Raw genomic sequence first — 59,870 nt, 5'->3', positions numbered from 1 at the left:
TGGCCTACTGACCAAGTTTTTGACCCCATATGACCCAGTTTTGAATTTGACCTAGAGATCATCAAGACATTCTGACCAAGTTTCATAAAGATTGGGTCACAACTGTGACCTCTAGAGTGTTCACAAGCTTTACCTTGATATGACCAGGTGGCATAGTTTTTGACCCTACATGACCCAGTTTCAAACTTGACCCAGAAATCATCAAGACAATTATTCTGATTAAGTTTCATTTAAGATTGAGTCACAACTGTTGCCTTTAGAGTGTTCACAAGCTTTTCCTTTGATTTGACCTTCTGACCTAGTTTCTGACCCCACAAAACCCAGATTCGACCTTGACCTATAGATCATCAAGACAAACAATCTGACCTAGATTCATAAAGATTGAGTCACAACTGTGACCTATAGAGTGTTCACAAACTTTTCCATTGATCTGGCTTACTGACCTAGTTTTTGAACCCATATGACCCAATTTCAAAAATGGCCTAGAGATCATCAAGACAAACATTCTGATAAAGTGTCATAAATATTGGGTCACAACTATGGCCTCTTGGGTGTTTACAAGCTTTTCCTTTGCTCTGGCAAACTGACCTAGTTTTTGACCAAACATAACCCACATTCTAATTTGACCTAGAGATCATCAAGACAAACATTTTGACCAAGTTTCAGAAAGGCCGAGTCGCAACTGTAGCCTCTTGAGTGTTCACAAGCTTTTCCTTTGATCTCCCTACTGACCTAGTTTTTGACCCAACATGACCCGGTTTCAAACATGACTTAGAAATCATAAAGGTAAACATTCTGGCCAAGTTTCATAAATATCGGGTCACAATTGTGGCCTCTAGAGTGTTCACAAGCTTTTCCTTTGATTTGACCGGGTGACCTAGTTTTTGACCTCATATGACCCAGATTCAAACTTGACCTATAGATTATCAAGTCAAATATTCTGACTAATTCTCATGAGTTTCAAACTTAAATTGTGGTTTCTAGAGTGTTGGCATGATTTTCCTTTGATCTGGCCTAGTGACCTAGTTTTTGACTCAACATAACACAGTTTCAAACTGGACCTAAAAACCGTAACGACAAACATTCTGACCATGTTTCATAAAGATTGAGTCACAACTGTGGTCTCTAAAGTGTTCACAAGCATTTCCTTTGATTTGATCAGGTGACCTGTTTTTTGACCCCACATGACCCAGATTTGAACTTGACCTAGAAATCATCTATGAAAAGCATTCTGACCAAGTTGCATAAATATTTAGTCACAACTGTGGCCTCTAGAGTGTTCGCAAGCTTTTCCTTTGATCTGGCCTACTGACCTAGTTTTTGACCCCAAATGATCCAGTTTCGAACTTGACCTAGAAATCATCAAGACAAACATTCTGACTAAGTTTCATAACGATTGGGTCACAAATGTGGCCTCCAGAGTGTTAACAAGACAAATGCTGACAGACCATGGACGACACACGTCGCACGACAGACGCCAGACAATGACCGGTTACAATAGCTCACCCTGAGCGCTTCATGCTCTGGTGAGCTTAAAATAGATCATCATGTGGATGAATATTTTAGCTTGGATTCCCAAAAGAAAAAGCGACTGGTTACTATTCAAAGTAACGCTATAAATAGCGTCCAATTAAATGACCCACAAGGCATGCGCACCTTATTAGACACGTCACATGATCGGTAATTCACAGTCTCCAAAATGGACAACTCGGACTTAAGACAAACTTTAATGAATTTTTTCGTTAGGTGATAGCGATGGTGAAAAATTTGAGGGTTTCAATGAATCCGATACTGACGTAGGTGGAAGTTCTTCAGACTCTGGTACGTGGGCGAGTGATTCCGACAATAATGAACTGTTAAACGCTGAATGGACTAGAAAATTCACACCATTCCAGGTTCGTATAAAACAACAACATTGTCAAAACAAGAGGACCAAGATGTTCCTAGGTCACTCACCTGAGAAACACATCATAACAGAGTAAACATGTTTGACCTTGTGATTTCATGGAAACAAGGCAGTTTGAAAGACAGCTAAATCCCCCGCCACAGTTATGGATAGTGAAAGGATTAACCTTTGACCTTGAACTGTGACCTTGACCTTGAACTACATGGGCGACCCATGAATTCTGCATATCGTTTTGATGAGGTGATCATTTGACCCAAGTTTCATGAAAATCCTTCAAGGGGTTTAGGAGAAACAGAGCTCAAACCTTTGACCTTGAGTTGTGACCTTGACCTTGAGCTGACATGGCTGACTCATGAGTTCTTGATGAGGTGATAATTTGACCCAAGTTTGATGAAATTCCTTCAAGGGGTTTAGAAGATACAGAGTGGACACAAAATGGAAGGCTCAAACTTTTGACCCAAAGTTGTGACCTTGACCTTGAGCCACCATGGCTGACTCATGAGTTCTGCACATCCTCTTGGATAGGTGATCATTTGACCCAGGTTTCATATGAATCCTTCAAGGGGATTAGGAGATACAGAGTGGACACAAAATGAAAGGCTCAAACCTTTGACCCTAAGTTGTGACCTTGACCTTGAGCCAGCATGGCTGACTCATGAGTTCTGCACATCGCCTTGATGAGGTGATCATTTGACCCAAATTTTATGAAAATCTTTCAAAGGGTTTAGGAGATACAGAGCGGACACAAAATGGAAGGCTCAAACCTTTGACCTTGAGTTGTGACCTTGACTTTGAGCAGGCATGGCTGACTCATAGGTTCTGCACATTATCTTGATGAGAAGATCATTTGGTCCAAGTTTCATGATTATCCTTCAAGGGGATTAGGTGATACAGAGTGGACACCAAATGAAAGGCTCAAACCTTTAACCTTGAGTTGTGACCTTGACCTTGAGCAGGCATGGCTGACTCATGGGTTCTGCAAATTGTCTTGATGAGGTGATAATTTGACCTAAGTTTCATGATTATCCTTCAAGGGGTTTAGAAGATACAGAGCAGACACAAAATGGAAGGCTCAAAACTTTGAACTTGAGTTGTGAACTTGACCTTGAACAGACATTGCTGACTCATGGGTTCTGCACACCATCTTGAGGTGATCATTTGACCCAAGTTTCATGAAAATCCTTCAAGGGGTTTAGGAGATACAGAGCGGACACAAAATGTTACGGAAGGACGGAAGGATGGAAGACAGAAGGACAGACACAATTCCTACAAATATTCTGACCTATTTTCATTAAAATTGGAGCAAAAATCTTGAGTGTACACAAGTATTTTCTTTGATTTGACCTAGTGTCCTAGTTTTTAACCCCAGATGACCCATATTCGTACTTGACCTAGATTTCATCAAGACTATCATTCTGACAAAATTTCATGAAGATCAACTGAAAAATACAGCCTCTATCGCATACACAAGGTTTTTCCTTCATCTGACCTGCTGACCTAGATTTTGACCCGAGATGACCCATATTTAAACTTAACCTAGTTTATCCAGACAAACATTCTGACTAAATTTTATGAATATCCAGTGTAAAATGCAGTCCCTATAGCATACACGAGTTTTTCTTTGTTTTAACCTAGTGACCTACTTTTTGACGCCAGTTGACACATATTCAAACTTGACCTAGATTTCATCAAGGCAACCATTCTGACTAAATTTTATGAATATCCAGTGTAACATGCAGCCCCTATTGCATACACAAGGTTTTTCTTTGATTTGACCTAGTGACCTCGTTTTTGATCCAAGATAACCCATATTCACTGTTAACCTTTATGTCATCAAGGCTATCATTCTGACCGAATTTCATGAAGATCAATTGAAAACTACAGCCTCTATCATATACACAACGTTTTTCTTTGATTTTATCTACTGACCTAGTTTTGACACTAGATTACCCATAATCAAACTTGACCTAGAGTTCATCGAGGCAACCATTCTGATAAAATTTTATGGAACTCCCGTGTAAAATGCAGCCCCTATTGCATACACAAGCTTTTTCCTTGATTTGACCTAGTAACCCAGTTTCTGGCCCCAGATGACCCATATTCAAACCTGACCTAGATTTTATCAAGGCTATCATTCTGACCAAATTTCATTAAGATCAACTGAAAGATACAGCCTCTATCGCATACACAAAGTTTTTCTTTGATTTGACCTAGTGACCTAGTTTTTGATCCCAGATAACCCATTTTCAAATTTATCCTAGATTTCATCAAGCCAATCATTCTAACCAAACTTCATGAAGATCAATTGAAAAATACAGTCTCTATCACATACATAAGGTTTTTCTTTGATTTGACCTAGTGACCTAGTTTTTTACCCCAGATGACCCACAGTTACAGACAGACAGGACGACAGATGCCACACATCGAGCGATCACAATAACTGAGCTAAAAATAATTGTCTCACAATCTTTTTTATCGTGCATGTTGCCAACTATTGTTCATAAAATTGTATGGGAAACCAGATGTAGATAATGCAAGTTGTGTATGCTTGTCTTTTCGTATAGGATCAAGTATTACGTGTCGTATGTCACCAGCAGAAAGCGTGTGATTGAATTTCAAATTTTAAAGGTGGTTCCCCGCCCTGCTGCAACAACACGTGAATGTACAATTTATGATTTTTTTTATCATAAATTATGATGAACAAAACCAGTAAAATATCTCATTCTGTTTATTTTCAGGTTCCTGACTTCATAGGCCACTCTGGGCCTAACTTACCAGATGATTTCGATGTCATGACTGCAAAACCTATCAACTACTTCTGACACCTGTTTCATGCTACTATGTTCACTCAGATGGCACGTGATATGAATAGCTACGCAAGGTGGAGAATGGACCAAGAAAATAAAGAGGATGATAAATGGACTGATACAACACCTTTTGAACTACGTGCTTTTGCTGGTATAAAAATATGTTGGGTGTAAACCAGCTGCCCCAGACCAATATGCATTTGTCCAAAGATAAGTTTATTGGGAACTTTGGAATTTCAGAGGTTATGACAATAAATCGATACCAGAAGGTCAATCAGTACAGACAGAGCAAATGAGCCAGCGCATGGTGCATATCATTACGATAAACTGTTAAAATCAGACCAGTTAAATGTTGACAGACCACAGACAGACCACAGACAGACGCCAGACATCGAGCGATCACAATAACTCACATGAGCTCAGGTGAGCTAAAAATGTAATATGTTTAGTTTTAAAACAGTGTAAACAAGTGAATGAAGTATTGCCATGCAATAAAAAGTCCCCTACTGGAAGGCACCTAATTTTCTCTTCTGCACTATAACATAATGAACTGATATCTGTATGATGTATAAACAATATTGTACTATATCTATACAATATGTTATAACAAAACACTTGGATTAAAATTTGTATATATAAAAACATACAGTTGCTTTCGTATGGCATTTTTTGGCCGATTATCAAAAAAAGTTATCATATAAGTTATGTATAGTAACAACAAAGGGAAATTTTAAATCCTAAAAAAAAAAATTCTATATACATGTAGTACAAGTCCACAAGAAACTCTTTACCAGGTAGAGATAGGTCAAAAAACACCTAAAAATTGGATATAACATGCATGTTTTACCAAAGAAAACTGATCTCGATTTTTCCCTACGGCCAGTAATATACAAGTTAATTACAATATAATCTATTTAAAGTAATAAAGGGACATAATTCTAAAATCAAAGGTGCCTTATTGTGGCAAACATTTGTGCCAAGTTACATCAAAATCCCTCCATGCATTAAGAACATGTGCTCCGGATAAAGTCATTCTTGAATTTGACCTTTGACCTCTCAGTGTGACCTTGACCCTAGACCTAGGGACCTGATTCATGTGCAAAACAATCCGTCTCATGATAGTGAACATTTATGCCAAGTTACATCAAAATCCCTCCAAGCATAAAGAAGAAATGTTCCGGACAAAGTCATTCTTGTATCTGACCTTTGACCTCTATGTGTGACCTTGACCGTAGACCTAGGGACCAGGGGTGCGTTTCATAAAGAATCCTAAGTCTTATTCCTAAATGTAAAGTTAGGACTGGAATAAGATTGCACTTATGTGCATTTCAAGAAACAGTTGTACCTCTCGTACATAGGAATAATCGTAATTTTTTACTTAGGACAGTTTCATCACAGTGACACAGTCTGCACCTGACGCGCACCTGCTTGGAAACGTAAATAAACAACAAAATTTAACCGCCGCATAATCCTGAAACTTTGCGATTATCTAGCCTTCTTGTTTCTGACTTGCAACAAATCTTATTCTTAATTGTACAGAATTTATCATAGTTTAATTGTTTTTACAAAAATAGTCGTGAAAAACACGCTTAATTTCTAAATACCGACAATAAATATGGCTTAAGAGTGTCATAGTTTTCGTCTACTGTACATGTTTAATCGATCGAACTTTATCCGCACATTCGATGACGTTCGTAATTTATTTACAAGTATAATTTATGCTAAAATTGATAAATTATTTTAAGTTTTTAATGCTTTTCTCTGTTTGTTTGTGGAGATGTGGCACAATTGTAGAACTATGTATAACTGGTTTGTGTCTGATAAACAACTTTATATTAGGCCTATATACATTTTGACTGACATGGAAGATTTCAACGCCAGTTGTGTGGTTTAGACAACCCTTAGCAGTTATCAGTGCCACCCCTACCTCTCTTGTAAGATAAAGATACTGCATAAAAAATATTAATATTAATTTGTTGATCAATTATATTTATTTTCATAACTTGAATCGTGGCGTTTCTTCTAGGGGTTTAGGTTACACACGAGCGTCTATACTACTGTATACATCGGATACCTGTGAAATATTAGGATATACTTAACTATTAGCTAATAAAGTTAAGAGTGTGCTATTGATATCTGAACCACATAATAAGAAGTAGAAGTATCAGCCCTAAGTTTTAAATGATTAAAAAAAAAAAAAGCCGACAACTTAACGATTTTCTCTCTCCCCCGCACTTTCCTTTGTAAGGATAACATGTGTTATAACATCTGCTGAATTCTGAGGGATTGGTTAGTATCGGGGCTCGAAGGGCGAGGGTACAGTAGGCCTAACTACAACGTATCCCGAAATTCAAATTCGTGAAATTTTAACCAAGCGGAAATATGTGCTTTTACAGTAGTGCATAATATGTGAATTCATTACTTTATAACTTGAACATCTAGAAGCCAATAGATTTGTGTAAATAATCAAATACTAGTGCTAGTATATTACTGCAATGCAATTAGAAGTAAATCTACTCAGGAGCATGATAAATCCGGTGGACTTCATGCATCTTACTAAAAGATCAAAGATTTTTATGTGATAACTGGATTCCTCGAATGTTTTCAGACAAAATGACTAGGACTGTCATTGGAGACTTGTTTTTTTGATAATTATCACCTCTTAAATATCGAAAATACATTGATATTTGCTATAGTCTTAACAGACGGAAGTATTGCTCAAGCAGTATGGCAAATCAGCTGATAAAAACGAAAGATTTATCTTTAAATAAAGCAGCCCATCTTCTCATGTCAGCTCATCATTGGTATTGTGAAGAAGGCAGACAGCTATATCCCCTGCCACTGTTATAGATAGTGGAAGGGTTGATGGTACTAGGTGGAAGCACTGATGTTGTTAAATGTATTATATAATCTACTCTATTTACGACGAAATTGATGAATTTGTTCCAAGCGATATGCTGAGAGATTGCAGAAATAAGTTTAATATAAAAAGAATCTCGAGTATACATCACAGCCATGTCATAATATTTTAATTTGCCCTATTCTTTTCCATTGAAAATTACATTCATTTTGTATGAGCAGCAAAAGGAAAGGCCCAAAAGTTATGTCATCGCTGCTTAGTGATAACCGACCACTGGATATCCATGTATAGTCCGGGAGAACATTCCTTATATCAGCCACGCCACGGGAAAACGAACATACTGCGTTTGCGACCAGCATGGATCCAACTGCTAGACCAGCATGTGCATCCAAGCAGTCTGGTCAAGATCCATGCTGTTCACTTTCAAAGCCTATTGCAATCAGAGAAACTGTTAGCGAACAGCATGAATCCTGACCAGACTGCTTGGATGCGCAGGCTGGTCGCAAACGCACTATGTTGGTTTTCTCATGGCACGGCTCAATTTTGATGCCACAGTTGTTCTGTCTGGAGAATACAATGGCCAGAAAGCTAATTTTAATGTTAAATGCCTCAAAATATGTGCAATTTATAATATTATCTTTTTTTCAAATGAAAAGAAATATATAATGTAAATACAAGAAATTAAACTTTTTTTTCGGTGCTCATGCAAAATGAACGACAGACTAGGATCAGCAAATCCATGGATCACGCTAATCATTTCATTCCTTAATTAAAATCCTTCAATGGGTTTAGGAGATACAAGGCGGACATAAAATGGAAGTCTCAAACATTACACTTCGACTTTGACCTTGTGCCGACATGGCTGTCTCATTGAGTTCTGCACATCTTCTTGATGAGGTGGTCATTCCACCAGTTTCGTGAAAACCTTTCAAGGGGTTTAAGCTATATGGAGTGAACACAGTTGTAACGGACGGACGGAGACCATTCCTATAACCGCCTCAGTAGCCTAGTGGTAACGCGTCCACTTTTGAGTGCGGGAGGTCGTGGGTTCCATCCCCGGCCGCGTCATACCAGACGTAAAAGATGGTACTAGCGGTTTCCTTGCTTGGCGCTCAGCATTAAGAGGGAAGTGCTAGGACTGATCAGCCCGGTGTTAGAATAATTTGACTGGGTGGGGTATCATGTCACGTGTCTATGGCGTGATATTCCAGTGAGGCAGCACTATAAGTTTTGCATTGTGCTCACTGCTACAAGTAGACACCATCGTTTAAATGACTGAAAATTGTTGAAAAAGACGTTAAACCCGAACACACACACATTCCTATATCCCCCACCACTCATGGCAGTGAATCAATTAACAAAGTTAAAAATTTTAATAAGCTTTTCAAATTTATAAATAAATTTTATTTCCATATTGTTGGTACAAGGAAAATAACCAATGTATTCAAGTCGATGGCTTTGCAGACTTTCTAACAAAATATTTGTGAACTGACCAAGCTGAGCAGACCTGAAAGACAAAAAAAATGTAATCATTTTCCAGCATGTATACAAAACAAGTAGGCCATGGTAGCCCTATATCGCTCACCTGAGTTAAGTTGCTTGTGGGGATGGGGGTAAAGGTGCGGTGAGACATTGGGGAACGATGTGATATGACAATATCAAACATGAAAGTTTTTTTTAAAGTTTTTCCACTACATAAATATGGGGTAAAGTGACCACATCTAGTGGCAATGCTTTTTTATGAAAAAATAATTTGTACAAGCTTCGTATAGGGTCTTCCAAGGATCATTTGTTATTTAAAAATTTGACCTGCTGTTTCTGACAAGAATGTTTTATGTTTCCGATAAAAAAATATATGGAGAAATGGCTACACCTCCTGGCAGCCATGTTTTTTGACAAATCAAAATAGTTTTAACAATCTTTGTAGAGTGTTACACAAGGTCCATGTTCGTGAAATTATTTTCAAATCGGGTCAGCAGTTTCATACAAGAAGATTTTTTTAAGTTTCCACCATACACATACTCAACTTCCACCAAATGTTGTTTAGTGTAGCCGGACCGGTGGACGCCGGAAAATGAGCGATAACAATAGCTCACCCTGAGCACTCTGTGCTCAGGTGAGCTAAGAATGCTAGTAGAAATTAATGACTTTACCAAATATTGCTAAGCATCATAACTTTGTAAATCACCATAAAGACTTATGAAACATTTGTAGTGTGTATTAGTTCACTACACGGAACAACTTTGTGAAGTTTTAATGTATTCTCACTAGTTGTTAATGGGCAAAAAAACAACAAAAACTTCACTTCAAATCATGAGGCTGATGTGGATGCCAACAATTGGGCGATGTCTTCTTCCAATAGCTAAAAATTATTCAACCTTAAACATCTAGAATATGCACAGCTACAACACAGGCTTACTGCTATGAAGTTTCATTCATATCCTGGCTTGGTCAATTTATATTAAAGCGACATTATGTGCATTTTACTGCACATACTGTGTTTGTGTGAATGTTTATAAAAGCAATTTTTGGTTGCTGTGCATCTAAATGTGTTAAATTAACGACAATGCTGCATAAGTATTTGAAGCTTATTCTTTAGAAATAAAGAAATCGGACTATTAAGATAATAGTTCTTTTGTTCAATCTTCTATTATCTCCCTTATGTACAGGTAGAGATTCTGAAGTTGAAGGGACTCAACTCCTGTGTGCAGTTTGTTTTCTCTTAAAAAGACCGCCCCAGTCAAAATAAGAAAAGTCATATTTGGAATGTTATTATTTCGTACTGGTAACAGGAAATTTTTGGAATATTAGGTTAAAAGCTATAATTTCCCACACCAGTTTTACACAAACATTTATTTCAGCTTTTTTTACTTGAAAATAATGCATATAATTCCACTTTAAACGCTGAACCTTAAGGGCTAACTCCTTAATCACTAACTGCGATAAATAGCCCCATACAAACCTTCCCAGTGGATGTACAGAGAACAAAAACCTTCCCAGTGGATGTACAGAGCACACAGAGTTAAACTACTGGTATTCTTAATGTCTAAGTATTTACCTGTTCCAGGTCATTGTGACCTTTGACCTACTGACCTCAAAATCGAACTTGACCTATATTTTATGATGTTACACCTGTGTACCAAAATGTGTGAACCTATACCTAAGAATTCTCAAATTATCATTCGGAAACCACTTAACTGTTCACAGTCATTTGACCTTGACCTTTCACTAACTGACCTCAAAGTTGAATTTCACCTGTATTTTGTAATGTTACACCTGTGTACCAAACATTATTTAAATCTGTTAAGCCTTTAATGAGTTATTGTCCGGAAACCATGAACAAACTAACAGACCAACCAACCAACAAGCTCACTCCTATATACCCCCAAACTTGGTTTTGTGGTGGTAAAATGATGCCATAATTGTATAACACATGTCCCCTGAAAGTGCTTGACAGAGTAATAAATTCTACAACAGTGCTATCACTCCAGAAAGAAGAGGACAGGAGTTGTAAACATAATAATTTCATATACTGGTAGATGTAAAATTTCGAAGTCCAAAAGAAGGGCCATAACTCCAGAAAAATAATTGGACAATATGCAAATGCGCTTGAGGAGCTGAGTACACATGAATAAATGAGACACAGACAGTTCAAACATTATATGATTCCCAGTTTGTTGACAGCTGCAGCATACAAATCCTGAATTAAAATGGACTTTACCCTAGGTGACCTTGACATATGACATCATGACCAGAAATTATTGGAGGTCATCTTCTCAAGGAGACTGGGTAAATCAGTTTTGCTGATACTGATCTATGAAGGATTTGATGCTAGGTGACCTTGACCTTTCACACATGAAGGTCATCTACTAAAGGAGACCAATCATCCAATGAAATCTGAAGTATGCAGGCCAAACAGATCTAAAGATACTGATTTAAAATGGATTTGACCCTAAAAGACCTTGACCTTTGACTTTAGTCACTTTACGACCTGCTAATGAAACATCCAATAAAATATGAAGGTTCAAGGTCAAATAGTTATCTCAAGGTAATAATCAGAAATGGATTTAACCAATTAGGACCGTGCAACCTTGACCTTCGACCCAAAAATCAATAGGGTCATCAACTTAAGAAGACCAATCAACCTGCGAAATATGATGGCTCTGAGAATATATATCAAGATATAGAGCAGAAACGGATTTCCTATATAAGGCAGCTGTGACCTTGACCTTTGCTGCAGAGACCTGAAAATCAATAAGGATCATCTGCCAGTGATGACCAACCTCCATATGAAATATGAAACTCCTATGTCCAATTGTATGGGAAATATCATCCTAATACAGATTTCCTATGACCATGACCTTTGACCCAGTAATCTGAAAATCAATAGGGGTCATTTACTGGTCATGATCAAGCTCCCTGTAAAATTTCATAACCCTAGGCCCATGCCTTCACAAGTTATCTTCCGGAAACGATTTCACTATTCTGGGTCACAGTGACCTTGCCCTTTCACCTATTATCTCAAAATCAGTAGGGGTCATTTGCTGGTCATGACCAACCTCCCTATCAACTTTCATGATCCTAGGCTAAAGCGTTCTTGAGTTATAAATGTATCATCTGGAAACTGATTGGTCTGCAGACCGACAGACAGACCAACATCAGCAAAACAATATAACCCTCCTTCGAAGGGGGCATAATAAAGACACTACTGGAAATAAGAACAGACTCAAAGAACACACCAGTAGTGTATAGATCTCTGCACTTTTCACAGGCAAAAACTATCCATGCTAACCATTTTCATCAACTGGAGTATTCCATTTCCACTTGCTTTTTGCCATTGTCAATTTGAAGATTTGTTTTGAATCATTCCACATCAAATTTGATCCTAAAATAGAAACAAGAGGGCCATGATATCGCTCACCTGAGTACCATTGCTTTAACCAAAAACAAAAAAAAAAAATTCTTACAAGGTACAGATATGTCAAAATACACCTAAAAATTGGAGGTACTATCTATGTTGTACCACAGAAAAGAGGTCTCAGTTTTTTCCTACGGCCAATAATAAAAAAGTTACTAAATAAGCTATTTATAGTAATATAAAAAGGAAGTAATTAAAAAAAATTATTGTAAGTGAACAAAAGAAGGATCTGCCAAATAAAAACAAGAGCTGTGCAATGCAAAGCAAATGCAGAGCAATATTCACACAAAACAAAGTCATATGACCTTAAGTGTGACTTTGAAATTGAAGTGAGCAATCCGATACATGCGCTTTGCACGTCTTTTCAATGAGGTGAACATTTTTGTCAGGTTTCTCTGAAATCCATTAGGGGTTCAAGAGTTACAGAGCGGAAGGAAATTGCTAACCAAAACACAGACAGACAGAAGGCCACCAAAGCGATAACATAATACGTCCCTGCGGGCGTACTATAAAAAGGAATCGAGATCTTATAGTATGTGATACAAGTTGTGTGCAAGTTTGGTTAAAATCAAATCGTAAATGAAGCTGCTATTGTGCAGACAAGGTCAAGATAGCCAATTTTGGCACTTTCAGGGGCCATAACTCTAGAACCCATTATGGGATCTGGCCACTTCAAGAAAGGAACCAAGTTCTTATGGTGACACAAGTTTTGTGCAAGTTTGATTAGATTCAAATCATAAATGATACTGCTATTGTGGTCAAAATAGCTAATTCCGGCCTTATCAGGGGCCATAACTCTGGAACCCATTATGGGATCTGGCCGGTTCAAGAAAGGAACCAAGATCTTATGGTGACACAAGTTTTGTGCAAGTTTGGTTAAAATCAAATCATAAATGAAGCTGCAATTGTGCAGACAAGGTCAAAATAGCTAATTTTGACCCCTTCAGGGGCCATAACTCTGGAACCCATAATCGAATCTGGCCAGTTCCAGAAAGGAAGCAAGATCCTAATATGGTGATACAAGTTGTGTAAAAAATAGGGATGGCAACGAATAGCAATTTTGGTATTCAAATATTCGATCAACCTTCCGAACGAATATTCGGTCATCAAATGATCAACAAGTCAACTCAAAATCTTATGAATTTATTGTACCCTTAGCAGCTATCTGCATTAATTCTACTTTCGTTTACACTGGAAGTAATTCAGACATTGACGAATTAAGATTGACTATAATCGTTCTCATCGCTTGTTCATGTTTTGCATATAAAATATTTGATATTTGCCTTCATTTACATATAATTTATATAGGTTTCACATATTTTTACATGGATGTAGCCCTCCTGTAAGTAAGGTTCTCTCCACACATATTACACGTAGCCAATTTCCTATCGGATGATAGTGTGAAATACTTTAAAAAGACTGGCGGCATTCTTGCATTAATAGCATGAACAATATTTTCAATTAAACAAGGTGTAAAATTAAGACTGTGGGGTGGGGAGTCTAATAAAAGATATATTTTGCTTAACTTTACCCTTAGTCTGAATATTGAGTAGATTCTACTATTATTTTTTTTCCATATGAAATGCATTTCTATTATCAAGAGGATGGTCTGTTTTACATAAAAATGTATTGTATTGTATTGAACATAAAAATAATATTCATCACATTTGACTTGTTTTCAACACTTTTTGGCATTTTTCTTTATTTAAATGCATCTTAAATCGACTTTGATTGAAATCTGAGTCAATAGTTCAAGTGCTTTTTGATGATTTTTAATTACATGCGGTTCGCACCTACCGAAAACAAGGCGATTTGTAACGGATTTACATCAATTGGGGAGCAATAAAGTTTCTAAAGGTAAGCAATTAGCGGTATTTTCTACAGGGTATGATGTCATCACCATAGCGATGTAAAATCTCTGCATGCTAATATACAAAGTGACACGTCTGACAGCGACAGAAGCCATTTTCGCACGTATATGAAAGCGAATTTTGGTAAATTAGATTGACGAACATACTGGTTCTTTCATTTGGGTTTTATTTATTTCTTAAGATGTTATATTTTTTTCCAAATATTCGAATAGTGAAACAGTATTCGAATATTCGTGTCATGAACGAATATTCGTTGCCATCCCTAGTACAAATCAAATCATAAACAAAGGTGCTATTGTGCAGACAAGGTCAAAATAGCTAATTTTGGCCCTTTGAGGGATCATAACTCTGGAACCCATAACGGAATCTGGCCAGTTCAAGAAAGGAACCAAGATCTTATGGTGATACAAGTTGTGTGTAAGTTTGGTAAAAATCAAATCAAAAATAAAGCTGCTATTGTGCAGACAAGGTCAAAATAGCTAATTTTGGCCCTTTCAGGGGCCATAACTCTGGAACATATCATGGGATCTGGCCAGTTCAAGAAAGGAACCGAGACCTTATGGTGATACAAGTTGTGTGCAAGTTTGGTTAAAATAAAATCATAAATGAAACCAGTATCGTGCAGACAAGAAATTGTTGACGGACGGATGGAAGGACGCACAGACTGACGACGGAAGAAGGGCGATCACAAAACCCATAGTGACAAGGTGAGCTAAAAAGTACAATTTCAATTATGACATCAATGAATTTAAACATAACTATATACACACAGTAATAAGTGTCACTTCAAATTCGTTATAATATACAAGAAAATATTAAATTCACCCAGTGGTTTACAGGTAGCAAGTATGATCTATCTTTGTATCATTATATAATCATGATTTTGTTTTTATTATTCATTATATATGGGTTTAACATCAGTTCAGACAGTGATCCAATTATGTTAAGGCAGTCAGTGAATTGGCTGTTTTTCTGCATTTTGTACACATACCAAAAATTACTCAAGATTCCTGAAGTAAATGACAATAGCAGAGGTGGGGATAAACATGTACACAATAATTACAACAAGAGGACCATGATGGTCCTGAATCGCTCACCTGTCCCAACATGACCCAGTTTTGAACTGAGTATGACATCGTTTTTTTCTATTATTTGACATAGTGACCTAGTTTTTGAGCTCATGTGACCCAGTTTTGAACCTGACCTAGACATCATAAAGATGAACAATCAGACCAACCTTCATACAGATCCCATGAAAAATATGGCCTCCAGAGAGGTCACAAGGTTTTTTCATTATTTGACCTACTGACCTAGTTATTGATGGCATGTGACCCATTCAGATTTTGTTTTTAAAAAAGCATTGTGTGCATTTCTGTAATTTTATATACGTTTTTATATGCTTAGAAATTATTAGACATGCGTATTTGCATTATTTCTATACGTAATTTACGCTAATACGCATCTTATCTGGAGCCCTGTGGAACTATTTTTTGTCTTTCGCTGGATGTTACGCAAGCTTTGTAAGCCTGCGCAATTCATAAAATGCACATTTATGCTTAATGAGTTACATTCGAGTATTGCACAATTACAAGTCATAAATATGACAGATTACATCGTATATTGGTCATAGCAAAGGGAATTCACACAACTTAACTTCATTCATGCAGTGAACTGTTTGAAGTTTGAGAAATCTAATGGAACTACATCCCTTCACTGTGTTATTTGGTCCGTTTAGACTTAGAGAATCGTTGGATAGCAAGGACTCGTCAAAACGATTTCATCGTTTAGCCGACTCAAAAACTAACATTTTTCAGATATTTATAGTCTAAAAATCTTTAATACAAACCTCTTTTTTTTTAAATCTGGACAACACCAACACTCACAACACTTTTTCAAGATTTCATCAATTCACTTTACATCTGGAAAGAACTTCTATCTGGAATCTGCTGAAAAATGAGAAAATATTTTAGTACTATATTTGCAGACTAGTTCTGTTATATGCATATTTATCAAAAGTGTGATGCTGCGGGAGTAATAAAGCCATTAAATAATAAGAGCTGTCACAGGAGACAGCGCGCTCGACTATTTCGATGCCGGATAGTGAAACTGGGCACATCTGAGGAAACTAGAGCTGTCACTGGAGTGTTTAATGACTCCAATTGTGGATGAAGATATTGCACAATAGCCTGAGTCTATGTAAAACAAGAGCTCGTCGAACACGAAATGCCCCCCTTGATGCATTTAGTAATTGCACAAGGAACAAAAATTATATGTTCACTGTAAATTAAAGTTCTACCATTCTGTTTTAATCTGACTTTGACCTTTAACCTAACAAGAGATTACAAAGTGATATTGGTGCCATCCATCGAGTCATTTTTGAATGTTCCAAATTTCAAGACTAGCTCAAGGTCAAAATCAAGGTCAAATTTCGTTTCAGTACAATATAATGTGTATGTGGTCCAAATTTGAAAACTGTGGCTTGAGAAATGTTAAAGTAGGTCACTAGATCAATATCAAAGTCAAAGTTCATTTCGGTTGACAGAAATATGCAAGTGCTTCAAAATTTGGAGGCTGTAGCTTGAGAAATGTGAAAGTAGGTAGTAGGTAAAAATCAATGTCAAATTTCAATTCAGAACACAATAATATGCATGCAGTCCAAATCTGAAGTCTGTACAATCAGAAATGTGAAAGTAGCTCACTTGGTCAATCTCAAGATCAAAGTTCATTTCGGTACACAAAACTATGCATGTGGTCAAAATTTGAAGCCTGTACCTTCAAAAGTGTGAAAGTAGGTCACTAGGTCAATTTCAAGGTCAAACTTTTTTTCAGTACACAAAACTATCCATGTGGTCCAAATTTGAAGGCTGTAGCTTGAGAAATGTGAAAGTAGGTCACTAGGTCAAAATCAAGGTCAAATTTCATTTCGGAACACAAAACTATGCATGTGGTCCAAATTTGAAGCCTGTACCTTCAAAAATGTGAAAGTAGGTCACTATGTCAATGTCAAGGTCAAAAAATTTTTTGGTGCACAAAACTATGCATGTGGTCCAAATTTGAAGGCTGTAGCTACAGAAATGTGAAAGTAGGTCACTAGGTCATGGTCAACTCATGTCAAGGTTCATCTTGCCACTCAAAACCATACATATGGTCAAAATTTAAATGTAGGTTATTGACAAGAAGATTTTAAAAGCTTTTCCCTATATAAGTCTACATAAACCATGTGACTCCCGGGGCGGGGCCACATTAGATCCCAGGGCAATAATTTGAATCGTCCTGGTAGAGGACCACTTGATGATAATTCATACTAAATTTCAAAGCCCTAGGCTCTGTGGTTTTAGACAAGAAGATCAGAAACTGCTTTAACTGTTCCTGGCCAATGTGACCTTGACCTTTGACCTAATGACCTCAAAATCAATAGGGGTCATCTGCTGATCATGACCAACCTAAGTATCAATTTTCCTGAAACTAGACCCAAGCGTTCTTGAGTTACTGCCTGGAAACCGTTTTACTGTTCCTGGTCACTGTGACCTTGACCTTTAACATACTGACCTCAAAATCAATAGGGGTCATCTGCTTGTCATTACCAACCTACCTATCAACTTTCATGATCCTAGGCCCAAGTGTTCTTGAGTTATCATCCGGAAACCGTTTTACTATTCAGGGTCACTGTGACCTTGACCTTTGACATACAGACCTCAAAATCAATAGGGGTCATCTGCTGGTGATGACCAATCTCCCTATCAACTTTCATGATCCTAGGGCCAAGCGTTCTTGAGTTATCATCCGGAAACGGATTGGTCTACATTCCGACCGACCGACATACCGACCAACCGACATCTGCAAAACAATATACCCCTCCTTCTTCGAAGGGGGGCATAAATATCAACTTAAAGTAATAAGAGAGGTAAAGATAAAATGTATCAAAACAATATATAAGTATATCCTAAGCAAAAAGGGGCATAATTCATTAAATATTGGTGCCAGAGTTATGCAGCTTGTGTCATATAGTGTGGGTGACGATGTTGAACAACTATTTTAAGTTTGAATCAAATCCATTCAGTAATAACAGAGACAGAGTGAAAGTGCATCAAAACTTTAACCTAAAATTCTAAGTAAAAAGGGGGAATAATTAATGAAAAATTGGTGCCAGAATTATGCACCTTGCATCATATGATGTGGGTGATGATGTTGAACAACTATTTTAAGTTTGAATCAAATCCATTCAGTAATAACAGAGACAGAGTGAAAGTGCATCAAAACTTTAACCTAAAATTCTAAGTAAAAAGGGGAAATAGTTCATGAAAAATTGGTCCCAGAGTTATGCACCTTGTGTCATATGATAAGGGTAATGATGTTGAACAATTGTTTAAGTTTGAATCAGATCCATTCAGTAATAATAGAGATAGAGCGAAAGTGCATAAAACTTTAACCTGAAATTCTAAGTAAAAAGGGGAATAATTCATGAAAAATTGTGCCAGAGTTATGCAACTTGTGTCATATGATGTGGGTGATGATGCTGAACAACTATTTTAAGTTTGAATCAAACCCATTCAGTAATAACAGAGGTAGAGTGAAAGTGCACCAAAACTTTAACCTGGAATTCTAAGTAACAAGAGCTCGTTGAACACGAAATGCCCCCCTTGATGCATTCAGTAATTGCACAAGGAATGGAAATTATATGCTCACTGTAAACAAAAGTTCTACCATTCTGGTTTAATCTGACCTTGACCTTTAACCTATTAACCTAACAAGAGATTACAGAGTGATCTTGGTGCCATCCACTGAGCCATTTTTGAATGTTTCAAATTTCAAGACTAGCTCAAGGTCAAAATCAATGTCAAATTTCATTTCGGTACAAAACAATGTGTATGTGGTCCAAATTTGAAAGCTGTGGCTTGAGAAATGTGAAAGCAGGTCAACAGATCAATTTCAAGGTAAAAGTTCATTTCGGTAGACAGAACTATGCGTTGCTTCAAATTTGAAGGCTGTAGCTTGAGAAATGTGAAAGTAGGTAATAGGTAAAAATCAATGTCAAATTTCAATTCAGAACACAAAAATATGCAAGCGGTCCAAATTTGAAGCCTGTAGCTTCAGAAATGTGAAATAGGTCACTACGTCAATCTCAAGATCAAAGTTCATTTCGGTACACAAAACTATGCATGTGGTTCAAATTTGAAGGCTGTAGCTTGAGAAATGTGAAAGTAGGTCACTAGGTCAAAATCAAGGTCAAATTTCATTTTGGAACAAAAAACTATGCATGTGGTCCAAATTTGAAGCTGTACCTTCAAAAATGTGAAAGTAGGTCACTAGGTCAATAACAAGGTCAAAGTTTTTTTTCGGTACACAAACCAATGCATGTGGTCCAAAGTTGAAGGCTGTAGCTACAGAAATGTGAAAGTAGGTCACTAGGTCAAAATCAAGGTCAAATTTTATTTTGGAACAAAAAACTATGCATGTGGTCCAAATTTGAAGCCTGTACCTTCAAAAATGTGAAAGTAGGTCACTAGGTCAATAACAAGGTCAAAGTTTTTTTCGGTAAACAAACCTATGCATGTGGTCCAAATTTGAAGGCTGTAGCTACAGAAATGTGAAAGTAGGTCACTAGGTCAAGATCAAGGTCAACTCATGTCAAGGTTCATCCTGCCACTCAAAACTATACATGTGGTCCAAATTTGAATGATGTAAGTTATGGACATGAAGGTTCTAAGTTTTTCCCTATATAAGTCTAAATGAACCATATGACCCCTGGGGCGGGGCCATATTTGACCCTAGAGGGATAATTTGAACAAACTTGGTAGAGAACCACTAAATGATGCTACATTACAAAATATCAAAGCCATAGTCTTTGTGGTTTGGACAAGAAGATTTTCAAAGCTTTTCCCTATATAAGTCTATGTAAACCATGCGACCCCCAGAGCGGAGCCATATTTGACCCTAGGGGAATAATTTGAATAATCTTAGTAGAGGACCACTAGATGTCATATACAAAATATCAAAGCCCTAGGCCCTGTGATTTTGGACAAGAGGTTTTTCAAAGTTTTTTTCCAATATAAGTCTATATAAACCATGTGACCCCCGGGGTGGGGCCATATTTGACCCCAGGGAAGTAATCTGAACAATCTTGGTTGAGGACCACTAGATTTTGCTACATACCAAATATCAAAGCCCTAGGCCCTATGGTTTTGGACCAGAAGATCAGAAACCGTTTTAACTGTTCCTGGCCAATGTGACCTTGACCTTTGACCTAATGACCTCAAAACCAATAGGGGTCATCTGCTGGTCATGGCCAACCTAACTATCAATTTTCCTGACACTAGGCCCAAGTGTTCTAGAGCTAGTGGCTGGAAACCATTTTACTGTTCCTGGTCACTGTGACCTTGGCCTTTAACATACTGACCTCAAAATCAATAGGGGTCATCTGCTGGTCATGACCAACCTCCCTATCAACTTTTGTGACCCTAGGCCTATGCGTTCTTGAGTTATCATCCGGAAACCGTTTTACTGTTCAGGGTCACTGTGACCTTGACCTTTAACATACTGACCTCAAAATCAATAGGGATCATCTGCTGATCATTACCAACCTCCCTATCAATTTTCATGATCCTAGGCCCAAGTGTTCTTGAGTTATCATCCGGAAACTGTTTTACTATTCAGGGTCACTGTGACCTTGACCTTTGACATACAGACCTCAAAATCAATAGGGGTCATCTGCTGGTGATGACCAACCTCCCTATCAACTTTCATGATCCTAGGTCCAAGCGTTCTTGAGTTATCATCCGGAAACGGATTGGTCTACATTCCGACCGACCATCTGCAAAACAATATACCCCTCCTTCTTCGAAGGGGGGCATAAAAAGGGGGAATAATTCATAAAACAAGAGCTGTCGGAGGACAGCAACGCTCGACTATTCAACAGCCTTGTCAACTGAATTAATACGGAAGTCAAAAAAGGGGCATAATTTTGTAAAAATGGGAAAAAGGGTTATGGAACCTTCACAGTGCTTATCAGCTCATAAAGTGAACAAGTGCGTGAAGTTCAATCCTTTCCCATAGGTGGATACTGAAATACCAGCTTACATAAACAAGAGGGCCATGATGGCCCTATATCGCTCACCTGTTATCACTGCACTTGAGGACAAGAAGGTCGTCAGAAAAAATATCTAAGTCCAAAGGACAGGAACAACAAAGGAAAGAAATTTAACCAAAAAGAAAAAACAAAATCTTACAAGGTACAGATATGTCAAAATACACCTAAAAATTGGAGGTACCATCCATGTTGTACCACAGAAAAGTGGTCTCGGTTTTTCCCTACGGCCAATAATAAACAAGAGCACCGCCTTGCGGGTGCTGACGCTCATCTGATTTTTTTTGTGTAATAGAAATATTGTCCTACCCATGATTTTCTAAGTCTAAAAAGGGCCATCATTCTCGCAAAAAGCAGGATAGAGTTATGTTTCTTGATGTACAGTGTCCACTTATGATGGTGAAAAACTGTTGCAAGTTTTAAAGCAATAGCTTTGATAGTTTATGAGAAAAGTTGACTTAAACATAATACTCAACCAAGAAAATGATTTTCTAAGTCCAAAAGGGGCAATAATTATTGTAAAAAGCAGGATGGAGTTATGTTGCTTGCTGTACAGGGTCAGCTTATGATGGTGAACAAGTGTTGCAAGTTTCAAAGCAATAGCTTTGATAGTTTAAGAGAAAAAGTTGACCTAAACATAAAACTTAACCAAGAAATCTGATATTTTCTAAGTCCAAAAGGGGCCATAAATCTTGCAAAAAGCAGGGCGGAGTTATGTTTCTTGCTATACAGGGTCAACTTATGATGGTGAACAAGTGTTGCAAGTTTTAAAGCAATAGCTTTGATAGTTTAGGATAAAAGCTGACCTAAACATAAAACTTAACCAAGAAAACTGATTTTCTAAGTCCAAAAGGGGCAATAAATCTTGCAAAAAGCAAGATGGAGTTATGTTTCTTGATGTACAGGGTCTGCTTATGATGGTGAACAAGTATTCGAAGTTTCAAAGCAATAGCTTTGATAGTTTAGGAGAAAAGTTGACCTAAACATAAAACTTAACCAAGAAATCTGATATTTTCTAAGTACAAAAGGGGCCATAAATCTTGCAAAAAGCAAGACGGAGTTATGTTTATTGCTATACAGGGTCAGCTTATGATGGTGAACAAGTATTCCAAGTTTCAAAGCAATAGCTTTAATAGTTTAGGAGAAAAGCTGACCTAAACATAAAACTTAACCAGGCAACGCCGACGCAGACGCCGACGCCGACGCCGACGCCGACAACCGCTCAAGTGATGACAATAACTCATCATTTTTTTTCAAAAAATCAGATGAGCTAAAAAGCTACTAAAAATAAGCTATTTATATTAACGTAAAAGGGAAGTAATTAAAAAGAAAATTATTGTAAGTGAACAAAAGAAGGATCTGCCAAATAAATCTGTTGACATAAATGAAATTTCAGATCAGTATCTTCATTAGTTACGGAGATATACCCATTTTAATTTGAAATAAAGGGAGGTAATTTGACATAAAATCAGTCCATAGTTATCTACCCTGATTGTCTCAGTCCAACTAATGACAATAATGAAATTTCAAATAGTCCTATAAGTACTTACTGATATAAATCCATTTCGACTACAATCAGGGGAGGTAATCAGATATAAAATAACTCTGGAATCTACGATTGGATCTGATTTGTCATGGAATCCAAGATTTCTTGTTGTTGAAGATATTTTGGAAGTTTGTATCAAATAAAACCATAAATGAAGTCTCTATATGGCTGCAAAAGCCGAAATAGCCAATTTTGGACCTTTAAGGGGCCATAACTCTGGAACCCATGATGGAATCTGGCCATTTCAAAAAAGGAACCAAGATCTTGTGGTGATACAAGTTGTGTGCAAGTTTGGTAAAAATCAAATCATAAATAAAGTTGCTATTGTGCAGACAAGGTCAAAATAGCAAATTTTGGCCCTTTCAGGGACCATAACTCTGGAACCCATAATGGGATCTGGCCAGTTCAAGAAAGGAACCAAGATCTTATGGTGATACAAGTTGTGTGCAAGTTTGGTTAAAATAAAATCATAAATGAAACCACTATCGTGCAGACAAGAAATTGTGGACGGACGACGGACGAAGGGCGATCACAAAAGCTCACCCTGACACTACGTGACAGGTGAGCTAAAAAAAACTTAACCAAAAACTGCTAAACCGAAAAAGGGGCATAATTTTGAAAACTAGAAATGTGTCCATGGGACACAGATGCCCCCACTACATGACATTAAAATGACAAATTTTTTCCCAGGTCAGGGGCCATAACTCCTACAATACTGAATGAATCCGGACGCGAAACTCCAGGTGCACAACTGCACATGCTGACCAACATTCCTGTAAACTTTGGTGACTCTAGGTCAAATACTTTTGGAGCTACGCACAACACAACATTAAAATGACCAATTTTTAACTAAGTCAGGGGCCATAACTCCTACACGACTGAATGAATCCGGACGCGAAACCCCAGGTGCACAACTGCACATGCAGACCAACATTCCTGTAAACTTTGGTGACTCTAGGTCAAATACTTTTGGAGCTACCATGAGTTTAACTAAGTCAGGGGCTATAACTCCTACAAGACTGAATGAATCCGGACGCGAAACCCCAGGTGCACAACTGCACATGCTGACCAACATTCCTGTAAATTTTGGTGACTCTAGGTCAAATACTTTTGGAGCTATGCACGACACAACATTAAAATGACAAATTTTTTACTAGGTCTGGGGCCATAACTCCTACACGACTGGATGAATCCGGACGCGAAACCCCAGGTGCACAACTACACATGCTGACCAACAGTCCTGTAAAGTTTTGTGACTCTAGGTCAAATACTTTTGGAGCTAGGTGCGACACAACATTCTCGGAAGGACGGACGGACGGACGGAAGGACGGACGGACGGACAAGGGAAAATCTATATGACCCCCCCAAAGTGGGGGCATACAAGTTCAAAGTAGAGTTATGGGATCTACACAGTGCATGTCAGATCATGACAGTGAACAAGTGTGTGAAGTTTCAATCCATTCCCATTAGTGGGTACTGAGATACCAGCTTACATACAAAACCTTAACCAAGAATTTCTAAGTCGAAAAAGGGGCATAATTTTGTAAAAAGGCAAAACAGAGTTATGGAACCTGTGCAATGTAGGTCAGTTTATCACAGTGAATAAGTGTGTGAAGTTTCAATCCATTCCCACAAGTGGTTACTGAGATACCAGCTTACATACAAAACCTTAACCAACAATTTCCAAGTCAAAAAGGGGCATAATTTTGTAAAAAAGCAAAATAGAGTTATGGAACCTTTGCAATGTAGGTCAGTTTATCACAGTGAATAAGTGTGTGAAGTTTCAATCCATTCCCACAAGTGGTTACTGAGATACCAGCTTACATACAAAACCTTAACCAAGAATTTCTAAGTCGAAAAAGGGGCATAATTTTGTAAAAAAGCAAAATAGAGTTATGGAACCTTTGCAATGTAGGTCAGTTTATCACAGTAAATAAGTGTGTGAAGTTTCAATCCATTCCCACAAGTGGTTACTGAGATATCAGCTTACATACAAAACCTTAACCAAATCGGGACGCCGACGCATGGGAGAGTCCAATAGCTCTACTATTATTTGAATAGTTGAGCTAAAAATGGTGCCAGAGTTATGCACCTTGTGTCATATGTTGTGGGTGATGATGTTGAACAATTATTTTAAGTTTGAATCAAATCCATTCAGTAATAACAGAGAAAGAGTGAAAGTGCATCAAAACTTTAACCTGAAAATCTAAGTGAAAAGGGGGGATAATTCATGATGTGGATGATGATGAGGAATAAGTATTTCAAGTTTGAATCAAATCCATCAAGTAATTACAGAGATAAGTTGAAAAAAAAGTAAGTGTAAAAAACTTTAACCAAGGTGGGGAAGCAGAAAGACGCCGACGCCGACACCGGGGCGAGTAGGATAGCTCTCCTTATACTTCGTATAGTCGAGCTAAAAATGATAATACACTAGTATAATAAAGCTTTGACGTCGACGTTATTTATAGTATAAGCGACATCAGTCAAATTGTCTTGTTTATATAGTAAAAGAAAGCCGATTTTTTTATGTTTCGACAAGAAAGGTTTACATGTAATAAGAAATTACATTTGTGACTTTCCACATTGAATTTATTAAACGAGTTGAATAAAATTGATAAAATGCTTGGTAGAGCCTCGCATTTTATTATTTTATTCAACTTGTTTATTAAATTCAATATGAAAAGATACTCAAGTAATATCCTCTAAGTAATAAAAAAATACTATATTCTTGCAAAATGACATCGTTTATAAATTTAGAAGAAACTTTTTACATAGCTAAGTCAATAACAAATTTTTAGAATGTTTACATGTACAAAGGCACAAGAATAATTAAGATATGATCCTGCAAGTAATTCAAAGATCTTTTTTTCTAAAACAACAACAACAGAATATGAGCCGCACCATGAGAAAACCAACATAGTGGGTTTGCAACAAGCATGGTTCCGGAGCAGCCTGCGCATTCACGAAGTCTGGTCAGGATCCATGCTGTTCGCTGTTTCTCTAATTGCAATAGACTTTGAAAGGGAACAGCATGGATCCTGACCAGACTGGTCGCAAACCCACTATGTTGGCTTTCTCATGGTGCGCCTCATTTTGTTTTTATACCTTATATATGGAATATATTGTCTGTTTAAACTGAAGTCTACAGAATACAATACACTAACTGAAGCTGCTTGCCAGTAAGTCACCAGTACATAGTCATCAGTACATAGTTTGTGCTATATAACCGTTCAATATTAAGAAATTTAATTCTGTAATCTAACTGGATGAAAACTGAATGAAAGAGTTTCATCTTCAACAGAATGCCTATTGACACCTGAAATATGACCTATTAATTACCACATATCTAAATGAATTCGGATTTATTTTGGAAATGATTCTAAGCAGTCAGCATGACAAAAAATTTGTATTATACAGTTATTAACTTGAGGTCAATATGTGTTTTTACGGACCTGTAAAAATGATATTGACAGATGCAGTCCCAGGTCAATATTATTTTTACAGGTCCGTAAAAACACATATTGACCTCAACATAAGCCTATAATTGTTATATTATATGCCCTTCTTAAATGCATTCATCTAACAGGCCCATATTTCAAACATATAAAAAAAATGATATCACAAGAGTTATTATCACTTTTGCAGGTCAATATCACTTTTTGTGGACTGGCTTTTGCACTCATTTCGACCAATCAAATGAGTGCATTTGAGAAGGGTATATAATATTCAGTTTTATTTCTAAATGTTGGACTTATCAGCCTAGTACACATGTTGAATAATAAAGACCGGTTACAGTTTTGTAGTAGCAATTTATATTTAAGGAGTCATATAACAATGAAAACTTTTGCCCTTAGGCCTAAAGGGTTGAGAGCAGCTTGAACACTTTTGGCTTCATTGTCCAGCAAGCCATTCAGTTAGTTTCTTTAAGAAATATTACATGCATCAGAAATAAATTTACATAACTTTTTCACATTCTGGTTTTAGCTGTTGAAATAATGCTCAGAAGAGTTGTGTAATAGTGCGTGTGGGTTTGAGATGAATTTATAAATTTAGAATGCATTTTGTTCAAAGTGACATAATTTACCTGGGAACTAAATGATGTTCCATCAAAGCATGCTCATTTTTTGTCCAGAGTGTGGACAGCCATTTCTTGCCCTGCCTTCTTTATCTGAAATATTCAAAGTTTATGAAGCTGAAAGATGAACAAATTATATGTTTTCTAGTACAGTCTGGTTACTGTCCTAGAGACCAAAAGCAAAACCAATGGAAAATACTGTGGATAAAATTACAAATTCTGTAATCTGATTGGTTGAAAACTGAATGAAAGGGTTTCATCTCCAACAGAATGACTACTGACACCTGAATTTAGTGAAATATGACCTATTACCAAATATCTAAATGAATTCAGGTTTATTTCAGAAATGATTCTATAAGCAGTCGGCATGACAAAAAATCTATTTTAGTTTATTTCTAAATTTTGAACTTATTATCTTAGTACACATGATGAAGAATATAGACTGGTGGTTAAATAGCACAAACTATCATACTACAGACTAGCAATTTATATTTAAGGAGTCATGTAACATTTACAATTTGAAAATTATTGCCCTAGGCCTAAAGGAACGAGAGCAACACTTTTGACTTCATTGTCAAGCAAGCCCTTCAGTAAGTTTCTTTAAGAAATACTACATGCACTAGAAATAAATTTTCATAACTTTTTCACATTCTGATTTTAGCCCTTGAAATACTATGTTCAGAACAGTTGCGAAATAAGTGTGTCTGGGTTACAGATGAATTTATAAATCAAGAATGCAATTTTGTTCAAATTGACTAAATATACCTGGAAACTAAATCATAGTAAATAATGTACATTCCATCAATGCATGCTTATTTCTTGCCCAGAGTGTGGACAGCCATTTCTTGCCCTGCTTTCTTTAAAGCGACATGTCTCCAGATTGTTGGACAACAAAACAATTTTTTTTAGATATCTTGAAATAAATGCTATATTTCTTAACAAAGCTTTAAAACTTAATTAATTGCCGACAAACTTTATGTTAAGGAAACACATGAGAATTTGCTTTTTTTACTACTTTTTACGATGAAAATTGAAAAGCGTTTGTCACGCTTTTACTTCGGGTAAACTGTCTCAATTATAAATATCTTATTTTGAAATCATTATTCACTACTTCAGCTATAGGGCGCACGCTATTGGTTACGACGACAGAAAAGTGTCTTTATTATTGCGGCGGGTCAGGGTTCGATTCCTGACGCGGTCATCCTTTTTTTTTTATATAGAATTTTTAAAGTATTTTAGAAACAAAAATTCATATTCTAATGTTCATAATATGACCAAAGCTTCAATTTGAAAGAAATATTACTTTTTAGCATAAATTACCTTAGTCAAATCATTTTATTTTGTGTGAATATTTACAGCTGTACAGTACAGTATCTATATAATATTCATGTTCAAACATACGTCACACTCTTGTCACTTTAGTAGAGCTATATTTGCCAATAATTTTCGAAGGTGATATGCATTTGAATCCAACTAAAAACTCCGCACCCCACTACAGTAACTCACTTACTGAATCCACCCCTACTGGTCGCTGGTGCATTTCTGGGTGGGTGGAGAGTGATTAATTTTGAGCCCAGATAACACAAGGAATAAATGATGCAATACATGTAATCATATAAAACAAGTAACTGTAGTGTAGATGAAACATACCTCAAGATGTAATTTGTTAAATGTCCAGCGTTGAAACTGAATAGATCTACATGTATCATTTTGTTTGACGCTGTCGATAAGCAACACTATCTCCGACCCATTGTAAAACAGTCTATGATTGGACGATGTAGCTTATACTGCGTCACAGTAAATTCACAGTATTGGAAGGTGTATTACAAAATCACTTATCAGTTGGGCTAACTTTTTCGTAATTTATAGCGGAAAATCACTGAAAAGCGCAAGATACATCGGCGCCGCCACTTTATTTTTGCACTAGTTTTTGTCTTAAGACAAAAGATAAAAGTTAACTGAGGCACCCCTAGGAATAGTCCTAATTTTAGTCTTAATTTCACACATAGTGCGCATTAAGATTTTTCTTGAAATGCAGTTTTCACCTAGTTTTGCACTTAGGAGTAAAAACAGACTTAAGATTCTTTAAGAAACGCACCCTGACCTTCAGGCTAGGGTTCGTGGTGTTGCGCAAGACAGGTCATCTCATCATGGGGAACATTTCTGCCAAGTAATTTTAAAATCCCTTGATGGATGATAGAGTTCTGGAAGAGATAGAAAAAAAAACTACTAACTTTTGACCTCCAATTGCGATCTTGACCTTTGAGCTAGGAGTCCGAGTTTTGCGCACGATACGTTATCTCATAATGGGGAACATTTGTGCTTAGTAATATTAACATCCCTTCATGGACGGCAGTGTTTTGGACCGGACAGAAAAAAAGCGCTGTAGACCTTTGACCTCCAATTCTGACTTTGACCTTTGAGCCAGGGGTCCGGGATTTGGGCAAGACATGTCGTCTCATCATGGTTAACATTTGTGCCAAGTGATATTAAAATCCCTTAATGAATGACAGAGTTATGGACTGGACAGAAAACAGACCCTGTTCATGCCATGTTAATATTTGACTTCCAAGTTTGACCTTGACCTTTAAGCTAGGGTTCTGAAAGTTGTGCATGACACATTGTCTTATTAAGAGGTACCTTTGTGCCAAGTAATATTAAAATCCCTGCATGGATGGCAGAGTAATGGACCCGACAGGAAAACCTGTTGACTTTTGACCTCCAGTTGTGACTAGGGGTCCAGATATTGCGCATGACATGTTGTCTCATTATGAGGAACATTTGTGCCAAGTAATATTAAAATCCTTTCACGGATGACAGAGTTATGGACCGGACAGGAAAACAGCCCTATTGACCTTTGACCTCCAATTGTGACTATGGGTCCGGGTATTGCGCATGACACGTCTCATCATGGGAAATATTTGTGCCATGTGATATTAAATCCATTGATGAATGACAGCATTATGTACTGGACTCAAAACAGACCCTGTTCATGCCATGTTAACACCGGACTGCCAAGTATGACCTTGACCTTTGCGCTAGGGGTCTGAAACTTGCGCATGACACATCGTCTTATTATGAGGTTCATTTGTGCCAAGTAATATTAAAATCCCTTTATGGATGGCAGTTATGGACTAGACAGGAAAACAGCCCTGTTGACTTTTGACCTCCAATTGTAACTATGGGTCCGGGGTCATCTCATTATGAGAAACATTTGTGCCAAATAATACTAAAATCCCTCCACAGATAACAGAGTGATGGACTGGACAAAATTATGGACAGACGGACAGAAGGAATGACAGAATGACAGAAAAGCACATTCCTTTATAGTCCCCGAAACTGGTTTTCAACCAGTATGGGACTAATAATTTCGTTGAGACAGAACATTTTGTAAATTTTTTGCTTACGATTTCAATAATCAGCTGTAAATCTACTTTTTATGCTTTATTTAAAGCATTTTAAATGGACCAAAATGTACAAAATACCTTTACAATAATTGTATTGTCTTTGGTACCCTTAGAATCGACGAAATAAATCTTTGTCGAGCTGTCACCTATATTGACAAAACCTTTGTTGTAGAACCTGAAATAATTATTTACTGCATAGTTACATTTGTCAACTTTAAACAGAAAATAGTTCATTTAATGACATCAATTAAACATGTCAAGCCACTGTCATCACTTTACATATTTATAATATATACTTCATCATTCATAATTAGATTGTTTTCAATATTGTCCGCCATAGCATCTCTGTGATTTACAATGTAATTAAATCTGTAACGATCTAAATAAATACCGTTCAAACCAAATCCTCCACCAGAGTAAAAAAGTCAGTTAACATACCTTTTTACAAAACATCTTCCAACAGTCTGAGGATCCATATCAGATGTTTTCAATATTTCCTGAAAAATAGATACTCTGCAAACTGTGTAATAATGTGCAAAGCGTGTCCATTCAACCATGCAGCAGTAAGAAATTAAAACAAGAGGATCATAATGACCCTGGATCGCTCACTTGAGTAATATGTATCGAATGTCAAACTGATGCTAAAATACTAGAGCTGCTTTTGAGAAAATCGCATGTCTCCCACAACTGCCTAATCATCTAAATAGTAAGTCAGTCTTTATATACCATTTACTCACTACAAATATACCTTTGAAGAGAAAAAATGCTGACTTTGGGTAATTCAAGGGCCATAATTCTGAAGTGCCTTGGGCGATTTGGCTATTTAATGAACCTTGAAGAAGAGTTATGGTCAAAAACATTTGATTCAAGTTTGGTGAAGATCGGATGAGAAATGTTCAACTTAGAGGCCTATTTTCAGACATTCAAGGGCAATAATTCCAAAGTGCCTTGGCCGATTTGGCTATAATCAAGCTTGGCTGAGGATTTATAGTCAAACACATTTTGTTCAAGTTTGGTGAAGATCAGATGTGAAATGTTCAACTTAGTGTGCGGAAAAGAGTTATAACAGGGTCATAATTACCCTCGATCGCTCATGTGAGTAGTATCAGCTTCATGTTTCAAATACCAAATTGATGCTAAAATATCAAGAAAGTAGGTCAGTAGGTCACATTATGATTCATGGTCACTGAAAGTCAGTTTAAAGATCAGTGTGCAAAACTGTACATGTCATCACAATTTCAAGGCTGTACCTTAAAAAACAACAAAGTAGGTCAGTAGGTCAAGATTGTAGTTAGGTGACCCTTATCACTTCAGGTAATTATTAAACAGTCTAGGAAATATGATCTGATAAGTTTTCAAGTATTTTTTCCTTTTTTTTTTCCATTTAACAAGTGACCCTGGTGGCTGGGCCTCTTTTCACCCCAGGGGCATAATTTGAACAAACTTGTTAGAAATCCACTAGGAAATGCTATATACCAAATATCAAAGGCCTAGGCCTTGAACTTCCAGACAAGAAGATGTTTCAAGTTTCTTCCCTGTATAAGTCTATGTAAAACTAGGGACTTCCAGGGCAGGGCCTCTTTTCACCACAGGGGCATAATTTGCATAATTTTGGTAGAGAACCATTAGGCAATGCAACATACCAAATATCAAAAGCCTAGGCCTTGCAGTTTCGGGCAAGAAGATTTTTGAAGTTTTTTCCTATATAAGTCAATGTAAAATTTGGGACCCCTGGGGTGGGGCCTCTTTTAACCCCAGGGTAACAATTTGAACAATTTTGGTAAAGGACCGTAAGGCAATGCTACATACCAAATATCAAAGGCCAAGGTCTAGTGGTTTCAGACAAGAAGATTTTTAAAGTATTTTCCTATTCAAGTATATGTAAACCTTGGGACCCCCGGGGTGGGGACTCTTTTCACCCCTGAGGCATAATTTGAACACTTTTCATAGAGGACCATTAGATGATATCACAAACCAAATATCAAGGCTCTTAGTGCCTTGCAGTTTTGGACAAAAAGATTTTTAAAGTTTTTTCCTATAAAAATATATGTAAAACTTAGGTCCCCTGGGTGGGGGCCTCTCTTCACTCAAGGGGCATAATTTGAACAATTATCATAGAGGACCTCCGATCATTAGATGATGTGACATGCCAAATATCAAGGCTCTACATCTTGCGGTTTGGACTAGAAGATTTTTCCTTTCGGTTGAGTTCTTCGTGGAATTCAATTTTTTGTATAATTTTGAAGGATCATATATGTAAAGTTTGGTGTAAATCTGCCCAGTGATTTTCAAGAAGATTTTTTTAGAAGATGTTGACGGACGGAGGACTGAAGACGGACACTGAGAGATCACAAAAGCTCACCGTGAGCCTTTGGCTCAGGTGACCTAAAACGGCTGATTTTTGGTAATTCAAGGGCAATAACTCCAAAGTGCCTGGGCCGATTTGACTAGTTATCGAACTTGACTGAGGACTTACAGTCAAACACATTTTGTTCAAGTCCGGTGAAGATCAGATGAGAAATGTTCGACTTAGAGTGTGAAAAAGATTTGTGACAGACTGGAGTAAATCAGTATGTCTCCCACACCACTGTGTGGTGGGAGACATAATAACATGCATGTATGTCAATCAGTTCTGTGATGTCAACTTGGGATCTCATGTATTATGCAATGACATTTTATAAATTAGTCTTTTCCACTTAATAAGACATTTTTTTCGTAAGAGTTTGTAACCTAGAACAAGAGGGCCATGATGGCCCTGTATCGCTCACCTGAGTACCATTGCTCAAAATGATATGATCAAGTTTTGACATAGAACACATAGGCATACACATTAAATATCATCAGGATGACCATTTTCTTAAAAGTCTCTTTTGACCTAGTCAGGGCCAATTTCCATACCAAGTTTGAGGGTCCTAGGCTCAAATGCTGCATTTTTGTACTAACATGACTATACCTCAACCTTGAAAACTTAAATAACATTTAAAACAAATCTCATTAGATGCTGCTGAGATATATTCATTTACATAAAACAAGAGGGCCATGATGGCCCTAAATTTATGCTCACCAGAGTTGTTCTGGTTTTTGACCCCACATGACCAAGAGTAGAACTTGACCTAAAGATCATCAAGAAAAACATTCTGACTAAATTTCATAAAGATTTGATTACAACTGTAGCCTCTAGAGTATTCACAAGCTTTTCCTTTGATTTGACCGGTGACCTAGTTTTTGACCCCACATGACCCAAATTTGAACTTGACCTATAGATTATCAAAAAAAAACTGTTCTGACTAAATCTCATCAGTTTCAAACTTAAATTGTGGTCTCTAGAGTGTTGAAAAGATTTTCCTTTCATCTGGCCTAGTGACCTAGTTTTTGACCCCACATGACCCAGATTCAAACTTGACCTAGAAATGATTAAGACAAACATTCTGATGCAGTTTCATAAAGATTGAGTCACAAATATGCCTCTAAAGTGTTCACAAGCTCTTCCTTTGATCTGACCAGATGACCTAGTTTTTGATCCCACATGACCCAGATTCAAACTTGACCTAGAAATCATCAAGCCAAACTTTCTGATTAAGTTTCATAAATATTGGGTCACAACTGTGGCATCTAGAGTGTTCACAAGCTTTTCCTTTGATCTGACCAGGTGACCTAGTTTTTAATCCAACATGACCCAGTTTGGAACTTGACCTAGAGATCATCAAGACTAACATTCTGACCAAGTTTCATAAAGATTGGGCCACAAATGTGGTCTCTAGTGTTCACAAGCTTTTCCATTGATCTGACCTACTGACCTAGTTTTTGACCCAACATGACCCAGTTTCAAACCTGACCTAGAGATCATCAATACTAACATTCTGATCAAGTTTCATAAAGATTGGGTCACAAATGTGATCTCTAGAGTGTTCACAAGCTATTCCTTTGATCTGATTTACTGACCTAGTTTTTGACCCCACATGACCCAGTTTCGAACTTAACCTCGAGATCATCAAGACAAATGTTCTGACCAAGTTTCATAAAGATTAGGTCACAAATGTGGTCTCTAGAGTGTTCAAAAGCTTTTCCTTTGATCTGACCTACCGACCCAACATGACCCAGTTTCGAAACTGACCTAGAGGTAATCAAGACTAAAATTCTGACCATATTACAAAAAGATTGGATCAAAAATGTGGTCTCTAGAGTGTTCACAAGCTTTTCCTTTGATCTGACCTACTGACCTAGTTTTTGACCCAACATGACCCAGTTTCAAACATGACCTAGAGATCATCAAGACTAACATTCTGACCAAGTTTCATAAAGTTTGAGTCACAAATGTGGTCTCTACAGTGTTCACAAGCTTTTCCTTTGATCTGACCTTCTGACCTAGTTTTTGACCCAACATGACCCAGTTTCAAACTTGACCTACAGATAATCAAGACTAACATTCTGACCAAGTTTCATAAAGATTGGGTCACAAATGTGGCCTCTAGAGTGTTCACAAGGCAAATGTTGACGCACGACGGACGACTGACGATGGACGCCGGACAGTGACCAGTCACAATAGTTCACCTTGAGCACTTTGTGCTCTGGTGAGCTGAAAACGGGAGGTACTTTGTCATAAATTCAGTCAAAAGTAATCTTCCCTGATTGTCCAAGTCCACCTGATGGCAAAATAACATTTCAAATCAGTATCTTCATTAGTTATGGAGATATACCCATTTTAATTTGAAAAAAAGGAGGTAATTTGACATATAATCAGTCCATAGTTATCTACCCTGATTGTCTCAGTCCAACTAATGACAATAATGAAATTTCAAATAAGAACTATAAGTACTTACTGATATAAATTCATTTTTATTACAATCAGGGGAGGTAATCAGATATAAAATAACTCTGGAACCTAAGAATGGATCTGACAGATTCATCATGGAATCCAAGATTTATTGTTCTTGAAGATATTTTGTAAGTTTGTATCAAATCAAACAATAAATGAAGTCTCTTTATGGCTGCAAAAGCCAAAACAGCAAATTTTGGACCTTTACGGGGTCATAACTCTCGAACCCATGAAGGAATCTGGCCAGTTTAAGAAAGGAGCCAAGATCTTGTGGTGATAGAAGTTGTGTGCAAGTTTGGTTAAAATCAAATCATAAACGAAGCTGCTATTGTGCAGACAAGGTCAAAGTAGCTAATTTTGGCCCTTTCAGGGGTCATAACTCTGGAAGCCATTAAGGGATTTGGCCGGTTCAAGAAAGGAACCAAGATCTTATGGCGACACAAGTTTTGTGCAAGTTTGATTAAATTCAAATCATAAATGAAGCTGCTATTGTGCAGACATCGGTCAAAATAGCTAATTCTGGCCCTTTCAGGGGCCATAACTCTGGAATCCATAATGGAATCTGGCCAGTTGAAGAAAGGAGTCAAGATCTTTATATGCTGATACAAGTTGTGTGCAAGTTTGCTTAAAATCAAATCATAAATGAAGCTGCTATTGTGCAGACAAGGTCAAAATAGCTAATTCTGGCCCTTTCAGAGACCATAACTCTGAAACCTATAATGGGATCTGACCAGATCAAAAAAAGAACCAAGATCTTATGGTGATACAAGTTGTGTGCAAGTTTAGTTAAAATAAAATCATAAATGAAACCACTATCAGGCAAACAAGAAAGTGTTGACACACGGACGGACAGATGCACAGACAGACTGAGGACAGACGACAGACGAAGGTGACCACAAAAGCTCATCGTGTCACTATCTGACAGGTAAACTAAAAACATGGAAGGAAGAAAAAAATATTACCACAAAATTTAGAAAAACTAGATGCTTTTGAGAAAAGCGCATATCTCCCACAACTGCCCAATGAAAAATGACTAGTTTTCTCTGGATGGTTTAGACGAATGGATCCAATCAGTAATTCAAGGGCCATAATTCAAACAAGAGGGCCATGATGGCCCTATATCGCTCATCTGAGTTAAACTGCTTGCTTGAACAAATTTCTTTGCTAAAGCTTCAAAAAACAAGAAAGTAAGTCAGTAGGTCATATTCATGGTCACTGAAAGTCAGTTTTAAGATTGGTGTCCAAAACTGTACATGTCATCCAAATTTCAAGGCTGTATCTATAAAAACAAGAAATTAGGTCAGTAGGTCACGGTCACAGTCCGGCGACACCTTATCACTTGGGGTCATCTGGTTAATATAATCCAACAGTTTAGGAAATATGATCTGATAATTTTTGAAGTATTTTCCTATATAACTCATATATCAAGTGACCCCTGGAGCGGAGCCTCTTTTCAATCCAGGGGCATAATTCAAACAATCTTGTTAGAGATCAACTAGGCAATGATACATACAGAATATCAAAGTCATAGGCTCAACTTTAAGACAAGAAATTTTTTTAAGATTTTCCTATTTAAGTCTATGTAAAACTTGGGACCCCCAGGGCAGGGCCTCTTTTCAACTCAGGGGTCATAATTTGAATAATCTTGGTAGAGGACCACTAGGCAATGCAACATACCAAATATCAAAAGCCTATGCCTTGTGGTTTCAGACAAGAAGATTTTTAAAGTTTTTTCCTATTAAGGGACCCCAGTGGTAGGGCCTCTTTTAACCACAGTGTAATAATTTGAACAATCCTGGTGGAGAACCACGAGGCAATGCTACATACCAAAATATAATAAGCCTAGGTCTTGTGGTTTCAGACAAGAAGATTTTTAAAGTTTTTTCCTATACAAGTCTAAATAAACCATGTGATCCCCCTGGGCGGGGCAAAATTTCAACCTATGGGGGTCATTTGAACAATTTTGGTAGAGGCCCACTATATGATGCTACATACCAAATATCAAAGCCCTAGGCCCTTTTGTTTTTGACAAGAAGATTTTCAAAGTTTTTCCCTATATAAGTCTATAGAAACAATGTGACCCCCAGGGCGGGGCCATACTGTATCCTAGGGGGATAATTTGAATACTCTTGGTAGAGGCCCGCTAGATGATGTGCTACACTACAAATATGAAAGCCCTAGGCCTTATGGTTTTGGACAAGAAAATTTTCATAGTTTTTCCCTATATATAAGTCTATATAAACCATGTGTCCCCCGGGTTGGGGCCATATTTGACTCTAGGGGAATAGTTTGAACAAACTTTGTAGAGACCCACTAGATGATGCTACATACTCAATATCAAAGCCCTAGAAGATTTTCCTTTCAGTTGCCATGGCAACCAGAGTTCTGAATGGAATTAAATTCTTTGAACAACTTTTAAAGAAGACCATCCAAGGAACATCCCTGTGAAGTTTCATCAAAATTGGCTTGGTGGTTTAGGAGCAGATGTTGTTTTAAAGGAAAGTGTGGACGGACGGACGCCGGACGGACAAACGACGGAAAGTGAGCAATTACAATAGCTCACCCTGAGCCTTTGGCTCAGATACGCTTAACAAGAGGGTCATGATGACCCTGGATCGCTCACCTGAGTAATATGAGCTACATGTTTCAAATGTCAAACTGATGATAAAATATTAAGAATGTCAGTAGGTCATATTCATGGTCAATGAAATTCAGTTTTACGATTTGTGTGCAAAACTGTGTATGTCATCAAAATTTCAAGGCTGTATCTTAAAAAAACAAGAAAGTAGGTCAGTAGGTCAAGGTCACAGTCAAGTGACATCATATTACTTGGGGTCATCTGGTAATTATAATTAAACAGTCCTGGAAATAGGATCAGATGATTTTTTAAGTATTTTTCCTAAATAACTCGCATAATAACTAAGTGGCCCCAGGGAGGGGCCTCTTTAAACCCCAGGGGCATAATTTGAACAATTTTAGCAGAGGACTACTAGACAATGCACCATACCAAATATCAAAAGCCTAGGTCGTATGGCTTCAGACGAGAAGATTTTTAAAGCTTTTTCCTATATAAGTCTATATAAAACTTGGGACCCCCAGGGCAGGGCCTCTTTTCACCCAAAGGGTACAATTTGAACAATTTTGGTTGAGGACCATAAGAAAATGCTACAAACCAAATATCAAAGGTCTAAGTGTTGTGGTTTCAGACAAGAAGATTTTTAAACTTTTTTCCTATATTTAAGTCTATGTAAAACTTAAGACCCCCGGGGCGGGGCCATATTTGACCCTAGGGGGATAATTTGAACAATCTTGGTAGAGGACCACTAGATGATGCTACATACTAAATATCAAAGCCCTAGGCCATGTGGTTTTAGACAAGAAGATTTTCAAATTTTCCCTATTTAAGTCTATATAAACCATGTGACCCCCGGGGCAGGGCCATATTTGACCCTAGGGGGATAATTTGAACAATTTCTTAGAGGACCACTAGATGATGCTACACACCAGATATCAAAGCCCTAGGCCCTGTGGTTTTGGACAATAAGATTTTTAAAGTTTTTCCTTTTGGATGCCATGGCAATCAGAGTTCTGCATGGAATTCAATTCTTTGAACAAATTTGAAAGGGGACTACCCATTCCTGTGAAGTTTGGTGTAATTCTGTCCAGTGGTTTTCAAGAAGATTTTTTTAGAAAGTGTTGACGGACGCACAATGGAAGACGGACGACTGACGACGGACATCGAGTGGTCACAAAAGCTCACCTTGAGCCTTTGGCTCAGGTGAGCTGAAAAGCCTAAGCGGATTTGACTAGTTATCGAACTTGGCTGAGGTTTTGGTCAAACACATTTTCTTCAAGTTTGGTGAATATCTGATGAGAAATGTTCGACTTAAGAGTGCAGACAAGCTTTGTGACAGACACACACACATACACACACAGACAGACACACAGACTGCAGTAAATCAATATGGAGTGGTGTGGGAGGAGACTTAAATATATTCATGCAAATATGGGCATTTTTAAGGCTATAAAGACGTTTTTTCAAATTTTGAGCCTGAAAAACAAACTGATACCAAAATATGACATTTATCTAAATATTTAACACAAAAACAATCACAACTGACTCCAGTAGTATTTATAGTATAAACTAGAATGTGTTTTTAGGACACAGGGTGTGCCCCCACTGCTACATCTGACACAAATAAGGGGCAATAATTCAAATGTTTGCAGTCTTAAGGGGGTATAGCCTCAACAAACATTTTATGAAAACGATTCATTATTCTAGGCCATATTACTAGTTGAGCTAAGAGCATCAAAAACAAAACTAGAGGGTCATAATGACCCTGAATCGCTCACCTGAGTAATATGAGCCACATGTTTCAAATGACAAACTGATGCTAAAATATTTGAAAGTAGTTTAGTAGGTCACATTCATGGTCACTGACAGACAGTTTTAAGATTGGTGTGCAAAACTGTACACCTCATCCAAATTTCAAGGCTGTATCTTAAAAAACAAGGAAGTAGGTCAGTAGGTCAACGTCACAGTCAAGTGATCCCTAATCTCTTGGGTCATCAGGTAATTATAATTAAACAGTCTATGAAATATGACCTGATAATTTTTGAAGCATTTTTTCTTATGAAACTCATAATTATAACAAGTGAAACCCGGGGCAGGGTCTCTTTACACCCCAGCGGCATAATTTGAAACAAGAGGGTCATGATGACCCTGGATCGCTCACCTGAGTAATATGAGCTACATGTTTCAAATGTCAAACTGATGATAAAATATTAAGAAAGTCAGTAGGTCATATTCATGTTCAATGAAATTCAGTTTTATGTATGTCATCAAAATTTCAAGGCTGTATCTTAAAAAAACAAGAAAGTAGGTCAGTAGGTCAAGGTCACAGTCAAGTGACATCATATTACTTGGGGTCATCAGGTAATTATAATTAAACAGTCCTGGAAATAGGATCATATGATTTTTTAAGTATTTTTCCTAAATAACTCATATAATAAGTAAGTGACCCCAGGGCTGGGCCTCTTTTAACCCCAGGGGCATAATTTGAACAATTTTGGTAGAGAACTACTATACAATGCACCATACCAAATATCGAAAGCCTAGGTCATATGGTTTCTGACCAAGAACATTTTTAAAGCTTTTTTCTATATAAGTCTATATAAAACTTGGGACCCCCAGGGCAGGGCCTCTTTTCACCCAAGGGGTACAATTTGAACAATTTTGGTTGAGGACCATAAGACAATGCTACAAACCAAATATCAAAGGTCTAAGTGTTGTGGTTTCAGACAAGAAGATTTTTAAACTTTTTTTGCTATATAAGTCTATGTAAAACTTGTGACCCCCGGGGCGGGGCCATATTTGACCCTAGGGGGATAATTTGAACAATCTTGGTAGAGGACCACTAGATGATGCTACATACCAAATATCAAAGCCCTAGGCCGTGTGGTTTTGTACAAGAAGATTTTCAAAGTTTTCCCTATATAAGTCTATATAAACCATGTGACCCCCGGGGCGGGGCCATATTTGACCCTAGGGGGATAATTTGAATAATTTTGGTAGAGGACCACTAGATGATGCTACACAAGAGATATCAAAGTCCTAGGCCCTGTGGTTTTGGATAAGAAGATTTTAAAAAAATTTCCTTTTAGTTGCCATGGCAACCAGAGTTCTGCATGGAATTCAATTCTTTGAAAAATTTTGAAAGGTGGCCACCCAAGGATCATTCCTGTGAAGTTTGGTGTAATTTTGCCCAGTGGTTTTCAAGAGAAGATTTTTTTAGGAAATGTTGACGGACGACGCACGCCGCACGACAGATGCCGGACATAGAGCGGTCACAAAAGCTCACCATGAGCCTTTGGCTCAGGTGAGCTAAAAAGCTTGTCAGGCAATGTTACATACCAAATATCAAATGCCTAGGCCTTGAACTTTCAGATAAGAAGATCTTTAATTTTTTTCCTATATAAGTCTATATATGTTAAACTTGGCAGGGCCTCTCTTTACCCTGGGGACATAATTTGAACAACTTTGGTAGAGAAACACTAGGAAAGGCAACATACTTAATATCAAAAGCCTAGGCCTTGCAGTTTCATGCAAGAAGATTTTTAAAGTTTTTTTTCGTATATAAATCTTTGTAAAACATGAGATACCCCCGGGGCAGGACCTCTTTTCACCCCAGTGGCATAATTTGAACAATTTTGGTAGAGGATCACAAGGCAATGCTACATATAAAATATCAAAGGCATAGGTCATGTGATTTTAGACAAGAAGATTTTTTAAGTTTTTTACTATACAACTCTATGTAAAACTTGTGACCCCCGTTGCGGGGCCTCTTTTCATCCCAGGGACATAATTTGAACAATTTTGGTAGAGGACCAAAAGGCATTGCTACATACAAAATATCAAAGGCCTAGGTCATGTGGTTTTAGACAAGAAGATTTTTAATTTTTTTTACTATATAAGTCTATGTAAAACTTGTAACCCCCGGGGCGGGGCCTCTTTTCACCCCAGGGGCATAATTTGAACATTCTTGATAGAGAACCATAAGATGATGTCACATGCTAAATATCAAGGCTCTACGCCTTGTGGTTTTGGACAAGGAGATTTTTAAAGTTTTTCTTTTCAGTTGCCATGGCAACCAGAGTTCTGCATCGAACTAAATTCTTTGAACAATTTTGAAAGCGGACCACCCAAGGATCATCCCTGTGAAGATTAGTGTAATTCTACCCAGTGGTTTTCAAGAAAAAGATTTTTTTAGAAAATGTTGACGGACACACGACTGACGACGCACGACGGACATTGAGCGGTCACAAAAGCTCACCATGAGCCTTTGGCTAAGGTGAGCTAAAAATCCACTATTTTGGCTATTTCAAGGGTCATAACTCTGTAATAAGCCCTAAGATTCTCAAAAAGAATGCCAAGTGTGCAAGGTCACATCATGATAAGACTCAAGCAAGGTTTCATGAATTAAAATCAAATACTTTTTTAGCTAGGCACATTATTAGGTGAAAATGTGCATTTTTAACTGTTTCAGGAGCCATAACTTTAAATACAGGAGGTGGAGCCAGCCAAACAAGAGCTGTCTGATGACAGCGCGCTTGATTATTCGAAGAATTGACTGAAGAATGGGGTCAAAATATTTCCACGGATATTCAGACAAAAGAAATAAATAGATTAGACAAACAATGTTCCTGTATTACTTTGATTTCGATAAGTCTTGCACTAAATGGCAATATATGAGCCCATTTCAAAGTCAAAAAAGGGCCATAATTCAGTCAAAATAGTTATGTACTCTTGCATACAGATGTAAATCATAATGATAAGCAAGTGTTCAAAGTTTAAAAAGCCATATGTCAAATAGTTTTGACAAAACATGGACTTGTATGACATTCTGGGTCAAGTGGTTCTCAAGTTACTGACCGGAAATGGTTTTCAATGTTCAGGCCCCTGTGACCTTGACCTTTAATGGAGTGACCCCAAAATCGATAGGGGTCATCTACTCTGCATGACCAATCATCCTATGAAGTTTCATCATTCTGGGTCAAGTGGTTCTCTAGTTATTGATCAGAAATGGTTTTCCATGTTCAGGCCCCTGTGACCTTGACCTCCGATGGAGTGACCCCAAAATCAATAGGGGTCATCTACTCTTCATGACCAATCATCCTATGAAGTTTCAACATTCTGGGTCAAGTGGTTCTCTAGTTATTGATCGGAAATGGTTTTCAATGTTCAGGCCCCTGTGACCTTGACCTTTGACGGAGTGACCCCAAAATCAATAGGGGTCATCTACTCTTCATGACCAATCATCCTATGAAGTTTCAACATTCTGGGTCAAGTGGTTCTCTAGTTATTGGTCGGAAATGGTTTTCCATGTTCAGGCCCCTGTGACCTTGACCTTTGACGGAGTGACCCCAAAAACAATAGGGGTCGTCTACTCCAGCAGCCCTACAACCCTATGAAGTTTGAAGGTTCTAGGTCAAATGGTTCTCCAGTTATTGCTCGGAAATGAAGTGTGACGTACGGACGGACGGACAGGGCAAAAACAATATGTCTCCTGGGGGAGACATAATGATTAAGCAAATGTTGGCGAGTTCGTAGAAACTATAGCGATTTCGTACAAACATAAATTCAGATAAGTGATAAGTGGGTATAAGCATTTTTCCAGAATTCTGCTGATATTTTTCACTGTGTCCTAACCACGAGTGCGACCTATATTTGGCTGATTACAGTAAAAGGTGCACAAATTCATATCATGATAAGGACTCGTGCAAGGTTTAATAAATTTATATGAAATACATTTTGAGTTTCAGCGTCACAAGTTTAAAATGTGCATTTTTGACTATTTCAGGGGCCAAAATTGAAAATTAGGGGTGGACCCAGATGAAAAATAGGCAGTGCACAAGTTCGTATCATGATAACGACTCATGTAAGGTTTAATCAATTTATATTAAACACTTTTTGAGTTAGGTGCGTCACAAGGTGAAAATGTGTATTTTTGACTATTTCAGGGGCCATAACTCTAAAAAAATAGGGGGCCAAGCCTGATTAAAAATAGAAGGTGCCCATGTTCATATCATGATTAAGACTCATACAAGGTTTCACAAATCTATATCAAATACTTTTTGAGCTAGGCGTGTCACAAGGTGAAAATGTGCATTTTTGACTATTTCAGGGGCCATAACTCTAAAAATAGGGGGTTCAGCCAGACAAGCAATAGGTAGTGAGCAAGTTCACATCATGATAAAGCAATAATGCAAGGTTTCATCAATTTATTCAAATGCTTTTTGAGCTAGGCGCCTCACAAACCTCGAACAGACGGATGGATGGACGCACACGGATGGACAAGACCAAATCTATATGCACCCACCACTCATGGGGTGGTGGGGAGGGGCACAAAAAGCAACAAAAGCCTATATACCTAAGCTTTTTCTGTTATTCCTTGGTAATTTGGTAACAGAAGTTCGGATTCCAGTCACAAATATTAGCCTAGACTGAACAGTACTAGTAAGTCACCAACAGTTCTGTAATTCCAAATAAATCTGCAAAGAAACTGAAAAACAAGAGGGCCATAATGGCCCAATATCGCTCACCTGTTATCATTGCACTTAAGGACAAGAAGGTCCTAAGAAAAAATATCCAAAGGACAGGAACAAAAAAGGGAAGAAATTTAACCAAAAAGAAAACAAGAGGACCATGATGGTCCTGAATCGCTCACCTCTTCCCACATGATCCAGTTTTGAGTATGACATCGTTTTTTCTATTATTTGACATAGTGACCTAGTTTTTGAGCTCATGTGACCCAGTTTTGAACTTGACCTAGATATTATCAAGATAAAAATTCTGACCAATTTTCATGAAGATCCATTGAAAAATATGGTCTCTAGAGAGGTCACAAGGTTTTTCTATTATTTGACCTATTGATCTAGTTTTTAAGGCACGTGACCCAGTTTCAAACTTGACCTAGATATCATCAAGGTGAACATTCTGACCAATTTTCATGAAGATCCATTCAAGAGTATGGCCTCTAGAGAGGTCACAAGGTTTTTCTATTTCAAGACCTACTGACCTAGTTTTTGATCGCAGTTGACCCAGTTTCAAACTTGACCTAGATATCATCAAGATAAACATTCAGACCAACTTTCATACAGATCCCATGAAAAATATGGCCTCAAGAGAGGTCACAACGTTTTTTCATTATTTGACCTACTGACCTACTTTTTGATGGCACGTGACCCACTTTCAAACTTGACCTAGATATCATCAAGATGAACATTCTGACCAATTTTTATGGAGATCCATTCACAAGTATGACCTCTAGAGAGGTCACAAGGTTTTTCTATTTTTAGACCTACTGACCTAGTTTTTGACCGCACATGACCCTGTTTCGAACTTGACCTAGATATCATCAAGATGAACATTCAGACCAACTTTCATGAAGATCCATTGAAAAATATGGCCTTTAGAGAGGTCACAAGGTTTTTCTATTATTTGACCTACTGACCTAGTTTTTGACGGCACGTGACCCATTTTCAAACCTGACCTAGATATCATCAAGATAAACATTCAGACCAACTTTCATACAGATCCCATGAAAAATATGGCCTTTAGAGAGGTCACAAGGTTTATCTATTATCTGACCTACTGACCTAGTTTTTGATGGCACGTGACCCAGTTTCGAACATGACCTAGATATCATCAAGGTTAACGTTCTGACCAATTTTCATGAAGATCTTGTGAAATATATGGCCTCTAGAGAGGTCATAAGGTTTTTCTATTTTTAGACCAACTGACCTAGTTTTTGATGGCACGTGACCCAGTTTCGAACTTGACCTAGAATTTACCAAGATGAACATTCTGACCCATTTTCATAAAGATCCCATGAAAAATGTGACATCTAGAGATATCACAAGGAAAAGTTTACGCAGGGACGGACGCACGCATCGACGACGGACGACGGACACTGCGCGATCACAAAAGCTCACCTTGTCACTTCGTGACAGGTGAGCTAAAAAAATTTACAAGGTACATATATGTCCTCTGGCTTATTTTTAGCAAATTTATGAAGATTTCCCTATGCACAATCAAGTAACCCTGGGGCTGGGTCAATTTGACCCTGGGGGTCAAGATTTGAAAAACATTTGTACAGGTCCACTCGGCAATGCTACATGTCAAATATTTAAGATCTAGGCCTTCTGGGGTTTTTTAGAAAATTTTGAAGATTTTCTATGTACAATCAAGTTACCCCAGGGGGAGGAGCCAATTTGACCCCGGGGTCATGATTTGAACAAATTTTGTAGAAGTCTACTAGGCAATGCTACATGTCAAACATCTAAGATCTAGTCCTTCTGGTTAATTTTTAGAAAAATTTTGAAGATTTTCATAATGTAAAATCAAGTGACCCCTGGGGCGGGGTCAATTTTGACCCCAGGGATCATGATTTGAACAAATGTTGTAGAGGTCCACTAGGCCATGCTACAAGTGAAATATCTAAGCTCTAGGCCTTCTGGTTTATTTTTAGAAAGTTTTTAAAGATTTTCCTATGCAAAATCAAGTGACCCCTGGGGCCGGGTCATTTTTGACCCCGGGGTCATGATTTGAATAATTTTAGTAGAGGTCCACTAAGCAATGCTACATGTCAAATATCTAAGCTCTTGGGCTTCTGGTTTTTGAGAAAAAGATTTTTTAAGATTTTCCTATGTAAAATCAAGTGACCCCTGGGGCGGGGTCAGTTTTGACCCGGAGGTCATGATTTGAACAACTTTAGTAGAGGTCCACTAGGCAATGCTACATGTCAAATATCTAAGCTCTAGGGCTTCTGCTTTTTGAGAAGAAGATTTTTTAAGATTTTCCTATGTAAAATCAAGTGATTTGAACAAAATCGGTAGAGGTCCACTAGGCAATGCTTCACACCAAATATCTAAGCTCTAGGCTTCTGGTTTTTGAGAAGAAGATTTTTAAAGTTTTTCCTTCGGTTGCCATGGCAACCCGAGTTCTCCATGGAATTCAATTCTTTGAATAATTTTGAAAGGGGGCCACCCAAGGATCATTCCTGTGAAGTTTGGTGTAATTCCTCCCAGTGGTTTTCAAGAAGATTTTTTTACGAACTGTTGACGCACGAGGAACGACGGACATCAAGCGGTCTCAATAGCTCACCTTGTCACTTCGTGACAGGTGAGCTAAAAATATAATCTTGTCCAATGTATTTAGTCAAACCTGTCTTTAAAGACCCCCTTAGAGCCATTTATTTTTACAATATACAATATAACTTACTTGGTGTGGTCTCTCTGGAAAGGTGCTATTGTTCAGAGGTGGTATTCAGCACAGGTTTGACTGCAAGAATTGGTTTTATCTGAAACATGTTGAAGTATGTTAGGCTATTAAACTTTACTCAGATATATTTGGATGAGTACTCTTCTGAAAAGTCATACTGGACAAGCCGATATATATTTACAGTTACATACTCAACAATGTTGAAATAACTTCAACTTTCATCTGTTCTTATTTTTCTTATAAAGTAGATTAAGAACAAGTAAATTCAGTGTAAATTTACATCCCCAGCTAAATAAGTTGTTTTGTGAAAGTATAATTTAGAAGATATTTCATTTCAATATATACAGAGTATATGTACAAAAGTATCGTGAAACAGTTTGTTGGCTCTTATTTGCTACAAAATCAAGTGGAAAAACTCTGTTCTATAGATTGCCTCACAGCAAGGGCCGCTCAAAAGCAGGATTCTGCCAAGGGTCAATAATGGTGGGGACACTTTATCCAAATTTCTCTACACCCTTGGTGGTATGATTATGTGTTGCATTTTCTGTTTTGGAGACAATTAATGTTGAATGGTCAATAGATTTAACATAATCAATGGACTCACTTTTAATTTCACTTGCCAAGACAGTGGAGAACAGTTAACCATCAAGTCTGTGTGGTCTGTGGGGCTTTTTATGAAACAATATGAAGTACTAGGCTGTTTATCATTAGACTGAAAGTTTCTCTTGTCTGCAAACACAGAAACATAGCTTTAAACAGTTAACTGTTGATCAAAATGTCATTTTTGCGGGAAACTCTTCTATTCAGAAATGGAAGAAGAACAAGGTCAGAATGATTCGTTACTCAGTTCAGGTTGTCTCAAAATTTGTCCCCAAAATTTTTGTAACGTGACAACTGACACTTCTTAACAAATTTTATTGCGACATTCATACTTTTTACTTGAGATTATCACGTATCGCTGCCTCAGCAGAACCTTGAACCTCTACAGAGCTTATGTTCATTTTTTTACAAAGCGACAGTAAATAAAATTTACCTTTATAGTTAATAATTTCATGAAGATCCATCAACTGATTACCTTTTGTGGAAACTATGAAGTTTATAACAATCTAAGAGCAAATTAGATCTATAACTCCTCAGTTATTGATGAAATTCTGAAGATCAATAAGTCAGACTGTTTCGTTTTTTCAAGTTGAATATGCTGATCATTCTCAAAAAATATATATAAATGGAAGTAATTTAATTGACTCAGTTGTAGTTTTTCACTTTCTCTTGCACTGTATATATATTGACATATCCGAATATGTGCTGTATGAAATACACTAGTTTCGGATATGACCTACTTTCGTCAAGAGTGGTTGTATTTTCGTAAGAACGTTTTACAGTTACAATTTTGATTGAAATACCCGACTCTCTGCTTAGTGAAGCTGGTGGCACAGACAATATTACATGTTAAACATGTTCTACTACTTAAAGCATGGATCTGTTTGTTGCTGTTTTCAACTGAATGGATTTCCCACGACCGATTTTGTTATAATAATTAATACCAATCAAATGGGCATACAATCAATGCGTACATAATTAAACTTTTTTAATTGATTTGAACTGATCTGAGTTAAAAGTACACTTACTTTTGTGTTTAGAATTATGAAAAGATGGAGTTTACACTGACAGTAAAATTGATCTTGATCTCAATTTCGAAGCCTTCCGGTCGCAATAACTCATCATTTTCTTCTCAATTCCCGGCAAATATGTCTTACAATGTAAATGTCTCAGGTAGTGTTTTGAAATTTATAACTTTGCTTGAATATTTTGATTTTAGTTATTTATTACTTAGATATACAGTAGTATATTTATTTATTTACTTAACCTAATGTATTAAAAATTCTTGTTTCCATACTCTTAAACAAACAGTACTTATTACCTTTGTCTTTTAAGATGTACTGTCTGCGCTTAATTCATAACAATTATGATAGATTTTATATGTAAAATGTGTAACTTAACATGTTGATTTCTATGTATGAATATGTCAATCAAAAGCTATACATAGCTTACGTATGTTTATAATGTTGTTTTATCTACCAACAATAAATAAATATTGACTTGATTTGAACTTTTACATTAAAGCATTTATGTTGAGTTGTGTTATCGGCCTTTCCCTTAGCTCAAATCTCCGCAAAATATGCCAAAATACACATATTTTCTGCACAAAATTCTATGCATTCGATGCGTAGAAATTGCGGAGTATTGGAACGTGGAGATTTTCGTTTTTTGCAGAGAAAATGCAGAGAAATGTACACTTCGCATTGCCCTGGAAAAAATGCAGAAAGCAGAGTACTGGAACATCTCCCCATTCAAAACTCTGCAAGACTTTCGAAATTGTTCTGCAGAGTTACATTTATTTGCGGAGAAAAACGAGGAAAGCGGAGTATTAGAACATCTCCGCATTCAAAACTCCACAAGACTTCCGAAATTGTTCCGCATGCAGAGTTACATATATTTGCCGGAAAAAAAGCAGAAATTGGAGTATTAATTTGGAACATCTCCGCATTCAAAGCTCCGAAATTGTTCCTCATGCAAAGTCACTGAGTGGAAAAAATAATCTGCAAATGGTAATTTCTGGTACAATATGCAGACTAATAAATGAATGCACAATATTATGAATTGTGACATTAAAACCTTACAAAATACAAATGAATGCATAATTAATAGTGCGCATTGTGCAAACTGTAAGATGACTCCATTACTGAAACACCTTTTAAAATTTATTTCACGGAGAAGCTAAAATATTTTCATTCCAAAATATCACAAGCTTTACATTTGAATGAGTCTGATGATGGACATGGGGTGGTCACAATAGCTTAATTGCCATAAACACTTTGCGCTTATGTGAGCTGAAACAGTCGAAGGTCTTTTAAATTGTATTCTTTATTCAAATTTAGTTAAAAATATTTTCACACACAAGCTCATGCAGTTGATCATATAAATCCCTGATATATAATTAATTAAAGCATTGAATGAATTTATAGTAATAATTTTGAAACAGGACATTAACCTGATGACAAGTACAGTAGACCGAGTTAAATTTTAAAGCCACAATAAACCTCAAACACAGGATTACATTGTGAAAAATTCCAGCTAAACAAATGCAATATGCTGCTTTGTAAAACTAAGTTCTCATTCTCAATGTCAAAACAATGCGAATGCTTCCGATCATAGTTGCCGTGAATTTTGTAAAATTGGTCAAATTACACAATTTAAACAATCAGATTGTAAATTTTATAAAAACGAAAACAGCAATTCAGTGCATTTATAAAACAAGAGCTGTCAGTGGACAGCGCGCTCGACTATTCTCAGTGCTTGATAATATAAGCAATGAGTAAAACTTTAACATTCTAAGTTGAAAAGGGGCCATAATTCAGTCAAAATGCTTGATAGAGTTGCCTCCTCCTTTTTACAGACTGGGGTCATGATGGTAAACAAGTATGTAAAACATGAAAGCAATATCTCAATGGACTTTGAAAATATTTGGGGTGGTATGCAAACTTTAACATTTATTCCAAGTCGAAAAGGGGCCATAATTCAGTCAAAATGCTTGACAGAGTTGCCTCCTCCTTTTTACAGACTGGGGTCATGATGGTAAACAAGTATGCAAAATATGAAAGCAATATCTCAATGGACTTTGAAAATATTTGGGGTGGTACGCAAACTTTAACATTTGTGTGACGCTAACGCTCACACTAACGCTCACGCCTATGCCGGGGCGAGTAGGATAGCTCCCCTATTCTTCAAATAGTCGAGCTAAAAAGTAATTGCACAGAAAGCAGGGGTGGCGAAATCTGATTTTTACTTGCTTGTCCGTTTTTGTCAATTGCTATTTTGTACTTGTCCGTATGATAGTTATATAGTAAATTCTGGTCAAATTTCACCTTATTGTCTATACAAGCTTTGGGACAACCTGGGCAATTACAGACAATTGAATTTGCCACTCCTGAACAGTACTTAATACAGATTTTTGTTTATGACTTGTAATCACACTTAATTATGATGTAGATGGTACTGCTGCTTTAGTTTGGCTGATTCAAACTGTTTAATTGTCAGATTTATTTATCTTGCTTGATGACAATGGTTTAAAAAGTTCTGCGAGTTTTCTGTTGATCCTTCCCGGATTTATGTTGACATTTGGGAACATCTCCAGCACTACGTCTGAAAACAAATAAAATTTGTGAAAATTAGTGCCGTCTAGATCATCAGAATATTGCAGTGATTTTTTTCTTTCAGTTTAAAAGCTTTTTTTTTTTTTCATCCGACCCAACAACTGGGCTACAAGGTTTTACAGTGAAAAGAATGAAAAGAAATAAGTTTTTATACTGAGTGAAAACTTTATAGCACTTGTTTTTCTCCTTTGGAACAGGCGGTCTTTCACAACTAGAAACATCTTAGACACCTTATCAAAATCACTGGGATTCGTTACGTGATGATAGAGATTTAAATTTTTTTTTTTTTCAAAAGAAACTCAAGAACTTACGTAAAAAACATCATACATAAAACATATTATAAAAAGAGACAAGGGGGATAGCATGGTGGATAAAAGATTTCAATTTTGACCAATATGTTCTTGTACCCCATGCTATCGCGCAACATTTTGGTAAAATCCAAGTCATAACTACTGAACTACACGAAGAAGGATGATTCTAACAGAAATGTATACTTTTCCACTTTCAAATGTACCACAAAGTCGTAAATTATGATTTTTTATATGCTGACACAGCCGTGTTTACAACCTGTACATGATTGTGTAAAAGACTGACACGGTGTAAACTGCAAAAAGTAACTGTAGAACTTGGTGAAACAAGTTATGATTCATAAGAATGTTAATTCATGCAAACATATACACACCTCGGAAAGCTCTATCGGAGAGGAATGTGTATTTTATTCATAACTGACAAATTTTCTTCTTTTCCGGCCATGACACAAAAATGCGTGAGCGCCCAGCATCTTCCCCAACTCCTAAAAAAAGCCCTGAACTTTGACCCTAGAACTAGGGACTTGTTTCTTGTACATGACACTCTGTCTAATTATGGTGGTGAACATTTGTCCAAAGTAACTGTACATCAAAATCCCTCCATACATGAAGAAATGCTCCGGATGAAGTTGTCATTCTTGTATGTGATCTTTGACCTGTAAGTGTGACTTTGACCTTAGACCTAGGAGCCTTGTTTTTGCACATAACACTGTGTCTCATGATGGTGAACAAATGTTCCAAGTTACATCAAAATCCCTTCATGCATGATGAAGAATTGCTCGGGACTAAGTTGTCATTCTTGTATCTGACCTTTGACCTTGAACTGTGACACTGACCTTATACCTAGTGGCCAGGTTCTTGCGCATGACACTCGAGTCTCATTAATTATGAACAATTGTGCCAAGTTACATCAAAATGCCTCAATGCATGAACAGGGTTCAAATTTAGACAAGCATACAAGCTAAATGCTAGTGGAAGTTTAAAATAGCTGGTGGCCTTGAAATGTACTAGCTAATTTCAGCCAATAATATAACAAACAAATGTCTTCAGAGCTTTAATAAAGTTTGTTTTGCAGGTACACAGTTTTCTTCATGAAAGGAATACTATCATTTATGTTTATGATATTTTATTGTTCAACAAAACTCATGCATGATTGTAGCTTGCAGTAAGTTAACATGAAAGGTCTTGACTTAAAGGCACTGACCTCCAGATTTAGCTAAAAATAATCTTTCTTTTAAATTGAAGTCTGATCATACTATGAACATTAGAATATGAGGGTTTTTTTCTAAAATAGTTTAAAAAATTCAAATAAACAAGGGCTGTCTCCGTAGGATGACACATGCCCCCAATGGCACTTTGAATGAATAGTTATGGCCGATGTTAGAGTTTAGGACCTTTGACTTACGGACCTGGGTCTTGGGCGTGACACGTCGTCTTACTGTGCCACACATTCATGCGTAATTATTTTAAAATCCATGCATGAATGACAAAGATACGCCCATCAATGCACTATCATGAAATATGACCTTTAACGTCTAAGTGTGACCTTGATCTTTGAGCTACAGACCTGGGTCTTGCGCATGACACGTCGTCTTACTGTGGTACACATTCATACCCAATAATTTTAAAATCCATGCATGAATGACAAAGATATGAACCGGACACGCCCATCAATGCACTATCATGAAATATGACCTTTAACGTCTAAGTGTGACCTTGACCTTTGAGCTACAGACCTGGGTTCTGCGCGCGACACGTCGTCTTACTGTGCCACACATTTATGCATAGTTACTTGAAAATCCATCCATGGATGACAAAGATATGGACCGGACACGCCCATCAATGCACTATCATGAAAAATGACCTTTAACGTCTAAGTGTGACCTTGACCTTTGAGCTACGGACTTGGGTCTTGCGCGTGACACGTCGTCTTACTGTGGTACACATTCATGCCAAGTTATTTGAAAATCCATCCATGGATGACAAAGATATGGACCGGACACGAAAAATGCGGACAGACCGACAGACAGACGGACGGTTCAAAAAAAATATGCCTCCTTTTGGGGCATAAAAAAAAAAGATGACCGCATCAAGAAACGAACCTCCAACCAACGCGGCAATAATATCCCGTCATTGTAACCAACAGCGCTATAGCTGAAGTAGTGAATTATGACTGCAAAATATAGATATTTATAATAATGACAGTTTACCTGGAGTAAAGAGTTACAAACACTTTTCGATTTTTCATCGTTAAAAGTTGTAGAAAAAGCAAATTCTTATATGTTTCGTAACATAAAGTCTGTTAGTAATTAAGTTTTAAAGCCTTCTTAAGAAATAAAACATTTATTTAAAAAAAAATTAATTATTCTGTTGTCAAACAATCTGGAGGCCAGTCCCTTTAAGCTTGTAAGTGGACAAAAATGGCACTCGTAGCTATTTTAAGCTAATAGAAAATATATTTTTGTTTGCAATTGGCTACTTACAGAGATCAATCAGTAAGTTCTGCCCAGTAAAATATAAATAAAGTAATTAAATATTATTAAGATAACTTCAGCTGGTAGCTTTTCATTTTAGTTAGTGAACAAAAAGGGCACTAGCTAATTTCAGCTAGTACAAACTATTGCTAAATTTGACCCCTGATGAAGAAGAAATACTCCAGACAAAGTAGTTGTCAGTAGTTGTATCTGAGTGACCTTTCGCCTCTAAGTGAATTTAGACCTAGGGACCTGGTTCTTGTATATGATACTCCATCTCATGATGGCGAACAATCGTCTCTTCATGTACAAAGAAGAAACGCTCCGGACAAAGTAGTCATTCTAAAAATGTATCCTAATAGCTCATCATGAGCACTTCGCTCTCTGGTGAGCTAAAAAACACAATACACATGCACTTACCAAGTTCTTGTTTTCAACTTTTATTGCTGCAACAGTCTTGTAGTCTGTATGGAGAGCCGTAAGTTGAGCCTTAGACTTTAATATGTTCCTTACAGATGTCTTCAAAGCTCTTTGTTGCTGCCAAATCTGATGCATCATTTATTAGCCAAATCTTGGCTCATATGTGTTGCTTCTGTGCATCGAGATCTGCAATAATGATTTAATTTATCATTAATATCGAAACTACACGAAACCTTGAAATGATGTGTCAGTCAAAACTTTGATGATAATATTAAAGTATTATTAATTAACAAACTGTGTAATATACATCCATGTAACAATAATCAGTTAATCTACCAACTGAACTAACCCAATACGAGAACCCCTACAATAGCATATTATGCTATGAATAATAATCTGTCTGTCAAGACCCGGTTACCGGACCTCTAGGCAACACCTACAGGGCTGGCTAGAGGTAATCAATATGAATTTAAAATACTTAGAGAATTGTATTTACACAAAGGAGAATATGTAAATATATTTAAAATCAGGAGATGATTTCAACTGTTTCTGTTTGCTCTCGTATTTTTCTTATTGTTTGAAATACATCTAAATACGTTTTAAAGACAAAGAATCTATAGTATGGTAAACAATTTTTTAATCCCTAGAAAAATAACATCACAAATTCGATAGATATATAATAAATATCAATTTGTATGCCATAATCGGAAGCTTTTATCAAATTCTTCTTTTTCTCTGGATTGATAAATTAAAATTATATTCTTAATGTTTTCTTTAATATTGAAGACATGCAATTAGACTGTGGTCATGATTTGTTGGATTCGTTTTACTGCTTTCAATCTTGGGTAAATAAATAACGACAACTACCAGAAATCACTGTTAAAAATTTCATATTCAATTCATATGCCTCGATCCCAAGTGAGATTATAAATAAACTTATAATTTACAAAAACAAGAGGACCATGATGGTCCTGAATCGCTCACCTGTCCCCATATTAACTGAGTATGAGGTAGTTTTTTCTATTATTTGACATAGTGACCTAGTTTTAGAGCTCATGTGACCTAGTTCTGAACTTGACCTAGATATCATAAAGATAAAAATTCTGACCAATTTTCATGAAGATCCATTGAAAAATATGGCCTCTCGAGAGGTCACAAGGTTTTTCTATTATTTGACATAATGACCTAGTTTATGAAGGCATGTGACCCAGTTTTGTACTTGACAAAGATATCATCAAGGTGAACATTCTGACCAATTTTCATGAAGATCCATTGAAAAATATGCCCTCCAGAGAGGTCACAAGGTTTTACTATGTTTAGACCTAGTGACCTAGTTTTTGATTGCAGTTGACCTGGCTTCAAACTTGACCTAGATATCATCAAGATGAACATTCAGACCAACTTTCACACAGATCCCATGAAAAATATGGCCTCTAGAGTGGTCACAAGTTTTTTCTATTATTTGAACTACTGACCTAGTTTTTGACCACATGTGACCCAGTTTCAACCTTGACCTAGATATTATCAAGATGAACATTCTGACCAATTTTCATGCAGATCCCATGAAAAATATGGCCTCTAGAGAGGTCACAAGGTTTTTCTATTATCTGACCTACTGACCTAGTTTTTGACCACACGTAACCCAATTTTGAACTTGACCTAGATATCATCAAGACGAACATTCTGACCATGCTTCATGCAGACCCCATGAAAAATATGGCCTCTAGAGAGGTCATGAGGTTTTTCTATTATCTGACCTAATGACCTAGTTTTGGAACGCACGTGACCCAGTTTCAAATCTGATTTAGATATCCTCAAGGTAAACATTCTGACCAATTTTCATGATGATCCATTGAAAAATATGGCCTCTAGGGAGGTCACAAGGATTTTCTATTTTTAGACCTACTGACCTAGTTTTAGACCGCAGTTGACCCAGTTTCAAATTCGACCTAGATATCATGAAGATGAACATTCTGACCAATTTTCATGCAGATCCCATAAAAAATATGGCCTCTACAGAGGTCACAAGGTTTTTCTATTATTTGACCTACTGACCTAGTTTTGGACCGGATGTGATCCAGTTTCAAATTCGACCTAGATATCATCAAGATGAACATTCTGACCAATTTTCATGCAGATCCCATGAAAAATATGACCTCTAGAGAGGTCACAAGGATTTTCTATTTTTTGACCTACTGACCTAGTTTTTGACCGCAGTTGACCTGGCTTCAAAACTAACCTAGATATCATCAAGATGAACATTCTGACCAATTTCCATGCAGATCCCATGAAAAATACGGCCTCTACAGAGGTCACAAGGTTTTTCTATTATTTGACCTACTGACCTAGTTTTTGACCGCATGTGACCCAGTTTTGAACTTGACCTAGATATCATCAAGATGAACATTCTGACCAATTTTCATGCAGATCCCATGAAAAATATGACCTCTAGAGAGGTAACAAGGATTTTCTATTATTTGACCTACGGACCTAGTTTTTGATCGCAGTTGACCCAGTTTCGAACTTGACCTAGATATCATAAAGGTGAACATTCTGACCAACTTTCATGAAGATCCATTGAAAAATATGGCCTCTAGGGAGGTCATAAGGATTTTCTATTTTTTGACCTACTGACCTAGTTTTGGACCGCACGTGACCCAGTTTCGAACTTGACCTAGATATCATCCAGATGAACATTCTGACCAACTTTAATAAAGATCCATGAAAAATGTGACCTCTAGAGTGGTCACAAGCAAAAGTTTACGCACGCACGGACAACGGACGCTGCGCGATCACAAAAGCTCACCTTGTCACTATGTGACAGGTGAGCTAAAAATGTAATAACCGCAATGTTATGACAACTAATCATAACTTTTACCAGCAATTACCTTATCCTTAGGAATACAGTACATATAATTGTACATAATAAATATTGATTACCAGACCTCTATCCGGTTCTAGAGGTCCAGTTACCCCTAGCCACTTCCAATTTAAATAATATCTACGTCCCTGTGAGGGGTTTGACATTAACAGAAGACAGATAAAACCCACAGCCACCCAAACGCTAGACAGGACACTCTGTCTACTGAGCTAGCCGGTCAGTCACATCTCTAGTCGAATTAACCCGACCTACACAGTTTGTTTTATATTGTGACTATCAAAAAATGGCTGCAAATGTCAGAAATTAAAAAGCAACCACTCAGTGACAGTAAGTTTGTCTAGACACATCTCAAGACTCCATGCATGGATGCCCCCAATTTTCTCGTTGGTGGTGGGGTGGTCAAAACACTAACATCATATATCACCACAACAGTTTAATCATTTGAACAGAAGCCATGACACTTCCCTGAAAATAATAAACAAGTAACATTAAAGAATTTTTATAAAATCTAAGTAACGTACCCATGATGATAAACAGAAGTTGTTCCTGGTCTTAATTTTCCACACTAAACATTTTCTCTGGACTTCTTTTCCAACATCGGGCATGTTTTACTTCGGGAATTAATTCACAAGATTTCTCGGCGCCAATTTCTCAACGATTATCTTTTGGTCAGCGTGATATGCAGACTACATTACAGTAACAAACATCTTCCTTCCTCTCAATCCAAAAACAGGGCAACTACTTTGACAACCAATAGAAATACTTGAAATAGTTTGCCTAACCAATCAAATATGTCATTAAAATTTTTTTTATTTTTATACAATATACATCGATCTCCTGATTGGCTGAGGTACCTTGGTAAACAAACATGGCGGTGATTGTGCGATACATGTCCTGCTTTCTCATGAAAATTATGTTTATTTGAAATAAATACAGCCGTACAGGCAGTTAAATATATGTCGCTACATTTAAATGGTATAGTTTTACTGTTCTTCATTTTTTTTTAATGTGAAGTGGACAAAAGTCCTAAAAAAGCGTGTAAAATGATGTCTTACAGTTCATTCGTCCCCAGTCAACTCGTTTCCATTTGGATAGTTCGTGTCCAAGTAATTATTAATACCCATAACATTCATGATTAAAGTTCAAGCTTAATGCCCCGTAGACAACTGTTTCTTATACAAAGATTATTCGTCAGTTAAAAAGAAACAGAGTGGCAATTTTTAGTGGCAATTAACCATAGCTTTTCCAAGTCAATCAACTTATACGTTACACAGTCAGGGCTCTCGTTTGCTTTTTGGGACTGGAGCCAGGGTCCAAGCAAGGGGGAAATTTCGCATGATTTTTCAAAAAAATTCTTTTGAGGGGGAATTTTAAAGGCGAAAAGAAATGCAAACAAATATAAACATTCTTTTCAATTTTGCTGACCCAAACCTGAATTCTGTTAATTATAAACACTGCTGTATGAATTATGCCAATTATAAACAACCTTATTCAGGCATCACACTTTGTATTTTTTTCTCTGATCCACTGAATTTTCAGAAACAATAAAATTTTAAGGCCAACAAGTCAACTCCATAGCGCTTAGCACTGATGTTCTTGGACTCAAGGGGGGAATTTTTTTTAAATAGGGGGAAAAAAACATACTATTTTGAGGGGGGAATGGGGCCGATATTCGGCCCCAAACTTTGCCACGAGAGCCCTGACAGTGATTGTATATTTGATTACCAGACCTCTAGACTTTCGCTCAAGGGATTTTGGTGAGTTACCACATCAATCTGTCCATAAACATGATAAATATATGTAATTATGACTGTTGAATTTTCTATTTTTTAGTTGACTATTTGAAGAACTATTACTAATAATTCTTCAAATAGTCAACTAAACAAGAGGGCCAAGATGGCCCTAGGTCGCTCACCTGAGAAACACACCATAACAGTGTAAACATGTTTCACTTTAGGTGATTTCAATAAAAAAAATATTCTGACCAATTATCATTAAAATTGGAGCAAAAACCTTGAGTATAAACAAGTATTTTCTTTGATTTGACCTAGTGACCTGGTTTTTGACCCCAGGTGACCCATAATCGAACTTGACCTAGATTTCATCAAGGCTATCATTCTGACCAAATTTCATGAAGATCAATTGAAAATACAGCCTCTATCGCATATACAAGGTTTTCCTTTGATTTGACCTAGTGACCTAGTTTTGACCCCAGACAACCCATATTCGAACTTGACCTAGATTTTATCAAGACAACCATTCTGACTACATTTTATGAAAATCCAGTGTAAAATGCAGTCCTTATTGCATACACATGGTTTTGTCTCGATTTGACCTAGTGACCTAGTTTTTCAACAAAGATGAACCATATTCGAACTTGACCTAGATTTCATCTAGGCAATTATTCTGACCAAATTTCATGGAGATCAGTTGAAAAATACAGCCTCTATAACATACACAAGGTTTTCCTTTGATTTGACCTAGTGACCTTCTTTTAGATC

General features: G+C 37.1%; 1 long non-coding RNA gene across 5 annotated transcripts; it reads right to left on the bottom strand.

Annotated features, from left to right (window-relative positions):
• Window positions 1–8,954: 8,954 nt before the first annotated feature.
• Window positions 8,955–47,168, bottom strand: LOC128553142 (uncharacterized). 5 transcript variants are annotated; one of them, XR_008369272.1, is made up of 8 exons: window positions 47,073–47,168; window positions 44,221–44,352; window positions 30,913–30,971; window positions 27,833–30,649; window positions 27,077–27,160; window positions 16,209–16,308; window positions 12,313–12,458; window positions 8,955–9,080 (listed from the first exon to the last, which is right to left on the bottom strand). It is a non-coding gene; the product is annotated as an uncharacterized LOC128553142 (long non-coding RNA). The 5 variants fall into 5 exon arrangements; XR_008369268.1 differs by lacking the exon at window positions 44,221–44,352; XR_008369269.1 differs by lacking the exon at window positions 44,221–44,352 and having other exon boundaries at window positions 16,209–16,305.
• Between the last annotated feature and the right edge of the window lie 12,702 nt (window positions 47,169–59,870).

This window comes from Mercenaria mercenaria, unplaced genomic scaffold, assembly GCF_021730395.1.
Source record: "Mercenaria mercenaria strain notata unplaced genomic scaffold, MADL_Memer_1 contig_3527, whole genome shotgun sequence".
NCBI classification, from domain to species: domain Eukaryota; kingdom Metazoa; phylum Mollusca; class Bivalvia; order Venerida; family Veneridae; genus Mercenaria; species Mercenaria mercenaria.
The sequence above is the reverse complement of the archived record's forward strand: the minus strand, read 5'-3'. Positions and strand labels throughout refer to the sequence as shown.